Source organism: Rutidosis leptorrhynchoides, chromosome 4 (assembly GCF_046630445.1).
Source record: "Rutidosis leptorrhynchoides isolate AG116_Rl617_1_P2 chromosome 4, CSIRO_AGI_Rlap_v1, whole genome shotgun sequence".
Classification (NCBI taxonomy): Eukaryota; Viridiplantae; Streptophyta; class Magnoliopsida; order Asterales; family Asteraceae; genus Rutidosis; species Rutidosis leptorrhynchoides.
Genome location: NC_092336.1, coordinates 511,081,014 through 511,153,102, shown reverse-complemented (window position 1 = coordinate 511,153,102; position 72,089 = coordinate 511,081,014). Strand labels below are relative to the sequence as shown.

The window sequence follows — 72,089 nt, the reverse complement described above, 5'->3', positions numbered from 1 at the left end:
GAAAGTGTTATGTACAGCCGCGAGTTGTTGAGGTAACTCAAGTCGGTAAGCTACTGGTCCGACACGATCAATAATCTTGAATGGTCCAATATACCTTGGATTTAATTTCCCTCGTTTACCAAATCGAACAACGCCTTTCTAAGGTGCAACTTTAAGCATGACCATCTCTCCAATTTCAAATTCTATATCTTTTCTTTTAATGTCAGCGTAGCTCTTTTGTCGACTTTGGGCGGTTTTCAATCGTTGTTGAAGTTGGATGATCTTCTCGGTAGTTTCTTGTATAATCTCCGGACCTGTAATCTGTCTATCCCCCACTTCACTCCAACAAATCGGAGACCTGCACTTTCTACCATAAAGTGCTTCAAACGGCTCCATCTCAATGCTTGAATGGTAGCTGTTGTTGTAGGAAAATTCTGCTAACGGTAGATGTCGATCCCAACTGTTTCTGAAATCAATAACACATGCTCGTAGCATGTCTTCAAGCGTTTGTATCGTCCTTTCGCTCTGCCCATCAGTTTGTGGATGATAGGCAGTACTCATGTCTAGACGAGTTCCTAATGCTTGCTGTAATGTCTGCCGGAATCTTGAATAAATCTGCCATCCCTATCAGAGATAATAGAGATTGGTATTCCATGTCTGGAGACGACTTCCTTCAAATACAGTCGTGCTAACTTCTCCATCTTGTCATCTTCTCTTATTGGCAGGAAGTGTGCTGATTTGGTGAGACGATCAACTATTACCCAAATAGTATCAAAACCACTTGCAGTCCTTGGCAATTTAGTGATGAAATCCATGGTAATGTTTTCCCATTTCCATTCTGGGATTTCGGGTTGTTGAAGTAGACCTGATGGTTTCTGATGCTCAGCTTTGACCTTAGAACACGTCAAACATTCTTCTACGTATTTAGCAACATCGGCTTTCATACCCAGCCACCAAAAATGTTTTTTGAGATCCTTGTACATCTTCCCCGTTCCAGGATGTATTGAGTATCTGGTTTTATGAGCTTCTCTAAGTACCATTTCTCTCATATCTCCAAATTTTGGTACCCAAATCCTTTCAGCCCTATACCGGGTTCCGTCTTCCCGAATATTAAGATGCTTCTCCGATCCTTTGGGTATTTCATTCTTTAAATTTCCCTCTTTTAAAACTCCTTGTTGTGCCTCCTTTATTTGAGTAGTAAGGTTATTATGAATCATTATATTCATAGATTTTACTCGAATGGGTTCTCTGTCCTTCCTGCTCAAGGCATCGGCTACCACATTTGCCTTCCCCGGGTGGTAACGAATCTCAAATTCGTAATCATTCAATAATTCAATCCACCTACGCTGCCTCATATTCAGTTGTTTCTGATTAAATATGTGTTGAAGACTTTTGTGGTCGGTATATATAATACTTTTGACCCCATATAAGTAGTGCCTCCAAGTCTTTAATGCAAAAACAACCGCGCCTAATTCCAAATCATGCGTCGTATAATTTTGTTCGTGAATCTTCAATTGTCTAGACGCATAAGCAATCACCTTCGTTCGTTGCATTAATACACAACCGAGACCTTGCTTTGATGCGTCACAATAAATCACAAAATCATCATTCCCTTCAGGCAATGACAATATAGGTGCCGTAGTTAGCTTTTTCTTCAATAACTGAAACGCTTTCTCTTGTTCATCATTCCATTCAAATTTCTTCCCTTTATGCGTTAATGCAGTCAAGGGTTTTGCTATTCTGGAAAAGTCTTGGATGAACCTTCTGTAGTAACCAGCTAGTCCTAAAAACTGGCGTATGTGTTTCGGAGTTTTCGGGGTTTCCCACTTTTCAACAGTTTCTATCTTTGCCGGATCCACCTTAATACCTTCTTTGTTCACTATGTGACTGAGGAATTGAACTTCTTCCAACCAAAATGCACACTTTGAAAATTTAGCGTACAATTCTTCCTTCCTCAATACTTCTAACACCTTTCTCAAATGTTCACTTTGTTCTTGGTCATTCTTTGAGTAAATAAGTATGTCATCAATGAAAACAATGACAAACTTGTTAAGGTATGGTCCGCACACTCGGTTCATAAGGTCCATGAACACAGCTGGTGCATTAGTTAAACCAAATGGCATGACCATAAACTCGTAATGACCGTAACGTGTTCTGAAAGCAGTCTTTGGAATATCATCTTCTTTCACCCGCATTTGATGATACCCGGAACGTAAGTCAATCTTTGAATAAACAGACGAGCCTTGTAGTTGATCAAATAAGTCGTCGATTCTCGGTAGTGGGTAGCGGTTCTTGATGGTAAGTTTGTTCAACTCTCGGTAGTCGATACACAACCTGAATGTACCATCTTTCTTCTTGACAAACAAAACAGGAGCTCCCCACGGTGATGTGCTTGGTCGAATGAAACCACGCTCTAAAAGTTCTTGTAATTGGCTTTGCAGTTCTTTCATCTCGCTGGGTGCGAGTCTGTAAGGAGCACGAGCTATTGGTGCAGCTCCTGGTACAAGATCTATTTGAAATTCAACGGATCGATGTGGGGGTAATCCCGGTAATTCTTTCGGAAATACATCGGGAAATTCTTTTGCAATGGGAACATCATTGATGCTCTTTTCTTCAGTTTGTACTTTCTCGACGTGTGCTAGAACAGCATAGCAACCTTTTCTTATTAGTTTTTGTGCCTTCAAATTACTAATAAGATGTAGCTTCGTGTTGCCCTTTTCTCCGTACACCATTAAGGGTTTTCCTTTTTCTCGTATAATGCGAATTGCATTTTTGTAACAAACGATCTCTGCTTTCACTTCTTTCAACCAGTCCATACCGATTATCACATCAAAACTCCCTAACTCTACTGGTATCAAATCAATCTTAAATGTTTCGCTAACCAATTTAATTTCTCGATTCCGACATATATTATCTGCTGAAATTAATTTACCATTTGCTAATTCGAGTAAAAATTTACTATCCAAGGCGTCAATGGACAACTTAATTTAGCACAAAAATCTCTACTCATATAGCTTCTATCCGCACCCGAATCAAATAAAACGTAAGCAGATTTATTGTTAATAAGAAACGTACCCGTAACAAGCTCCGGGTCTTCCTGTGCCTCTGCCGCATTAATATTGAAAACTCTTCTGCGGCCTTGTCCATTCGTGTTCTCCTGGTTCGGGCAATTTCTAATAATGTGGCCCGGTTTTCCACATTTATAACAAACTACATTGGCAAAACTTGCTCCGACACTACTTGCTCCGCCATTACTCGTTCCGACACCATTTGTTCCTTTCGTTCTATTAACCCCTGGTCCGTAGACCTCACACTTCGCCGCGCTATGACCATTTCTTTTACACTTGTTGCAAAATTTGGTGCAGAACCCCGAGTGATACTTTTCACACCTCTGGCATAGCTGCTTCTGATTGTTGTTGTTGTTGCGGTTATTATTGTTGTTGGGATGATTGTTGTAGTTGCTGTTGTTGTTGTTGTTGTTGTTGTTGGGCCGTTTGTTGTAGTTGCGATTGATGTTGCAATTGTTGGGATAATTGTTGCGATTATTGTTGTAATTGCTGTTGTTGTTGTATTGGTGATTCTTATCACCGTTTTCCTCCCACTTTCTTTTGACTTGCTTCACATTGGCCTCTTCAGCAGTCTGTTCTTTAATTCTTTCTTCAATCTGGTTCACTAGTTTGTGAGCCATTCTACATGCCTGTTGTATGGAGGCGGGCTCGTGTGAACTTATATCTTCTTGGATTCTTTCCGGTAATCCTTTCACAAACGCGTCGATCTTCTCTTCCTCATCTTCGAATGCTCCCGGACACAATAGGCATAATTCTGTGAATCGTCTTTCGTACGTGGTAATATCAAATCCTTGGGTTCGTAACCCTCTAAGTTCTGTCTTGAGCTTATTGACCTCGGTTCTGGGACGGTACTTCTCGTTCATCAAGTGCTTGAATGCTGACCACGGTAGTGCGTACGCATCGTCTTGTCCCACTTGCTCTAGATAGGTATTCCACCATGTTAACGCAGAACCTGTGAAGGTATGCGTAGCGTACTTCACTTTGTCCTCTTCAGTACACTTACTTATGGCAAACACCGATTCGACCTTCTCGGTCCACCGTTTCAATCCGATCGGTCCTTCGGTTCCATCAAATTCCAAAGGTTTGCAGGCAGTGAATTCTTTGTAGGTGCATCCTACACGATTTCCTGTACTGCTAGATCCAAGGTTATTGTTGGTATGTAGCGCAGCCTATACTGCGGCTATGTTTGAAGCTAGAAAAGTACGGAATTCCTCTTCATTCATATTCACGGTGTGTCAAGTAGTCGGTGCCATTTCCTTCAAAATAGTCAAATGGAACAAGTTAATCATACAGAATGTTAAGAGTAGTTAATAGTATTTCGTAGCATAATATGAACTCATTTATAAAAGCTTTTTCTTCATATTAGCGTTTTATAAGTTTAAATTCGGGTAGTACCTACCCGTTAAGTTCATACTTAGTAGCTAATATACAATTCAACTACTACAATTCTATATGAAAAACTGATTATAATAATATTTCGCGTTCAAACTTTTACACAATATTTTACAAACTTACAATACCGCTTATTTTACATATAGCATGAAATATAGCACACAATAAATTTGATACAAGATGGTTGTGAAGATAATTCTAGCTAGTACACAAATCGTTCAGCAAAGGCAATAAAGACACGTAATTCATACGTCCAGAAACAAGTCATGCATTCTGGTTTTACTAGGATTACTTCCCATCCTTGGTCTTGTGGAACATAACCGTTATGGCCGTTGATAAGACAGCGTGTTGTAACGTCGTCAAAGGGATGAGGGTTACGTAATGTCCAACAGTCCCGTAACAATCTAAAAACCTCATTTCTTACCTCAATTACCGACTCCGTCACTTGTGGGAACGTTTTGTTTAATAGTTGTAGCCCGATGTTCTTGTTCTCACTTTGGTGAGAAGCGAACATTACTAATCCGTAAGCATAACATGCTTCTTTATGTTGCATGTTAGCCGCTTTTTCTAAATCACGAAGTCCAATATTCGGATATATTGAGTCAAAATAATTTCTTAACCCATTGCGTAAAATAGCATTTGGGTTCCCCGCAATATATGCGTCAAAGTAAACACATCGTAACTTATGGATTTCCCAATGTGATATCCCCCATCTTTCGAACGAAAGCCTTTTATAAACCAAGGCATTCTTGGAACGTTCTTCGAATGTCTTACAAACTGATCTCGCCTTAAATAGTTGTGCCGAAGAATTCTGACCGACTCTAGACAAGATTTCATCAATCATGTCTCCGGGTAGGTATCTTAAAATATTGGGTTGTCTATACATTTTGTGTTTTTATACTGTAAAATAGACAAGAGTTAGATTCATAAAAAAATACTTATTAATACAAGCAATTTTTACATATATCATAAAGCATAAGCACACTATATTACATATATTACACCACACGAATACAACTATCTTATTCCGATTCGCTTGTTTCTTCTTCTTCGGTTTTGGTTCGTTTTGCCAAGTTTCTAGGGATATATGATGTTCCCCTAATACGAGCCATCGTTATCCACATTGGTTTAGAAAAACCTGGTGGTTTAGAGGTTCCCGGGTCATTGTTACAACTTAAGGACTTCGGGGGTTGACGATACATATAAAGTTCATCGGGGTTGGAATTAGATTTCTCTATTTTTATGCCCTTTCCCTTATTATTTTCTTTTGCCTTTTTAAATTCAGTTGGGGTAATTTCTATAACATCATCGGAATTCTCGTCGGAATCCGATTCATCGGAGAATTGGTAATCCTCCCAATATTTTGCTTCCTTGGCGGAAACACCATTGACCATAATTAACCTTGGTCGGTTGGTTGAGGATTTTCTTTTACTTAACCGTTTTATTATTCCCCCCACCGGTTCTATTTCTTCATCCGGTTCCGATTCTTCTTCCGGTTCCGATTCTTCTTCCGGTTCCGACTCTTCTTCCGGTTCCTCTTCGGGAACTTGTGAATCAGTCCACGAATCATTCCAATTTACATTTGACTCTTTATTATTATTAGGTGAGTCAATGGGACTTGTTCTAGAGGTAGACATCTATCACATAATATCAAACGCGTTAAGAGATTAATATATCACATAATATTCACATGTTAAAAATACATAGTTTCCAACAAAATTTGTTAAGCAATCATTTTTCAAGTAAACACGGTCGAAGTCCAGACTTACTAATGCATCCTAACAAACACGATAACACACACTAATGCAAAATTCTGGTTCTCTAAGACCAACGCTCTGATACCAACTGAAATGTCCCGTTCTTATTGATTAAAAACGTTCCATATTAATTGATTTCGTTGCGAGGTTTTGACCTCTATATGAGACGTTTTTCAAAGACTGCATTCATTTTAAAACAAACCATAACCTTTATTTCATCAATAAAGGTTTAAAAAGCTTTACGTAGATTATCAAATAATGATAATCTAAAATATCCTGTTTACACACGACCATTACATAATGGTTTACAATACAAATATGTTACAACAAAATAAGTTTCTTGAATGCAGTTTTTACACAATATCATACAAGCATGGACTCCAAATCTCATCCTTATTTAAGTATGCGACAGCGGAAGCTCTTAATAATCACCTGAGAATAAGCATGCTTAAAACGTTGAAAGGATCCGAAACTAATCATCCGAACGATGTCCATTTTGATTATAAACGAATTACAATAGTTGATAACATCGCGAGGTACTTGCCCTCTATATGATACATTTTACAAACGTTGCATTTATTCTTAAAAGGCAATCTATAGTTACATCCAGAATTGACATATTCGCCTGACATTTCATAATATTCAAATGACCTAAACCGCCATTTACTTAATAATAGTCTCTATGAACTTCAATGACTCGAATGCAACGCCTTATGATATAGGTCCTTAATGGCCTCAAGTAGTATCCTTAGTACGAACTAATGCACAGCGGAAGACTTAATTCATACCTGAGAATAACATGCTTTAAAATGTCAACATAAAGTTGGTGAGATATATAGGTTTGATGCTAGCAGTGTTATAACAATGGACCACAAGATTTCATATGTAAACATTTTAATAAAAATATTCTAAGTGGTTGAGCACTTGGTAACCATACTTAACATTTAATCACGTCGCATATTCCCTTTAATATGAAATCTTACTACACTGTACCAAGTGTAGTCACAAAATGAAGTACTGTGCAACCGTTGAATACTGGTCGTCCAGTCCGGTTGGGGTTGTCAGGCCCGATAGATCTATCAACAGGATTCGCGTTTACAATACCGCTGTAAATATTAGTTACCAAGCTACAGGGAAGTATGCCAGTGGTACAACTCAACGTAGAATATATTTTTCAGTTACTTGTGTCCATATCGTAAAACATAAAATACATGTATTCTCATCCCGAAATATTTAGAGTTTAAAAGTGGGACTATATACTCACAGTTGTCTTGAAGATATATATAATTTGACTTGGTCTCCTGTTGATATCACGAACCTATCCATATATAATATATCAATACCTTTTCTTTTTAAACAAACGTTATATATATATATACTTGTTATACTTTTAATACTTTGAATAATTCCTTAGTCCGAAGTTAGCAGTTTGTTGTTAGTAATTCAATTTTAATGGTTCATTTTTAGATGTTTAGTATACCCGCAATGAAATAAATAAAACCCTCAACGAATAAATAAAACCCCATCGTATATGTATTGGTCGAGATTAATCTTGACCCACGGTACCGGTGTTGTCAAATGACGTGTTGCGTACATAAAGTACCGGTGTTGTCAAATGACGTGTTGCGTACAAACATGGGATCTTATGATTAATCTTCTCGTGTTGTTTGTGGGTGATCCTGAACCATATAAAATTGAATTATAAGTACATATATATAAAATATCATGTTATCTTAGAAATATGTGATTTATATAATTTTTTTCCAATTAATCCCGAAGTTAAACAAGTCTTGGATAACCAATTTTGTTTCGGTCATAGTTTCTTCGTTACAACTCCGTTTTCGTTGATTCAAATTGCCATCTCCTTGGATCGAGTCCTTCTTTAAGACTATGAACTGAAAATACCTTGGTTTGTATTCAAAATCACACGGCATAGGTGAAACTTTAGTGAAACTTATGAAGTTAAACATTTTCCTTTATGAAAACAACCTTAAATGATTATTTTTCTAAAAATACTTATACTTTGAATTAAATCATGAAATTTTTATGTGTTATCATATTCATATTAAAAATCATTTTTCCAGAACATAAACCTTCAATTCAAAGTTTAAGATGGTTTTTAATTATCCAACCCAAAACAGTCCCCGGTTGCACTCCGACGTCGTAAAAACAGTTTTTAAGGTATTCTTTGAAAAACCAAGTTATACCTTGTTAAATTAGCATATACATAAGTTATATTACAGGTCTTGAAGTATTTTAAAAGTTAAGTTAGAAGGATCTATTTAGTTTGCAAACAAGTTTGAAAACTTTCAAACTATGTTCTTGTTGTTAAACTTTTATACCACAAAATAAGATAACTATATATATATATGAATCGAATAAGGTTATGAACATAGATTCTACCTCAAGTTCCTTGGACAAGGTTGCTGTAAAAGAGGAGTATGAACCTAGAATCAAAAGGGTGATGGAAGTGGATGAAAGATTGGAAGTAAGTTGGTGTTCTTGGAAGGATTTCTTGAAGTGTTTTTGTATGGTTTTCTTTATGGTGTTTAAGTAAGGTTTTTATGGCTAGATCTTCTTGGTAATTTGCTGGATTGTTATGGAGTTCAAAGCTCTTGAAAGTGTGTGTGTTTTTAGCTAGAGAATGGAAGTAAAATGAATCAAAAATGATGATACATATATACTCCTAAAAATGTGATCTTTAAGGATAACATGACAAAATTTTAGTTTGTATTTTTGTAATTAGTCTTACAATCATTCAAAAGTAATTACCTTATACATAAGGCATTGAACAAGGCTGGTTAGGTGGTGATTTGATGTGTATATACCAATAGTAAATACGTATAGAAGCTGGGTATGATACGAGTACAAATACTCTAAATATACGTATAGAAATTTTGTGAAAAATGGAATGAGGATTCAAATATAGCTATCTTTTGTGAATACACTTATATGGTTTTATGTATTTAAGTCCTTAAAAGTGATTAAATACATTACTTATACAATATATGTATAAACATTATAAGTCTTAAGTATTTATGTCAAATAACGTTACGTATAGTTATCGTTTTGAAAACTTAAGTTAGTAGTTTCAAAATATACTTATAACTTATTGTTATTAATACAAAATGAGATATTAAAACATCCTTAGATCATGTTAAATATGTATATATACATATATATACATAAACGTATAATTATCATATATTGTATAGTTCGTGATATCATCGGTCAAACTAGACGGTCAAACGTTGTGTAAAACTCTTTTCGAAAATATAAATCTCAACAATTTGGATTGCTTATCATGTTGGTAAGGTTTAATTTATGTAAATATTAATCTTATAAGTATAGAACGATCGAAAAGGTGCGGGTCAACTTTAGGGTTTTTGCTTATCGTGTCGGAACCATATGGAGATTAGAGTTTAAATTTGGTCGGAAATTTCCGGGTCGTTACAGTACCCATCCGTTAAAGAAATTTCGTCCTCGAAATTTGGTAGAGGTTGTCATAAATAACAATAGGAATGTTTTCATGACGAATATGAGGTAATAATGAAATTTTATCATTATTGAAAGATTTAGATAAAACGATTTGGTTATGTGAGACGCACGAGCGATGCTATCACAAAAGAGTGAAACGAGTAAATATAGAATTGTTGTAACCGATGACGTGATTAGGATTGATTTCCGGAATTTATGGAAAAATCTTACGTAATAAGATTTGGTTCTTTGGCGATCAAGATCTTCTTTGATTTAGTGCGGCGATCTGTTTCGATTTCTTTGTCGAATATTTTGCTATAAATCCATTTCCTTCTCTTCCTTATTTCCACAACTCACATCTTCTATCCTTTCTCCTTCAACTCATACCTTAAAGTATTCTTTTAAATGCTCCATCCCGTTCTAATTCTTGTTATACTTCTAACTTTCATATCTTTCATTCTTCTCTTTCATTTATCGCCAGAAGAATCTATTTACTTCTATCCTTTCCTTGGAATTATAATATTTTTAATTCTCCCGTGTCTTTACGTTGCAATACGTATTGATATACACGGTTTGTAAATCCTGGGTGATTTTCGGCCTTTGTATTCTTCATTATTTTTCAAAGCTTCATACTTTCGTTTTCTCTTCCTGACTTTGAGTCAAGCGAGTAATGGTCCGGAATTTGTAGATATGAGATTCGAAATGAGTATAGCTAATGCTCTAAGAAAGAAATGGTAATAGGACAAATTTTGATTTGTCAAATTACCAGAATACCCCGGAAAAGATAGAACTGTCAGGATGACATGTTCCTATTATGTTTGAGAATTGGATAGAATGTAAGAGCCGTGTAACATGGCACATGATGATGGTACTGTGAATCATCACATTTCATTAGAAACTTAACATGACTTACTGTAATATAATGAAGTTGATCAAGTTTCATTATATTATACTAATTCATGCATCAGTTCCCAACACTGCTTCAGAACATTCCTATTTTAAACTTGAAGGTTTTAGAACTTAGAAACTAACACAGTTTCTTTTATGTTGTAACGCAGATATTACGGAGAGATAAATATTCTCAGATAAGAATAGTTGTGAAAATATCTCCAGAAATATGGAGAATATGTATAACGGAAGATATGAAGATATCTTATAATATCTAAGATATGATGATGTTGAAGAATATCATCGGGAAAGGTTTAGGATAAGGGGTAGGGTTTTTACTAATGGTTTCAGCAGGCACTGAATCGTTTGAATCCTTTGAAAGCAGATTCAGTTCTTGTGATTTATCTACATCCTCCTTCATATTTTGCTCAATCCGTTTTCCAGTTCCAACTCTCCTCTTTTTCTAAGCTTTACCAACATAATGTACTTCATCATTAAACTTTTGACTGTTAAAGTCGTTTACAGTTTTTGCTGCTTCTTCAGCATTTCAAGAACTACTTCATAGTCCAGGATGTTTTTCAGAACTTCACATTCGAAATATGTAATTCTTAGGGATAGTCGTTCTCGGTATAACTGGGAGAATTTCTACGAGATTTTCAAAATACTGATTGCGAATTTCGCCAAAGAGATAACGAGTTGCTGGTATGTCTGCTGATGATGTTGTGAAAAAGGTTCTCCGGTAACAACGGCGAAAGGACAAAGTATAAATATCGAGATTATAATAGGAGTAGTCTCACTGAGAAGTCGAAGTGGAGCTGTGACAAAATTAGCTTCTTGAAAAGGAATCGTATGATTGTTTTTGATAATGAATGATAAGGAATTCGACGCGGATACGTTTTAACTATAACTTCAGTTTCGAAAATTTTTCAGGTGCATCACTGTATGCATAAATCTTTCTTCCGTAAATGAGGTGCGGCTGGTTCAACTTCTCGATCGAGGTGTTTTCAAGAATCATGAAAAGATTTGAATGAGGATTATAATTGTCGAAGTACAAATGAGGTTTAGGATGAAATCAAGTGGCAAACTTGAAGAATTGTTTAGTTTCATATGTTATAATCAACATTTTATTTCATTTTAATTGTCCAATGTTTCTTCTTTATGCCACTTGTTGGATTTGGATAGGTAAAAATTCAAATATGAAATTTAAATGGAAATGGTTATTCTGGGGTGAACGGATACGTATATCGATGGTTGTAAGTGGAATAACAAATGACCGTTGAATCAGATTCAAGAATGTACAATATAACTTATTAATGTGAATTCTAAATATTCCTCGGGTACTACCCACCCGTTAAAATATTTTCATCATTATTAGTTTGTACGAAGGAATTTTTAATTACTATCTTTATGAAAATATACTTGCATATATATTTTCTTCAGAGATAATCATAGATTTAATGAGTCAATAAGATATTAAACTCATTTGATTTATCGTTAATTCTAGATTACATAATCTCTAAGACTTTAGAAATTACATAATCGTCATACGATACGTAAAGCGAAGATAATCGATGTAGAACGATATATAGAACGAAGATCATACTCGAAGTACAGATATTGAGTCGTGTGATGTTGATATTCGAGATACAGATTGTGATGTTGAGATTTTGGGGTGACAAGAGTACTGTCGGCGTTGATGATGGTGGTATAGATTATGCTGCTGGTGCTGCTGCTGGTGTTTGTAACCTTCGCACCGTATTTTCTAAAGCCACTACCCGAGCGCGAAGCTCGTTGACTTCTTCTATTATACCGGGATGATTGACGGTTGGAACGAGCGAATGAACAAGATTCGAAATATGGGATAGTATGTAATCATGACGAGATACTCTAGAAATGAGTGAGAAAATGGTGTTTCGAATAGGTTCGCCGGTAAGTGCTTCAGGTTCATCGTTAAGAGGACAATTTGGTGGATGGAATGGATCACCTTCTTCTTGCCTCCAGAGATTTAGTATATTACGAACCCATCCCCAATTCATCCAAAATAGATGATGGGAAATTGGTTGATCCATTCCGGTGACGCTGTTCTCGGAGCTCGAATGGAAATCCATATCGGCGTAGCTATCGAAGTCGGAGGAATTCGAACTGGATGAAGAATCCATCTTGTATAGTCGGAGAAGTGAATTTTTGGGTTGGAATAGATTATAGGAGTTGGGTTTGGTACTCTTCAATACATAATTTACATATGTATATATAATATCAAAATCCCATGAATTACGGAGAATCTTTGAAATACGTCAGGTAATGTCTATAGTAACAGATACGCTAAGATATGAATTTTGTCTATACACTATCGATGCACTAAATGCAGTAAGACGTGTCTAGACTTAAGAATGATAAGCAGGCAGTTCCCTAAGGATGATAAGCAGATGATTTCCGACTAGGATTGATAAGCAAAACTTTTGACAGGCAGACACGGTCAAAGTCCAGACTCACTTAATGTATCCTAACAACTACTAGTTAGACACACTAATGCAAGGCCTGGTTCGCTAAGACCAACGCTCTGATACCAACTGAAAGGATCCGAAACTAATCATCCGAACGATGTCCATTTTGATTATAAACGAATTACAATAGTTGATAACATCGCGAGGTACTTGCCCTCTATATGATACATTTTACAAACGTTGCATTTATTCTTAAAAGGCAATCTATAGTTACATCCAGAATTGACATATTCGCCTGACATTTCATAATATTCAAATGACCTAAACCGCCATTTACTTAATAATAGTCTCTATGAACTTCAATGACTCGAATGCAACGCCTTATGATATAGGTCCTTAATGGCCTCAAGTAGTATCCTTAGTACGAACTAATGCACAGCGGAAGACTTAATTCATACCTGAGAATAACATGCTTTAAAATGTCAACATAAAGTTGGTGAGATATATAGGTTTGATGCTAGCAGTGTTATAACAATGGACCACAAGATTTCATATGTAAACATTTTAATAAAAATATTCTAAGTGGTTGAGCACTTGGTAACCATACTTAACATTTAATCACGTCGCATATTCCCTTTAATATGAAATCTTACTACACTGTACCAAGTGTAGTCACAAAACGAAGTACTGTGCAACCGTTGAATACTGGTCGTCCAGTCCGGTTGGGGTTGTCAGGCCCGATAGATCTATCAACAGGATTCGCGTTTACAATACCGCTGTAAATATTAGTTACCAAGCTACAGGGAAGTATGCCAGTGGTACAACTCAACGTAGAATATATTTTTCAGTTACTTGTGTCCATATCGTAAAACATAAAATACATGTATTCTCATCCCGAAATATTTAGAGTTTAAAAGTGGGACTATATACTCACAGTTGTCTTGAAGATATATATAATTTGACTTGGTCTCCGGTTGATATCACGAACCTATCCATATATAATATATCAATACCTTTTCTTTTTAAACAAACGTTATATATATATATACTTGTTATACTTTTAATACTTTGAATAATTCCTTAGTCCGAAGTTAGCAGTTTGTTGTTAGTAATTCAATTTTAATGGTTCATTTTTAGATGTTTAGTATACCCGCAATGAAATAAATAAAACCCTCAACGAATAAATAAAACCCCATCGTATATGTATTGGTCGAGATTAATCTTGACCCACGGTACCGGTGTTGTCAAATGACGTGTTGCGTACATAAAGTACCGGTGTTGTCAAATGACGTGTTGCGTACAAACATGGGATCTTATGATTAATCTTCTCGTGTTGTTTGCGGGTGATCCTGAACCATATAAAATTGAATTATAAGTACATATATATAAAATATCATGTTATCTTAGAAATATGTGATTTATATAATTTTTTTCCAATTAATCCCGAAGTTAAACAAGTCTTGGATAACCAATTTTGTTTCGGTCATAGTTTCTTCGTTACAACTCCGTTTTCGTTGATTCAAATTGCCATCTCCTTGGATCGAGTCCTTCTTTAAGACTATGAACTGAAAATACCTTGGTTTGTATTCAAAATCACACGGCATAGGTGAAACTTTAGTGAAACTTATGAAGTTAAACATTTTCCTTTATGAAAACAACCTTAAATGATTATTTTTCTAAAAATACTTATACTTTGAATTAAATCATGAAATTTTTATGTGTTATCATATTCATATTAAAAATCATTTTTCCAGAACATAAACCTTCAATTCAAAGTTTAAGATGGTTTTTAATTATCCAACCCAAAACAGTCCCCGGTTGCACTCCGACGTCGTAAAAACAGTTTTTAAGGTATTCTTTGAAAAACCAAGTTATACCTTGTTAAATTAGCATATACATAAGTTATATTACAGGTCTTGAAGTATTTTAAAAGTTAAGTTAGAAGGATCTATTTAGTTTGCAAACAAGTTTGAAAACTTTCAAACTATGTTCTTGTTGTTAAACTTTTATACCACAAAATAAGATAGCTATATATATATATGAATCGAATAAGGTTATGAACATAGATTCTACCTCAAGTTCCTTGGACAAGGTTGCTGTAAAAGAGGAGTATGAACCTAGAATCAAAAGGGTGATGGAAGTGGATGAAAGATTGGAAGTAAGTTGGTGTTCTTGGAAGGATTTCTTGAAGTGTTTTTGTATGGTTTTCTTTATGGTGTTTAAGTAAGGTTTTTATGGCTAGATCTTCTTGGTAATTTGCTGGATTGTTATGGAGTTCAAAGCTCTTGAAAGTGTGTGTGTTTTTAGCTAGAGAATGGAAGTAAAATGAATCAAAAATGATGATACATATATACTCCTAAAAATGTGATCTTTAAGGATAACATGACAAAATTTTAGTTTGTATTTTTGTAATTAGTCTTACAATCATTCAAAAGTAATTACCTTATACATAAGGCATTGAACAAGGCTGGTTAGGTGGTGATTTGATGTGTATATACCAATAGTAAATACGTATAGAAGCTGGGTATGATACGAGTACAAATACTCTAAATATACGTATAGAAATTTTGTGAAAAATGGAATGAGGATTCAAATATAGCTATCTTTTGTGAATACACTTATATGGTTTTATGTATTTAAGTCCTTAAAAGTGATTAAATACATTACTTATACAATATATGTATAAACATTATAAGTCTTAAGTATTTATGTCAAATAACGTTACGTATAGTTATCGTTTTGAAAACTTAAGTTAGTAGTTTCAAAATATACTTATAACTTATTGTTATTAATACAAAATGAGATATTAAAACATCCTTAGATCATGTTAAATATGTATATATACATATATATACATAAACGTATAATTATCATATATTGTATAGTTCGTGATATCATCGGTCAAACTAGACGGTCAAACGTTGTGTAAAACTCTTTTCGAAAATATAAATCTCAACAATTTGGATTGCTTATCATGTTGGTAAGGTTTAATTTATGTAAATATTAATCTTATAAGTATAGAACGATCGAAAAGGTGCGGGTCAACTTTAGGGTTTTTGCTTATCGTGTCGGAACCATATGGAGATTAGAGTTTAAATTTGGTCGGAAATTTCCGGGTCGTTACAAACGTCAACAAAAATGTTGGTGAGTTATAGGTTTAACCTATATATATCAAATCATAATAATAGACCACAAGATTTCATATTTCAATACACATCCCATACATAGAGATAAAAATCATTCATATGGTGAACACCTGGTAACCGACATTAACAAGATGCATATATAAGAATATCCCCATCATTCCGGGACACCCTTCGGATATGATATAAATTTCGAAGTACTAAAGCATCCGGTACTTTGGATGGGGTTTGTTAGGCCCAATAGATCTATCTTTAGGATTCGCGTCAATTAGGGTGTCTGTTCCCTAATTCTTAGATTACCAGACTTAATAAAAAGGGGCATATTCGATTTCGATAATTCAACCATAGAATGTAGTTTCACGTACTTGTGTCTATTTTGTAAATCATTTATAAAACCTGCATGTATTCTCATCCCAAAAATATTATATTTTAAAAGTGGGACTATAACTCACTTTCACAGATTTTTACTTCGTCGGGAAGTAAGACTTGGCCACTGGTTGATTCACGAACCTATAACAATATATACATATATATCAAAGTATGTTCAAAATATATTTACAACACTTTTAATATATTTTGATGTTTTAAGTTTATTAAGCCAGCTGTCCTCGTTAGTAACCTACAACTAGTTGTCTACAGTTAGATGTACAGAAATAAATCGATAAATATTATCTTGAATCAATCCACGACCCAGTGTATACGTATCTCAGTATTGATCATAACTCAAACTATATATATTTTGGAATCAACCTCAACCCTGTATAGCTAACTCCAACATTCACATATAGAGTGTCTATGGTTGTTCCGAAATATATATAGATATGTCGACATGATAGGTCGAAACATTGTATACGTGTCTATGGTATCTCAAGATTACATAATATACAATACAAGTTGATTAAGTCATGGTTGGAATAGATTTGTTACCAATTTTCACGTAGCTAAGATGAGAAAAATTATCCAATCTTGTTTTACCCATAACTTCTTCATTTTAAATCCGTTTTGAGTGAATCAAATTGCTATGGTTTCATATTGAACTCTATTTTATGAATCTAAACAGAAAAAATATAGGTTTATAGTCAGAAAAATAAGTTACAAGTCGTTTTTGTAAAGGTAGTCATTTCAGTCGAAAGAACGACGTCTAGATGACCATTTTAGAAAACATACTTCCACTTTGAGTTTAACCATAATTTTTGGATATAGTTTCATGTTCATAATAAAAATCATTTTCTCAGAATAACAACTTTTAAATCAAATTTTATCATAGTTTTTAATTAACTAACCCAAAACAGCCCGCGGTGTTACTACGACGGCGTAAATCCAGTTTTACGGTGTTTTTCGTGTTTCCAAGTTTTAAATCATTAAGTTAGCATATCATATAGATATAGAACATGTGTTTAGTTGATTTTAAAAGTTAAGTTAGAAGGATTAACTTTTGTTTGCGAACAAGTTTAGAATTAACTAAACTATGTTCTAGTGATTACAAGTTTAAACCTTCGAATAAGATAGCTTTATATGTATGAATCGAATGATGTTATGAACATCATTACTACCTTAAGTTCCTTGGATAAACCTACTGGAAAAGAGAAAAATGGATCTAGCTTCAACGGATCCTTGGATGGCTTGAAGTTCTTGAAGCAGAATCATGACACGAAAACAAGTTCAAGTAAGATCATCACTTGAAATAAGATTGTTATAGTTATAGAAATTGAACCAAAGTTTGAATATGATTATTACCTTGTATTAGAATGATAACCTACTGTAAGAAACAAAGATTTCTTGAGGTTGGATGATCACCTTACAAGATTGGAAGTGAGCTAGCAAACTTGAAAATATTTTTAATTTTATGTAACTAGAACTTGTAGAATATATGAAGAACACTTAGAACTTGAAGATAGAATTTGAGAGAGATCAATTAGATGAATAAAATTGAAGAATGAAAGTGTTTGTAGGTGTTTTTGGTCGTTGGTGTATGGATTAGATATAAAGGATATGTAATTTTGTTTTCATGTAAATAAGTCATGAATGATTACTCTTATTTTTGTAATTTTATGAGATATTTCATGCTAGTTGCCAAATGATGGTTCCCACATGTGTTAGGTGACTCACATGGGCTGCTAAGAGCTGATCATTGGAGTGTATATACCAATAGTACATACATCTAAAAGCTGTGTATTGTACGAGTACGAATACGGGTGCATACGAGTAGAATTGTTGATGAAACTGAACGAGGATGTAATTGTAAGAATTTTTGTTAAGTAGAAGTATTTTGATAAGTGTATTGAATTCTTTCAAAAGTGTATAAATATATATTAAAACACTACATGTATATACATTTTAACTGAGTCGTTAAGTCATCGTTAGTCGTTACATGTAAGTGTTGTTTTGAAACCTTTAGGTTAACGATCTTGTTAAATGTTGTTAACCCAATGTTTATAATATCAAATGAGATTTTAAATTATTATATTATCATGTATGAATATCTATTAATATGATATATATACATTAAATGTCTTTACAACGATAATCGTTACATATATGTCTCGTTTAAAAATCATTAAGTTAGTAGTCTTGTTTTTACATATGTAGTTCATTGTTAATATACTTAATGATATGTTTACTTATCATAGTATCATGTTAACTATATATATATATCCATATATATGTCATCATATAGTTTTTACAAGTTTTAACGTTCGTGAATCACCGGTCAACTTGGGTGGTCAATTGTCTATATGAAACATCAATTAATCAAGTCTTAACAAGTTTGATTGCTTAACATGTTGAAAACATTTAATCATGTAAATATCAATCTCAATTAATATATATAAACATGGAAAAGTTCGGGTCACTACAAAATCTTCCGCTGTGCATTTGCTCATATTAGAGATATTACTTGGAGTCATTCATGACATATTTCAAAAGATGTTGCATTCGAGTCGTTGAGTTCATCAAGATTATTATTAAGTCAATTATATTTGGATATATTATGAAATGCTTTACATGCCTGTCAACTGTCGATGTAACGAAAGTTTGTCTTTTAAAAACGAATGCAATGTTTGTAAAATTTATCATATAGAGGTCAATTACCTCGCGATGTAATCAACTGTTGTGAATCGTTTGTAATCGATATGGACTTCGTCCGGATGGATTAGGACGGGTCTCTACAGTTGGTATCAGAGCGGTGGTCTTAGCGAACCAGGTCTTGCATTAGTGTGTCTAACTGATAGTTGTTTAGATGCATTAGTGAGTCTGGACTTCGACCATGTTTGCATGTCAAAAGTTTTGCTTATCATTTTTGTCGAAAATCATCTGCTTATCATCCTTAGGAAATTACCTGCTCATTATTCTTAGTCTAGACACGTTTTACTGCATTGACTGCATGAATAGTGTATAGACAAAATTCATATCTTAGCGTATCTGACAATTCATATCTTAGCGTATTTGTTATTGTTACCTTTGCCTGACAGCTTCCGTAGATTCCTCCATAACTTATGGGATTTTAGTATTATATATGCATATGTAAATTATGTATTGCAAAGTACTAATCTACATCCTATAATCTATTTCTTATCGAAAATCCTTCATCTGATCGTACGAGATGAATCCCTCAACCAGTTCGAGTCCCTCAGATTTTGATAGCTGTTCCGATAGTTATTCCGACAGCTATTCCGATATGGATTTCCACTCGAACTCCGAAAGCAGTATAACCAGAATGAATCAACCAATCAGCCATCCCCAGTTCATCTGATGAGTTCGTAGTCGACTTAAACAATGGAGACGCGAAGAAGGCGACCCTTTCCATCCACCAAATTGCCCTCTTGGCGAAGAACCTGAAGCATCTACCAGTGAATCTATCCGAAACAACATTTTCAACCTCATTTCCAGAGTAGTTCGACACGATTATATTCTATCCACAATTCTGAATCTTATTCATCCTCTCGTTCCAACCGTCAATCATTCCGGGGTAATAGAAGAAGTTAACGAACTTCGCGCTCGAGTAATTAATTTGGAGAATATGGTGCAAAATTTACCAGCTTCAGCAACATCACTGGCACCAACAGTACCATCAAAAATCCATGCCTCAACATCTCATTCTGTACCTCGAGTATAATCACCGTTCTACATGATGTTCTACATCATTTATCTTCGTTCAACATGATGGTTATGTAACCTCTATTGTTTTAGAGATTATATATTCTTGTTCTAACGATAAATCAGATGAGTTAATATCATATTAACTCATTAAATCCATGATTACATCTGAAGAAAATATATATGTATATATGTTTTCATAAAGATTGTAATTAAAAATTCCTTTGTACAAACTGTTAATGGTGAAAATGTTTTAACGGGTAGGTAATACCTGAGGGATATTTAAGATTTCACATTAATAAGTTACATTGTACGTTCTTCGAATCTGATTCAACAGTCGTTTACTATCCTACTTACATCCATAGGTATACGTATCCGTTCACCGCAGAATAACCATTTTTATTCAATTTCATATTCGGATTTTGACCTATCAGAATCCAACAAGTGGCATAATGAAGAAAACATATGACAAAATAAAATTTGTCAGAAACAGACTAATTAACTATGAGAAATTGTGTTAAGAATCCACGCTAGCTGTTCCTAGCTAATTGTTCCTAGCTAACTGATTACATTTTATTTATCGCAATTTACATTCTCACAATTTTATTTATTGTCATTTAATTTCTGTATTTATTTTACGCACTTTAAATATCGGGACACGTATACAAGGTTTTGACATATCATATCGACGCATATATATATTATTTGGAATAAGCATAGACACTCTATATGCAGTAATGATCGAGTTCTCTATACAGGGTTGAGATTGATTCTACAATAATATATATACTATGAGTTGTGATCGAGTCTGAGACATGTACACGGTTCACGATACGTATTATTTAATTCGAATATTATATATTAAATTATATATGAATTATTGAATTGCTAACTGTGGACTTTGAACTATGGATTACCAACATTGGACAATTAAAATGAATTAAAGCATTGATTATAACATATGAAACTAAACAACTCTTCAAGTTTGCCACTTGATTTTCATCTTAAACCTCATTTGTATCTTGACGATTACAATCTGCGTTCAAACCTTTCGTGATTCTTAAAAACACCTCAATCCAGAGGATGAACCAACCGCACTTCATCTACGGAAGAAAAGATTGATGCGTATAGTTATGCACCTGAAAACTCTCGAAAACTAGGTAAACGTTTAACACTTATCTGTGCTAACTCCGTTGGCATTGTTATCACTGAAAATAATATTGCAATCCTTTTTCAAATTAGCCAATTTTGTCACAGCTTCAACAAGTCAACTTCGAATTTTTGTTCGAAACAACCTTATTATAACCTTGATATATACGTTGTCTTTTCATCATCGTTACCGAAGAACCGTTTATATCTCACCTAATTAGCAGTAAACTTACCAACAGCTTCATTGATCTTTGACTTTTCAAAGATCATTATAACTATCGAAACCCTATCATATATCCATCTACATCTTGTAACAATAATTTCCATACCAACAATCGGGAATCATCAAATCATTAATCTCGAATCTCGCAAGCGTTTTCACTTCAACAGTTATATATACATATAACGTGTAATTCCTGAAAATTTTGATCTTTAATTCTGAAATTCTGAACAGCACTCAGTCTACAAATCAATACATTGAACTTTGAAAAAGCTGAATGAAATAGCAGAAACTGTAGGCAACCGTAAACGATATTAATCGTCGGAAGTTTTATGATAAAGAATAGTATGTTGAAAAAAAGCTCAGAAAGGTGGGAACTGGAAAACGGATTGAGCTAACCACGAAGGAGACCAAAGAAAAATTCAAGGACCATACCCTATATTCAAAGAATCCAGGTAATTCTGGATCCTATGAAACCTTCAACGAATATCTTGCTCCATACTTATGTTAAAATCTTGCGTAAAATTTTTCTTCATCAACCATCGAACTTAGAAATCCCAAAATATCATCATAAATATCTTCGATATTTCTGAGGATATTTTCATAAATCTTCTTGTCCAAAATTAGTTATCTCTTCGTGCTATCTGTATCACATCATAAAGGAAACCATTTTAGTTTCTAATTTTCTTTAAAATTCGAGTTTAAAATATGAATGTTATTGAAGTAATGTTGGAAACTGATGCATGAGTTAGTATAATATAATGACACTTGATCAACGTTATTATATTACAGTAAGTCATGCTGAGTTTCTAATAGAACGTGATGATTCACAGATCATAACATCATCATGTGCCATGTTACATAATTCTTTCATTCTACTTAACTCCTGAACAAATCAAGTAAATGTATTCTTGATGGTTCTATCTTCCGTAATGTTGATAAATTTGAAAATCAAATCGTGCTAACACGTTCCTTCCTGCTTAGAACATTATGATCATTAAAAACTCTATATCTACAAATTCTGGACCATGATTCGCTTGACTTGAAGTCGGGAAGAGAAAACAAAAGCATAGAGCTTCGAAATATAAGGGAGAATATAAAGCCCGATAACAACACATAAATTACAAACCGTGCATATCAATACGTATTGCCACGTAAAGGCACGGGAAAATTAAAAACACTATAACTCCAAGAAAATAGTAGAAGTAAATATAATCCTTCGGTGGTAGATGAAAGAGAAGAATGACAGATATGAAAGTTAAGAGTATATCAAGGATCAGAACTGGATGGAGCATATTAATGAATGCTTTAAAATATGAATCAGGGGAGAAAGAATGGAAGGTGTAAGCTGTGAAAATAAGGAAACGAAGGGAGTGGATTTATAGTAAAATATCCGACAGAGTAATCGAAACAGATTATTGCATTTAATCAAAGAAGATCTAATTTCCTATATCACCGAAGAACCAAATCTTATTACGAAGATTTTCTTTAAATCCCATGAATTCCGGAAATCAATCATAACTACGTCATCAGTTCCCTCTCTTGCGATAGCTTCGATTATACTCTTCGCGTAATCAAATTTTTTTTTACCTATATTACTCACTGATGATAAAACTCTAATTTCTAGCTCAGATACGTCATGAAAACATACTTATTGTCAGCCATGACCATTCCACTCAAATTTCAGAACGAAATTTCTTTAACGGGTAGGTACTGTGACGACCCGGAAATTTCCGACCAAATTAAAACTTAATCTTTATATGTTCCAACACAATAAGCAAAGCCTGTAATGTTGAGTCTCAAAATGTTTGAACTATTTATATAGATTCATTTAACCTGTGACTATTTCCGACGATTCACGAACAATTGTGTGTAAATAAATATGTAAATATATATACATGTATAAATATAAGAGTGCATATTAAGTTGTATTAATAAAATACAAAATAATCATTTGAATTGAAAATGTAAAATAATGTACAAGATAATTAAGATTAAAATTTATTTATGATTTAAACGAATTCTTATTTTTATTTATTATCATTTTTATGATATTATTTAGTTATTTTATTAGAATTATTATTAATATTATTAGGGTATTTACTATTAATTTTTATTAAAAATAAAAATAGGGAATCTCATTATGTTAGAAGTAACTATCAATTTTTTTTTCTTTTTCTTCACATGAAAATAATTTACGTACTTCATGTCTCCAGTTTGTTACAAGTCTACTTCACAAATCAATTGAAAATCAATTTAACTGTTAAATCATGTACCTAATCACTCTATATAAGTTACAAACTGCAATTTGAGTTGAAAACAAAGAAAACCCAGAAAATAAGCTCGACACTCTGTACATTCATCTTTTTCACCATATTTTGATTTAGAACAAATTTTCAAAATATAATAATGCAGTCATGTTAGGAATCGTCTATCTAAACTATCTGTAAGTTTTCAATCCTCAATTCTTTCTATTAATTTCTAATTTGAGAGTCAAAGTTTTGGTTTTCAAAGTCAACTAAGTGTTCTTGAATCAAATTCGAGTTTGTTTTGATATCTCCAGTTAATTTGATGATCCATAAAGATTATAGGAATGATTTACAACACAATTCATGTTGTAATCATAACCTATAACACTCTTAATCTAAAAATCAATTTTTGAGTTCTTGAGTTCTTCACAGTGATATACACTAACGTGAATTCGAAACAAATTTCAAAAACTAAAAATGTAGAGTTGTTAGGAATCATTTACTTAAACTTCCTGCAAAATCTCAAGTTCCAATTCTTGATAACGAATTCGAATTTGTGAGTCAAAGTTAAATTGTCAAAAGTCAACTGTTTTGTTCTTGGAGAAATTAGAGCTTGTTTTGATGTTTTAAGTTCAATTGACGATTTCAATAGTTTTTAGGAATGATTTGAAACATGTTTCATGTTGTAAAGATTGTCCAAAACGAACTCAAAATTGAAAACAAAATTTTTTTTTTCTTGGCTACAAGCAAGCAGTAGGATTTTTTTGTTTTTTTTTCTCATTTTTTTTATATCATGAACACATTTTTATTTTTTGTTTCATGTTTGTTTAGAAGTCCTAAAACCATTTTGATGATTGACTATTAAGAATGAAGTTGTTTGATTGTTTAGATTTTGGTGAAGAAGATGAAGTGGGTTGAAACATGTAATAGATAAGTATTTGGGTTTGTATTATAAATCAGAAAAACTGAAATGGAGGAATGGTTAAGGGTGTTGATGAGTGAACGAGAGGTCTCGGGTTCGAGCCCGGCTTGGTGCAATTTTTTTAAAACTGACTCCTAAGGTAGTTTTATACTTTTAAAAATTATTATTATTATTAATATTATTATTATTATCCTTAGGTATTTCTACAATTATTAATTTTACAAAACAAAAGATATATATGTAAATATATTATTACATAAAATATACTAATATTACATAAAATTATGTTTCAACTAATATTATTGATATAACATTAATTAAATATCAAATAAGTATCATAATATATTATAAGAATAATTAATACATAACAAATATATAAACTTAATTGATTTATACTATAATGTGTTAATACTTGATATAGGTTCGTGAATCTGAGGCCAACCCTGCATTGTTCAATGTCGTCATATGTATTTTTACTACAAAATACAGTATTGTGAGTTTCATTTACCTTTTTACCCTTTATATTTTTGGGCTGAGAATACATGCGCAACTTTTATAAATGTTTTACTAAATAGACACAAGTAATCGAAATTACGTTCTATGGTTGAATGATCGAAACTGAATATGCCCCTTTTTATTAAGTCTGGTAATCTAAGAATTAGGGAACAGACACCCTAATTGACGCGAACTATAAAGATAGATCTATCGGGCCCAACAAGCCCCATCCAAAGTACCGGATGCTTTAGTACTTCGAAATTTATATCATGTCCGAAGGAGGATCCCGGAATGATGGGGATATTCTTATATGCATATTGTGAATGTCGGTTACCAGGTGTTCAATCCATATGAATGATATTTTTGTCTCTATGCATGGGACGTATGATTATGAGAAATGGAAGTATGAAATCTTGTGGTCTATTAAAATTATGAAATGATTCTTTATGATAAACTAATGAACTCACCAACCTTTTGGTTGACACTTTAAAGCATGTTTATTCTCAGGTACGAAAGAAATCTTCCGCTGTACATTTTCTCATATTAGAGATATTACTTGGAGTCATTCATGACATATTTCAAAAGATGTTGCATTCGAGTCGTTGAGTTCATCAAGATTATTATTAAGTCAGTTATATTTGGATATATTATGAAATGCTTTACATGCTTGTCAACTGTCGATGTAATGAAAGTTTGTCTTTTAAAAACGAATGCAATGTTTGTAAAATTTATCATATAGAGGTCAATTACCTCGCGATGTAATCAACTGTTGTGAATCGTTTGTAATCGATATGGACTTCGTCCGGATGGATTAGGACGGGTCTCTACAAGCCTTATGTCCCTTTGGTAGTGTGGTAAGATCCCACGTATTATTCTTCTCAATTGCTTAAATCTCTTCGTCCATAGCACGTTTCCACTTTTGGCTTTTTGCTTCGTCTTCATAACTTATTGGCTCACAATCGGCAAGAAGGCAGAACAATGATAGATCCTCCATAGGCTGGGTTACCTCGTACAACTCCCTAATGCTCCTTGTGTGATGTTGTAGCCTACTTGATTCTCCTCCTGATGTTGGTGTCACTTCATTAGGTGTAGTGGTTGGAGTACGTGGAGAGTGTGGAGATGGTGTACTAGAAGGTTCTTGAACTTCTAGATATTCTTCGTTCCTTGCAGTACTCTCGAATGGATAAGGGAGAAAGTCGTAGTTCTCCTCTTCGGGAACATTCCAATCCCATGTTGCTTCTTCATCGAACACCACATCTCGACTTGAGATTACTTTACCGGTCCTGGGATTGTATAACTTGTAACCCTTCGAACTTGAGTCATAGCCTACGAATATGAGTTTCTCGCTTTTATCATCGAGCTTCGTCCTCTTCTGATCTGGCACATGAGAATATGCCACACTTCTGAACACTCGAAGGTGTGAGATGCCGGGGTTCCTTCCAGTCCAAGCTTCAATGGGCGTTTTGTTCTTGACGCTTCTAGTGGGCGAGCGATTTGCTAGATAGATCGCACAGTCCACTGCCTCAGCCCAAAACTCCTTAGGCATCATTTTCTCTTTAACATACTCCGGGCCATATCAAGAATGGTCCTATTTTTCTTTCTGCAACACCATTTGTTGAGGTGAATACTGAAGAGTTAGAAGACGTCGTAACCCATTGTTGTCGCAAAATTCCTTGAATTCCTTGGATGTGAACTCTCCTCCACAATCGGATCTCATCGCCTTTATGGTGAGACCACTTTAATTTTCCACAAACGCTTTAAACTTCTTGAACATTCCAAAAACTTCCGACTTCTCTTTTAGAAAATAGACCCATGTCTTTCGACTAAAATCATCAATGAATAGAAGAAAAAATTTATTTTTACCGAAAAACGGTGGACTGATGGGTCCACATACATCCGTGTGAATAAGTTCTAGAGGTTTCTTCGCTCTACTAGAAGCCTCTATTGGAAAACTGTTTCGGTAGTGCTTTCCTAGAAGGCATCCCTCACAAATTTGATCCGGATGATTAATTGGAGGCAAACCCTTCACCATTCCTTTACTTGATAATAATTTTAAGCCTTCAAAATTTAAGTGCCCGTATCTCATGTGCCAAAGCCAAGAATTATCTTTGAAACATGCTTTTAAACATCTTGGAATGTCATGTTGAATATTTAGCAGAAACATCTTATTCGTTGACATTGGCACTTTAGCAATCAAACCTCCTTTTTGGTCTCTTAAAGAAAGAGTACGATTTATCATGTGAATATCATAGCCTTTCTCTAAGAGTTGTCCAATACTCAGTATATTCGTCTTCATATTGGGCACATAATACACGTTAGTGATAAATTGATGCCTTCCATTTTTCAAGCAGATGAGGATCTTACCTTTGCCTTTAACCGGGACTTTAGAGGAATCTCCGAAGGTGATATTTCTACTTGTTACCTTGTCTAACTTCACAAACATGCTTTTGTCACCGCACATATGGTTGGTTGCACCCGTGTCAAGATACCACAAATTCGATTCTCCGTTGTCTTCACTTTTGCATGCTAGTAACAAAGTGTTTTCCACGGCTTCGTTATCTTCTTGTGCAGAATTTACTCTTTCTTGCACGTAATTGTCTGACTTCTCACATTCCGAAGCATAGTGGCCAAATTTATGACAATTATAGCATTTAGTTTGAGAGTTGTCATACCTTGGCCTTCTACTTGTGTAGCCTCTCCCGAGACCTCTTGTTGAGTGAAAATCTTGGCTTCTTTCTTCATTTTTGTAAGAACTGTAGCCTCTACGTTTGGAATATCCTTGCCCTCGTCCTCGGCCACGTACTTGACCACGACCTCGTTGACTCGGTTGATGAGTCTTTTCACTGCTCTCTTCCTTGAAAGACAGTTTTGCTTGTAAAGCTTGCTCCAAAGGCTCCTTATTTTTCTTATTGAACCTCTCTTCATGGGCTTGTAGTGAACCCATGAGTTCTTCGATAGTCATTGATTCTAGATCTTCAGATTCTTCGATGGCTACGACTATATAGTCGAATTTTGAATCTAATGATCTAAGAATATTTTCAATGACTCTTACATCACTTAGAGTTTCACCATTCCTCTTAATTGATTGACAACCGCCAAGACTCTTGTAAAATAATCGAAAATTGATTCTGAGTCTTTCTTATTTAAATATTCGAACTCACCTCGTAGTGTTTGTAGTCGAACCTTTTTCACCTTTTCAACTCCCTCGTGAGAATTCTTCAAGATCTCCCATGCTTTTTTGGCGGTGGTTGCACTTGCAATTTTCTCAAAAGCTCCATCATCTACACTTTGTTGGATGATGGAAAGAGCTTTTTGATCGTTGGTCTTCAATAGCTTTTTCTCCTTGCTGAGAGAACCTTTCTCTGTAGGTTCCTCATAGCCTTCCTCCACAATCTCCCATAAGTCTTGTCCACCTAGGAAGGTCTTCATTTGGATGCTCCATCGATCATAATTATTCTTTGTGAGGCGAGGAAATGTGATGACATTGTTGGCCATCATCTTGTCGAACCAAACTCTTGATACCAATTTGTTGGAAATAGGAGGCTAGGTATATTATTTGGGGAAGAGAGGATTGATAATTTAGATGTTTGATTGATCTTGAAAATTTTGTTTTATTGCTTATTGCTTTGCTAGATTACAAATGAGGGGTGAAGTCCTCTATTTATACTACTCAATGGAGTAGTCTAGAACTCTTAATCATCTACTAATATCTAGATATTTCCTAAGCATTATCTAGATATTTTCTAAGTATTATCTTTATATATTTTACAAGATTTTTCTATACACTTTCACTACTAGATATTACAAGAAGTTTCTAGTTAATGGACTACAATCTTGATCCAATATATTTGGATACTTGCAAGTCCAAATCTAAAACACATAGCTCAAAATCAAGTTTAGTTTACAACGATTTGTAGTCATAGGTTCACTGCATATGGGAACAAGACATGCAACGTGCAATGTTTTGCACTACAAATAATTGGATCTGATACCATCAAGTTTGTGCATATATGAACCAGAAGTTTTACTTTTAGGATTATGACTTCACTTCAATCCAATCATTCAAATCATGATTCTCATGTTCAACCGTCGTCTATTCCTAGAAAAGATATTTTCCGATAACATTACTATTTTTGAGTACGTTATTTTGGTAATATTATAGTCTCTTATACTTAAATTTGATACATTTTTTTTCTTGACACAACAAACAAACTGATAACCACTCAGGTTTGCCTAAGTGGCCACCGAATTGCCCAATAAAGCACACCACCCGGGTTCAATCCTTGGCTATGCCAAATTGTTCAAAAAGGGAGTGTGACAAGAGGGTGCGCATAATGCGCAATTCACCCGGTACCAGGTCTCGCGCTCGGGGGGCTTGATTACCCGAGGTTTTACCTTCTATGGGGGAGCCAATGTGCTCGTTCATAGGAGGGTTTCCTTGCTTACCAAAAAAAAAAAAAAAAAAAAAAAAACTGATAGGATTTAGGACCCAACAATAAGAGTGATTTCCAGAAAAATCACTCTTCCACAAAGTCAAACGAAGACAATAACAAAGAAAATAAGAACGCGATAATTTAACGTGGTTATATGTAATCAAAGGTTAATTACTTTAATCTACGGACCAAACTAGATAGATTTTACTAATAGAATTTGTGATACAATGTATGGATTACAATAGAGTGTTTATATATGCATAACATAACAAGGAAACAACTTAAGGACCAAGAAAACTCGGTTTTAGAAACTTTGGCCCGTCCGTACCCGATTCGCGATCGCGAGGCACTTCTTGCCTTTATTCTCGCAATCGCGAGATATGTGCCGAGTAAAATCTCCAGTCGCAAATTCCACTTTCCATCTCGCGAGCTCCTGTCGTTGCTGCACTCGCGCGACTTCCCTTCTCGCGGTGGCGAGTTTTGTGTTTCTTCGTTTTGTTCAAGCTTCTTCACTCCAACACAGATACCGTTTTTATTTAGCACCGGACTCGAACTCATAACTTTAAGGTTAATGAGTTTCTTTGATACATACCGCTAGAGCCGAAGCTCTTAGGTTTAAATTTGATACCGACTATAAATTTAATATGTTTTTTATGTTAGATATATTTAAGGACCCCTGAATTATGAAATCATCTGGAAACAAATAACTAAAACATATGAGAACCGTAAAGTGGTAAGGTGTTTTTCTAAGAAATTGTTCTACATATAGTAATTAGCGTGGAGTTTATGATCGTGTAAGGCAATATGAATTGTCGTTTTAATTTATAAACTGTCATTCACTTTTGTTTAGTTTTTTTCTTGATTACAACATGAGCCTTTCTATATTTCATTTTTTTTTTCTTAATTACAATAAGAATTCACGTTTGTTTAAATGAATACTTATTTTTTTAAAAATTTCTCTTAATTATAGTATCATTTAATAAATAAATTTGTTCCATCCCTCTCAATTAAATTGTTTAGTGTTCCTTTTAAAGATGACACAGATTGATATTTCACTTCTATAAACAAATGCCATTCTATATATACTAATTAGCATGTGTAGTGGAGTTTATGGCCCTGTAAGACCACTCCCAACCATGACGTACTTCCTCCCCAGGACACACCGTCACATCAGCTTTCTCTCTCCATTTATTTTTCACTTCCTCTCCATCACACACCACTACCAACCATGACATTTTCCCTCCCCATCACATGGCCCCACATTTTTTTTATTAATATTTATTACTACTACTACTATTATTTTTATTATTATTATTATTATTATTATTATTATTATATTATTATTATTATTATTATTATTATTATTATTATTATTATTTTGAACAACACTTTTATTAAATAACATTAATACGGTTACATTTATTTAAAAAAAAAATACATAATCAAAAGTTACATTAATTAAACATAAATTAAAACTTATGAAACTATGCGTCATCTTTGTCCAAGTCCACGTCTTCATTTTCATGTTCATCGTCGCTTTCGTCCTCGCTTTCTTCAACATCTTCGGCGGTGTTGGAAGTTCCAGCTTGTGGAGCGGCTCGGGCATGTGGAACGTGCCGAACACGGAAATGAACCGGAAGATTCCAAATGTGTTCGATGAGCTTTTGTCGTAGTAGATGATGAAAGGACGAATCTCGTAATTCTTTATTAATGCGCATGTGTGCGTCAACCCTTTCCTGGATTGAGCGATGTGGACGACGAGCTGGCTTGTAATTCTCTTCAAGTGAACACATTGCATATCCATTGTCTTCGGTGATCATATTATGCAAAATAACACAAGCGTGCATAATTCTTCGGATTCTTTCGACATAGAATTGTCGGCACGGGTTTTTTATTATTTGCCATCGACCTTGAAGTACACCGAATGCCCGTTCAATATCTTTCCGAGCAGATTCTTGATATTTTTTAAATTTTGCCGATTTTGGGTCAGGAGGACTTTTGAAAGACTTAACTAGTGTCGCTCAGTCCGGATATATCCCATCGGCTAGGTAGTAACCTTTATTGAAATTACAACCACTAACCGAAAAATTACACGGTGGAGCCGTGTCTTGAAGTAACTCATTAAATAAATCAGATTGATTAAGGACATTGATGTCGTTGTTTGAACCAGCGGGTCCAAAATAAGCATGCCAAATCCATAAATCATAAGATGCCACAGCTTCTAACATGATTGTTGGATACCCATGATCGCCTCTAGTATAATGACCTTTATATTTATATGGACAATTTTTCCAAGCCCAATGCATACAATCTAAGCTACCCAACATTCCCGGAAAACCATGTAATTCCGCATGTGCGGATATAAGACGTGCTACGTCTTGTGGAGTCGGTTTTCTCATATACTCCGAACCGTACAAGTGAATCACGCTCTTACAAAAATTATTCAAACAACCGTATGATGTTTGTTGGCCCATATGTAAGTACTCGTCAAAAGCATCAGGTGCAGTACCGTATGCTAATTGGCGTATTGCGGATGTACATTTTTGAAAAACATTAAAACCCAACAACCCGGTAGCATCCCGCTTTTGATGAAAATATAAAAAATAATCGGGAATAGGTTCTTGAGAGTAATTCATTATACCTTGGCATATGCGTATAAACAATGGTCGACTCATCCTATAACGGCGACGAAAATAATCTCCGGGAAAAGTTGGATTCTCGGAAAAATAATCATTCCATAAACGCATCGCGGTTCCCTCTCGGTCTCTATGAATAAATCTTCGAGGCGCCCTTGGAATTGGTTGATTGACTTCTTCCTCTTCGTCTTTATCTATTTGAGCAAGTAGATCGAATGCGACAATATTGAAATTAGAACTTGCAATATCCAACGCATCTATCGTAAGACTATCAATATTTTTTTAGGCATTTTTAATGGAATTGAATGAATATTGTGAAATAAAAGTAGAGATTGTATGAAGTGGTAGTGTAATGGTATAGAGGTATATGTAGTGGGGGTTGGAAAATAAAAAAAAAAAGCTTCCAACTGCATTATAGCTTTTTGAAACAAATAAATATATAAAATGATAAATACACGTTCTCTAAATGTTATAGCCACGACAATCACCAGAACGGAACCAGGAGAGAGGGACGAGGGCGGCCGACGGCGGGATGAATGCCATCGGCGCCCTCGAGGGCGGTGACGATGACTTAACCAGGGCGGAGCCCGTTGGGAATCGTCTAAGACAATATCATTTTGATTTATAAGCTGTCATTCTCTTTTGTTCGTTTTTTTTCTTAATTAGAATATGAGCCTTTCTATATTTCATTTTTTTTTTCTTAATTACTATATGAATTCACTTTTGTTTGAATGAATACTCATACTTTAAAAACGTTCTCTTAGTTACAGTATCATAGTTTCAATTTTGCTCCCTACGTCTCAATTTAATAGTTCGCCTCTTTAAACAGATGCGAATAATGAAAAGTTCTTTTAAATCTTTAATTCATGCCAAAACAAAAGGGTATGTAAAAAAGACGTTAAAACTATAAACCTAAATGAAGTAAGTATGATAATATGACTTTTCTTAAAATATGTATTTTTTCTTTTGTGAACTATTAAACTAGGATAGAGGTTTTCAATATTCTTCTTGTAATTAGAGCACTCGGTGTCCATCCGTCGTTTTCGCCGTCGCCCAAAATCGACGCCGGGGTCTACCGTCGGTCGACACCAGGCCGCCGTCGCCGCCACCGTCGATTTCCAGTGTCGAGCTGTCGACGGTGAAAAAAGTGACCGTTGCTCTTTTATTTTTCGAAATTATTTTTCCTTTACCTTTTTCATTTAATTTTTGCTGTTTATTTTTTATGGCTTTTTTTTTGGTTTTTTTGCAGGTTAATGAAGGAGGAAGAAGGATAAAGAAGGAAGGAGGAGGTGAAAGTAGGTGAGTTTATTTATATTTTTATTATTATATATTTACTCCTTTTTAATAGGTATGCAATTTTTAATAATAATTGTATATGAATGTTTTTTAATAATAATAAATGTATGTTTTTTTAATAATAATAAATAGGTATGCAAATAATAGAGTAAATATTTTTTTTTCAGGAATGCAATTTTTTTTTAATTAATGAAAGTTATTTGTTATATATATTATTCATTTAATTATTTTAAATAACTAAATAAAATAATAAAACTCAATTAAAAAATAAAAATAAAAATTGAACACTGAAATTGACACTGAAATGGACACTGTGGACACCACTACCCATGACACAGTCAGTCAATTTCAGCTTCTAAAAATGGACACTGAGAAATGGACACTGAAATGGACACGGACACCTCGTACTCTTATAAGCTAACAAAAAAATGTTAAATTTATGTAGCGGCATTGTGTATTGCTGCAAATGATTTTCTGCCGCAATCTGCTGCTCATCCCTACTATTGAAACAATGTTTAAATTATCGAACAAAATTATTTTCCGTAGCAATGCGCAAGTCCTTTCTACACTCGTTAAAAACTAAATTGCACCGAAATAATATGTTAAAATAATGAGTAGTATTGAAATATGAAACTAAACTTGATAAAACTAATACTTAGAGCGTGTTTAATAATCTTATGAAAACTTTGAGAAGTTTTCGGGTATGAGCTTATAATTTTAATAAGCTATAAGGTATAAGCTTTGTTAACATACAATAAAAAAGCAGAGTATATAAAAAAAAAGCTATAAAAAAAGAAGATTTTGAAATTAGGGTCTTGAAAAAAGAAGAGCTTATGAGAAACAATTTTACTTATATACTATTATTATATCAGTTTATAATATACGGTGTATATATGAGTCATTTTAATTCATTTCATAATTGTAACTTCGACTACTTTATCAAACACTTATAAAAAATAAGCTCTAGCTCTCATTTTCAAAATAAGCTCCAACTCTAGCCATAAGCTTCAACTAGCTTTACCACTTTACCAAAACACACCCTTAAAAACTTGATATCTCTAATCTCTAATCTCTAACTACATATAAATCTATAAGCTTTTGTCCAAATGTCATTCACTCCTTCATTTAAGGGCCATGTAGGATAGAGAATTGTCTCACAAAAAATCTATACATATACACTATTTGTTGCTATTTTTTTTTTACCTCACACTAAACTTATACATACAATACATACACCACCTCACTATCCCATGTGGCACAAGATAATCTTATCAGATTCAAATTTCAAGCTGATGTGGGTTTTATGACTTACTTTTTATGACACACCATGTGATCAAGTACACACATCTATCAAAAAATTTATGTATGTGTGTAGGTTTTAAAATTTCAAATTTGAAATCAGGTAATGGGTATGTTTGGCAACAAGCTTTTTGGAGCTTTTTCAAGCTTTTAATTTTTAGCTTTTATGAAAAAGTTTGTATTCAACAAAAAGTTTCGTTTGGTAATAAAAGCTTCAAGCTTTTGTTGGGTTGTGAAAAGCTCCAAGAAGCTACTTCAGGAAACGCTAAGGCCACTAGCGTTTAAAAAATTATATGAGCTTTTTTGTATCCACGTACCTAAATACCCTTCAAACTCTATCATGTAAATTCAATTGCTATTGGAGCATCCAGTTTCTAATCTATAACTTATAATAATACGGATACATATACCACGTGTCTACCTAATACCTATTCCCTATCCCCTATTCCACTAATTCCTCACAGCATGACATCTGTCTCATCATTATTGGTCCACAAATTAAACCTAGAATCTCTCTCTCTCTCTCATTCTACCTTTGCGTTTTTTCATCTTCAAATCATCGATTCAAATTAATTTATCAATTCAAATCAATTTATCAATTCAGATTATCGATTCATCATCATACAGATATGCTCGATTCATCTTCATCATCATAATCATCGATTCATCTTCAACATACCGTGAACAACCACCGCCGCCTCCTTAAACTGTGATCATTTCAGATCTGCTCGAATCGTAACTCCTTTCTTCCTTTTTCTGGTACTTTTTAGTTTTCCGACCATCCTTTAATAGCCCGACATCGTTCGTGTTACGAAGATCTTTGATATTAAGCGGCATTTTTGGTGTTTCCAGGTTTGTAACCCTAATACGTGGAATGTCAATTTCTGGTAAAACAATCGATTTGTTTAATATTTCTATAATTCTGATTCATATGGAGTATAATTTTTATTGTTATACAGGAACCTAATTGTTAATCGGTAGTATAATTTTGATATGTAGCATCCGATCAGGTACAACGAATTGACATTCTTATTGGATCTTTCTACGTTAATCAAGTTTTCATAAGGTATGTTTATCAAAAGGAACAAATTAGGCACGTTATGTAAATTGTCAGGTTTGTAACCATTCTCATTCTATATTTCTACATTTTATCTCTTTCATTAGTGTTTGACATGGTTACTATATCTATTATGGTGATGCATATTTACAGAGTGTTGACTAATGTGAAAAATTATATTTTTTTATTTTGTATTTAATTTGTTGGATGTTTTATTTACTAATCGTTGTATTCAAAGAAACGGTATATAATTATTTGATTGTTTGGGATATATATTTTTATTTTTATTTTTGATTAGGTAATCATAGAGTTGTTCTTTGTGAAGTTCTGTTAACAGTTGTTCATAACTCCACTTTAGGTTTTTTTTTTTTTTTTTTTAATCGTGGGTTAAGATAAGAAATCAAGTTTTGCAAAAGTTATATTCACTTGCTGGAATCAAATCATTTACTCAACTTATGATCATGTTGTCGTCGACCTAATAATATTCAAGTAATTATTATTTTTGAATAGCAAAAATGATGCTTAAAGGTAACAGATATGAGATAACACTAAGAAAATCATGTTCTTAATAGTTGTTTTTTTGTGTCTTTAGTGCGTGCCATTTCATAAGATCTAATGTTTCATCCTTTCTTAAGATGTAATATTAAGGATTCTAATATTTCTTTATCTTTTGTTCACTCTTTTTTAGTTTCTGGCTATTCCGGTTTGAATGATTAAAAGAATATGTTTGTACTGGTAGTAGGGTATTGTTGAATTTGTGATATGGCTTTGGTTAAATGTCGATTTTGTTTAAGTACCCAGATGGTTTAGCTACTATGGACCAATTTGAAGCCAACCATGTACGAATTTGATGGTAATCCATATTTCCATATCTACTTATTTGGACATTTGGTTATCCATTTACTTATTTGTTCAGTTTTAGTATTTATAATGTTCAAGTACTTGAAAGTTGAAACCATAAGTTTTGCTTATTGCAAATTTGCAATAGATATTTATGATTTACTTAAATTTGACTTCATTTTTATTCAGGCCATTTTTTATACATCACGGTTTTTTTTTTCCTTTCTAGAACGGCATCACGGTTTGGAATACTGCTAACAAAGGAATTATGGTTGCAATGTAGGTTAACAATAATGATTTATTCAAAGGTGGGGTTGATGACTTGCTTAAGAGGTATGAGATATGAGTAGCTTAGCACTTCCTAATTTTATTGTTTTTACTGTATTCGTTGCACATAAAACATCTATACTCGATCATAATTAATTAATAAGAGGTCTGAAACCATTAATTTGAAGAAACTGCTTTAGCTAATTAGATTGTATTTTGTTGTTATTTGAGATGTGGAACTTACCGTGACATTGATTCTTTAAATTCAGTAGTCAATAAGGCTGAGATTTGTATTAGAAGGTATGGACGTGTTTGATTCTTTATATATTCATCAACCTTGAAGTTGTGCGTTTGAGTCTCATCATGGACAAAAAAGTGTGTATGTTTACTTTTAAAAAAATGTTGTTACAATTATGTTTGTGTACTACTCCAACTGCCCTTTATTAATAGAATATTAATATAGTTGTTATTTAAAGCTCTATATGATACACGTGAAATAGACATTCAATTTACATTGATCACATTGTATATAATATGAGTATACTGATGAAGTTATTTACGCTTGATAGTAACTGCGACTTTGTAGCTACAAATTAGGCTGTTGTGCAGAAACTTCTTCAAAATGGGAGGCGGGAGATGCTGCAGGGCTGCTATAATTGTCCATTCTGGCCCGTTTACATTATTTTTTTCTTTCAATTTGAAGTTGCCAACAGGTTTATAGAGTCATTTTAGAGTTGTGGAGTGATTTGGGCCACCTTTGTACGTTCGATAAGAATTTGGGTCGTTAACTAAGTTTGATGTCAATTTGGGTAAAAGTGTTAAAATCACTCTCAGACCTATTTTGCGGGTTCATAACTTGAAATTGGTTAAGTTTTGATGATAACTAAATATTGGGGCAGAAAGTATCCCAGACAAGCTTTCAAATGGTATATGATATTTTTTGGTTGTTCGAGTCTAAAGAGGTTTTAAACGTGTGTCAAAATGGGAGGCGGGAGCTGCAGCTGGGCTGCTACTGTACAACAAACAACAACTGTAAATCTAAACTTGATAAGTTGTGGAGCTGTTTTTCGAATAATCATAACTCTCAAACTAATTATTTTTATTGTAAAACCTTTGATAGATAAGGTGTGAGTATGCAAAGGCTAATTCTTTCCGACATCGTCTATGTGGTTCCAATTCCGAACTAACAGGTAAAACTTTGTTACTTTCATTTCTCATACCCTTTTAAGAATTTGATGTAAATTTATATATTGTTTATAATTTAGCTTATATTAGTGAATCCTTATATCCTTAAAATTTATATACTATAATTTAGCTGATATTAGTGTAGATTATGATTCTGGTTGATTTGCTAATCAAGATCTAAGGTTATTAGGATGTGGGTGCAAAAGGGTATTTGTTGGGTTAAACACGAGTACCATGTCGTGTAAAGTGTATTGGCAGGTTTTGTACCAAATTTTTATTTAAGTTTAGTCACTTTGATGTGTTGTTATTTTATGTTCATTCTTGATATAGGGTATTGATTGAAAGACTATTAAATACAAGCGGCATTCATCCCTAAAGTTAACAATGAGTTGGTTGGGTTGGGTAATGGGTCACGAGTAGCAACCCAATGTGACCTCTTTCAATGTAGGTATATACATGAGGTTTATCTCATATGCTTTGTCTTATCGTTTATGTTACAGGTTGAGCATCAAATCAACAGTCAGTAAGATTTTGGGTTGTGTAGAGGTCTGATCAACCTCTTATTTCCAAGTGTATTTATTCATAGTGGCTAGAATACTAACATAACGTTTACATGTATTCGATCGTTTTCTTTTGTCATTAACCATGTAGATGGAACATGTGTGATTTAACATATTGTTAGTTGTTGATACAACATGTACTTAATGTATAACACATACAACATGAACGAATATTAACGTATTACTATACCAACTTTTTTTAGCCACCGTGCAACGCACGGGCTATTAAAGCTAGTTATATTATACAACATAACTACAAGACAAAATCTTATTTTTATAAATAGTACTACTTCTTTTTTCAATTTTCACAAACTTAACCCCCCAACTTTTATTAAAATACAAATCGAATCCCCACTTTATACGTATATTTTTTTTCAAATTTTACAAACTTAACCCCCTAACTTTTATGAATAGTACTATTCCTTTTTTCAATTTTCACAAACTTAACCCCTAACTTTTATTAAAATACAAATCGAACCCCCACTTTATACGTATATTTTTTCCAAATTTCACAAACTTAACCCCCTAACTTTTATTAAAATACAAATCGAACCCCCACTTTACTAACTTTTTTTATTACTAATATTCAATTTTCACAAACTTAACCCCCTAACTTTTATTAAAATACAAATCGAACCCCCACTTTATACGTATTTATAATATATATATATATATATATATATATATATACATATATATATTCATAAGATTTTGTCTATTAGTTATATTGTATAAATATTTAATTTTCACAAACTTAACCCCCTAACTTTTATTAAAATACAAATCGAACTCCCACTTTATACGTATTTATACAATATAACTAATAGACAAAATCTTATGAATAGTGCTATTCATTTTTTCAATTTTCACAAACTTAACCCCCTAACTTTTATTAAAATACAAATGAACCCCCACTTTATACGTATATTTTTTCACAAACTTAGCCCCCTAACTTTTATTAAAATACAAATCGAACCCCCACTTTACTAACTTTTTTTTTTACTAATATTCAATTTTCACAAACTTAACCCCCTAACTTTTATTAAAATACAAATCGAACCCCCACTTTATACGTTTATTTTTTTCAAATTTCACAAACTTAACCCCCTAACTTTTATTAAAATACAAATCGAACCCCCACTTTACTAACTTTTTTTTTTTTAAAATAAAACCCGAACGCTAAAAGAAGCAACTTTCACAAAAGGAACAACCCTTCAATGTTAGATGTCGAAAAAAATTCTTTTTTACAAAATAGATCGAGACTTTTTTTTTTAACTCGCATTTAAAACGAAGCCCCCGGCGCGAAGCGAGGGCTCCACATCTAGTTATTACTTTAAGATATAGAGATATCAGATATACCAATGTTTAATTTATTTAATCAATATGATGATATGAGCGATGTACTTTTTTATATACAGAGATGTATATCGATAACAAAGCTATTGATATTATAATTAATATATCAATATTTAATACAATGATGTATTTTTATATATCGGATATTGTGATATTATATACTCTGGATTATATAAAATATAAATTAATGATAATATTATGATACATACACGCTATTGAAGTGTCTCTCTGACTTTGATATCATAGATTCAAGTTCTTTGATAGATATTATGTATATATTGGTGTAAAAATCATGTAATGTATGTTTTCTAATTTGTCTTTATAAAAAAATATGATATGTATGTATACAATGCTACATGTTCGTAAGCCAAATATATTTGTATATATGTGTTTAAATACTAATACTAATGGTATATTTAAATGCTAATTGTAAGCAAATATGTTTTTTTTTTTCGTGTCTATATTTGTCATTTTATCATTTTTTCTAACACCTTCAGCTACTTTGCCAAACACCTAAACATATCTAAAAAGTTTCAGCTACCAGCTAACAGCTAAACGCTAACCGCTAACCGCTAAACGCTACCCGCTAACAACTAACAGCTTCAGCTACCAACTAGTTTTGCCAAACATACCCGAATCTCTCTCCGTAAATATATGAAAATCAAATAGATCTACAGATTTCTCTCTCTCAGTAAATATACTCAGTATATGAAAATCAATGTTTAGATCTACAAAAACTGCTCAAATCATACACCGTAACCCTAATCATACATCGTAACCCTAATCCATCAATCCCTAAACTGATATGTGGTTCTTTTTCACGGTACGTATATAATTATCTTCACAATCAATTTGGGGATTTAGATGTACGTTTTGTTATTAATGAATCTGTATCGAACATTTTTTATCAGTCTGGTTGTACTTCTTATTAGGATTTATAGGTTTTATTTAATTTTACCCAATTTTAACTTTTTTCGCATATTCTTTTCCGTACGCTTTGCTGGACGAGGTGTTGAAGTCAGTCTACAAGCTAATTTGAATTCATCAGGTTTGTATTTTTATCATTGTGGTGCATTTTTTTATATAGTACGAATATATATATATATATATATATATATATATATATATATATATATATATATATATATATATATATATATATATAGGATCAAAGTAACCAATCGGGGAAAGCAAAAACTTTTTTTTTTTTTTTTCGTTTTTTGAAAAAACTTTGTTCACTAACATTATAGATGAGATGAAAATATGAACATTTAGTAGAGACACTTTGTGATAAATGTTTTTATTTTGGCGGGAAAACGCTCGAAGACGTAATATATAACAATTATCGTGTTTTTCGAGCGTATGTTGAGGTTTTAGCTATTGGGGTTTAGATATTAGGGTTTAGATATTAGGGTTTAGAAATTTAGAGTTTAGGGTTTAGATTTAGGGTTTAGATTTAGGATTTAGATTGAGTTTTTAACACGAACGGTTTAGAGTTTAGGGTTTAGGGTTTGGTGTTTTGGGTTTATGGAATAAACCCAAAACACCAAACCCTAAACCCTAAACGCTAAACCCTAAACCCTAAACCCTAAACTCTAAATCGGGCTAAATTTTACTTCACAAAACATGAAAAAAAAACGTTCATATTCTTCACGAACAATATTATCTTGAATGTTATTTTTGTCGATCGTTTTCCCGCCTAAATAATAACATTCATCACGAAGTGTCTCTTCTAAATGTTCATATTTTCGTGTGATCTTGATGCCGGAAAAAAAAAAATCCAAAAAAAACGAAAAAAAAAAAAAATTTGCTTCCCCCCGCTTCCCCCCGATTGGTTACTTCCCCATTGATCCAGCCCTATATATATATATATATATATATATATATATATATATATATATATATAACTAATGTTTTGACCTGTATTGATGCTATACAGACTTAAACTCAAAGTAGTTTTTAAACTATATTGGACCGCTGTGATTGATGTATATATGAATTGGATTTAAATGATTTTAATTTGTCTTAGTTTTGTGTGATGCAGATTTGTCTTAGTTTTAACTTGACCCATTTTCACGAGGGGCTGATAAGATGTTAGTTTTGTTATCTTTTTATGATGTAAAATGTATGCGATGTGTATGATAAATTGTGTGATTGAACAAAAAAACGATTATATAAACCGTAACTAAAGTGAATGTGAGATCATGTGTCACAGTTGGTGATATTAAAAGGGCACTAGGTGAGATAACAATACATCATCAGCTATAAAATACAGGGAATTTTTAATTTTTTGGCCCGTTAGAAACAGATTATGTTAGCTTGACATCTCAGTTTATAGTTTTTATTTGCTATAAATAATTTTTTGGTAAATATGAATACATTAAAATATGACTAAGTAAGTAAGTAGAGATAAAACAAAGATCATTATCTGCTGTTTTTTCCTGATTTGTTTTCGTAGGTTTGTAACACTATTAGCTCGAAAAGATCGTTAAGCTGGTAAAAATTTATGAATGGTCTACCGCTACCGATCGTTAAGCTGGTAAAACTTTTGATCCTTAATCTATACATCATATTGTTTGGCTCATATTATGTTTGCTTTACAACTATAGGTAATGATAGTGTATAAGCTATAAAATTAGAGGTGACAATTTGAACCCATTTAATCGACCTGTGTATTTATTTACATGTGTAGGATGTTGAAGAACTCTTTGATTGATTGTATATTTCGGCTGTGGTTTCCATTTTGCCACCTCAGGTACTATCTTTCATATTATGTATGCTATTTCTTTACTCTGTACATTTTCGAAGTATATTTACTGTTTGTGTTTTCATGCTACATGTGTTATATACATGTATGTTTATCTCTAATTGGATTAATGTGTTTTTGGGCTATGGATCCTGAATTATGTACGTATGCACATTTTTTGCTTTGTTTGAGAGTGTTCCTAATGTTTTAATGTTGACCATTCTTTTTGCTCTTGGCTAAACAATTCGACATGCTTTACAGTTCAAGATGACGTTCTCATACACATTATCCCTGACAAGGCTACCAACATATTGATCATTCTATTTATTGACGTATGAATGCCCAACGCTGGTAAGTAATATTTACTGCTGACATTATAAAATTTTTAGTTGTTTGTTACTTTCTATATATTTCTTCTAATGTTTGCTGAAATTTCAGCTTTAATGTACAAGGTACATTGCCAACATCTGGAACATACATGTCAATTGCTGCTGTTAGCATGGTTTGACAGTTTGGAGTTAATGTGAGTTTACGGACCGAACCTGTGACAAATTTTGGGTGGGTACATACAGGCCAATTGATGAACCATTTATGGCATGTTAGGTATAATCAAGGTGATGTTGATTTAATGCAGGAAGGTGATGGCAGTAAGAAAGGTACCTATTTTAATGCTTAAAAGTGAAGTTTTTTATAGTAGTTTGACTATTGAGAGTCAAATTATTAATTCTGGTCATTGATTTTGCTTGATGAAGTCGTTTGTTGTTCATGTCAATTACATGGTTTCATATATTGATTGGTGGTTTAGAAGATCTAAATGGTTGGGTATAAATTAGGGTGTTAGTTTTGGGGGTGGCAATTTGAATTTTCTAAGTCGTAGTGCCAATTTTAGGTCTCTGGAATTTTGGGTCTGTGGAATTTTTTGTCTGTCAATTTCGACAACGGAATTTGGAAACATCGGTAATTTTTAATGTTGTTTGATGTTAAATATCTTTTTAATGTTGTGTAGTTGGCAAAATGGGTGGATTAGACGGGCTACGTAAATCTAACTTTTGATGTTACATATCTTGCAGTTTACTTTTTCCGTCATTCTAACTTTTTGTTTTCATAAATTGCAGGATCTAATATGGGATCGGATTTCGATTACTTACTTCCTGCTTACAGTTTAATCAAAGCTAAAGGTATACAATAAGTAACAAATGTAATTTGGATCAGTTACTTCATGCCTACAGTTTTGTTTATTGATCTTTGTGCTATCTATATTCTTGATATTAGAATATAAAGTATTTCTAATACCCTATAATCAATACAGCCGGGTCAAATTTGTATATATTGAGTTCTATTGGGGTATGTGTGACAACCAGGAAATTTTCGACAAAATTTAAACTTAATCTTTATATGTTTCCGACACGATAAGCAAAGTCTGTAATGTTGAGTCTCAAAAAGTTTTGTAACTATATTCATGTAATCAATTTTCCTTTGACTGTACTCGACGATTCACGAACATTTATGTGCATATCTCTATATGTATATATAATATATAGTTATATTAATTGAAAACGTTAACGAAGTATTAGATGTATAATACTTTACATGAACGTATTTGTCGACGAAATTAAAAGATAATATCAAATGATTGAACTATCAGATACATTGTGATATGATTACGGGTCTTTGTTGTGAGATCCACTGTGATTTAAGAAATCTGTTCTTTTGAACAATATTCGGAATAAATGGTAAAGTGATTTACAAGTAAGAACAAGATGCCAATTATCGGGTACTAGACAAATATTAGTGGACATTCATGTTTAATTTTCAATTCATGTTTTACAATAATTTCCTCGTGACTTTGATAAGATAACTATTTTAACTTTTATTTTATTTAATGTGAAAGTGAGAACGTGGAATGTAAATAACTTAGAGTTTGGATAGCGACAAGTTAAGTAAAGCGACGTTTTACATTAAGATGATTTCATACCATTGGACTTTACCTCACGCTTCATCAACAAACGGTAATTTAAAACCTATTATGCAATCCATTGGACTTTACCTCACGCTTCATCAACAAACGGTAATTTAAAACCTATTATGTGTGTATATATAATTTTACTTTTCTAATACGTTTTATGATATAACGATTTTCATTATTTAACCTTTTGACAAAATGATTCTTAAATATATTTAGTTTTGAAAAACAAAAGCTTCATATTTATTTGATGTAGTTTCAATGTACTAAAAACGTTTTCAGTTTAAAAAGAACCTTATCATTAAAACGTTTTATAAGGTAACTTGTTTATATAAAAATTTGAAGAACTTAATTAAAGCTTTGTGTTATAAAGTTACAAATATATTTTATTGTTTTAAAAAGGAAAAAGAATTACTAAATAATAATTTCAAAACGATTTTAAATTATATAATGAACTTTGAAAAATAATTAGTTTTGAAAAACTATATATTATATTGTTAATTAAATATTGCAAATATATAATTCGAAATATATATATATATATATATATTACAATATAATAAAATTTAATATTAATTTAGTTATAAAACGTTTTGAGTTAAAAGGATACAATTATATATATATATATATATATATATATATATATATATATATATATATATATATATATATATATATATATATATATATATATATATATATATATATATATATATATATATAACGAGACATTGATTTAAAGAAGCAAATGACCATAACACTGAAATGTATAAGTTACATTTCAAGTAATATGATTTATTGGCAAATAAGCCTAATTATTGATAAAGGTACACGTCGTGAAACGTAAAGTACTAGTTTTCTAAACGTACGAAACGTCGTTCGAAAAATCGGAACTGAGACATTAGTCGAGTGTCAACGTACAAGTCATTGGAACAAAAATTACAAGTCAAATATGCACGTAAATATTATATAATATATAATTAATTATATAACTTAAATATATTATATATTAAATAATAATATACAAAACGTCGGCAAGACTTTGGACGAATGTAGGCTGTAATAAGGGCTCATACACTTGCATGAGATCCCTCTCACAAACTCATGCGAGTGCATGAGGGGGGTAGGTGGGCAAAGTTGTATAAATTGATCGACTGGTTTCAGTTCTTGATCTATCTCTCGCATTCTCTATATACACATATATAAATTATAATAATTATTATTATTAATATTAGTATTATTATTATTAATCATATCATTATTATTATTAGTAGTAGTATTAGTATAATTAGTATTATACATAAAATACTACGACGAGGTCATGATCGAGTTATTTCAAAACGGGTTTTTCGAGCGGGATAGAGCTAAGGAAATTATGGGTTATAGCTATGGAGGTTATGTGTATGGTTCGGGGGTATAGCTCGTGAGGCCAATCTAGTGTTTATCATCTCCGTTGCGTCTACGTACTTTCCTGCAATATTGAATCACAATATTGATACGTGAGCATTCATATCTTATCTTTTATATATTAATAGTGTATCCCTGACTAGTGCTCGAGTATATATGATTATGCATGCTTGAATGTTTAATATTGTCGTTAGATAGTTTATGATGAATCGTGAATTTAATACATATGCTACTGAGATAAGGTATATGATATGCATGTCATTGGAAAGCTGGCGAAAAATTAATAACTTTTCATTTAGAAATCGCGTGGTTTCGATGTACGGATTAAAAGATATAGCCAACTGAATTATTATTAATTTTAGAATTATTATTATTACTATCGTCGTTATTAATATCTAATAATTATCATTATTATTATTATTATCATTATCGTTATAAGTATTATCATTAAAAATTGTCATTGTTATTAGTATTACTATCGTTATTATCATTAAGATTATTATTAATAATATTATTATTATTATTATTATTATTATTATTATTAATATTATTATTATTATTATTATTATTATTATTATTATTATTATTATTATTATTATTATTATTATTATTATTATTATTATTATTATTATTATTATCATTAAAATAGTTATTAGTATTATCAGTAATATTATTATAATATTTATTATTATTAGTATCATTATCATTAAAACTAATATTAGTATCATCTAATTATTATGATTACTATTATTATCATTATTATGAATGCGATATAAAAGAGAACTAAAAGTTATTAAACAAATCGATTAGGAAATAACGAGTATAAGTATTATGATGAAATTAAAATATTGTATGATATTGATTTAGATAAAAATATCGTTTTCATATTATTATTATTATTAAAAGTATCATTAATATTAAAACTATCATTTTCACTAAAATTATCATTTTTATTATAAAATATCATTATTATTATCATTTTAGTATTATTATTAAAAATTATCATTTTTAGAATTATTATTATTATATAAAAATATTATTATTAAAAAGTATGGTTATTAGTAAAATTATCATGATTAGAATTATCATTTCATCATAATTGTTATCATCATTAGTAAATATAAATATTGTTATTATTATTATTATTATTAGAATAATAATAATTATTATTATTACAAAATAATACAAATTTTATTATTATCAATATTATCTTATCAAATAAATATGTGATACAAAGATATTTTTACCACACGTAATATAATAATACATACCACTATATTTTTATGATATTAAGTGAACTTTATAAACTTTATTACGTAAGATATATAAAAGTATATTTTTATCATATATAAGTTTTAATATAAATTTTATTTATTAATAAAAGAATTGTATTATTTACTTTAATAAAATCTGATAAATACATTTAATTATATAAAACGACTATATTTAAGTTATATAATAAACATGTATAAATTTTGGAAGTCATTTTGAGTCAAATTGACTTTCGTAGACTTTTGCATATCGGTCTCGAGCATTAGGATTGTGATACACTATGACTTGACCTAAATTGCTAGACAGATATTGACCAACATATAAATATATATACTTAATATAGGTTCATGAATCTGAGGCCAATCTTACACTTGTTCAATGCCGTCACATGTATTTTTACTACAAGATACAGTATTGTGAGTTTCATTTGCTCCCTTTTTAAATGCTTTTGCAATATATATTTTTGGGACTGAGAATACATGCGCTGTTTTATAAATGTTTGACGAAATAGACACAAGTACTCAAAAATTACATTCTATGGTTGGATTATCGAAATCGAATATCGCCCCTTTTAACTTGGTAACCTAAGAATTAGGGAAATGGCCCCCAATTGACACGAATATTAAAGGTAGATCTACGGGCACTGACCAGCCCCAGTCAGAGAATTTGAACTGCTTTAGTACTTCGATTTAAATGGTGATTGTGATTGCCAGTATATGGCATACTTGCGAGTATGCGGGGGATATTCTATATGCATTAAAGTTAATGTCGATTACCAGGTGTTCATCATACGAATGGATTTTATACACTTGCGAATGTAATGATATTTATGAAAAATGAGAATCTTGTGGTCTATTAAAATTATGAAAATGATTGATTACGATAAACTAGTGAACTCACCAACCTTTTGGTTGACACTTTTAAGCATGTTTATTCTCAGGTAATAAAGAAATCTTCCGCTGTGCATTTACTCATTTTAAAGATATTACTTGGAGTCATTCATGACATATTTCAAAAGACGTTGCATTCAAGTCGTTGAGTTCAATAAAGATTATTATTAAGTAAATGACAGATTAGGTCATTTATAGTTTGGATATTATGAAATTGTATGCATGCCTGTCAACTTTCGATGTAATGAAAGTTTTTCTTTTTAAAACGAATGCAATGTTTGTAAAATGTATCATATAGAGGTCAAATACCTCGCAATGTAACCATATGTTATTGTATTCGTCCTTATGGATTAGGACGGGTCGCTTCAGTATGATATCAAAAGCTTTTAAGCACCTCTTCCAAATGGTCCCAACCTGTAAGTAATAGTAGTATTGGTCAAAACTCAGTCAATATCGGTTAATGTCAACATTGGCCAACATCTAACTACTTCCCGAGTTGCCGAGTACTCACTAAATGTCTCAACTGAGTACTCCCGAGTAGCGATTTATGCAACCTAGGCTAATAATACTGCTTACTTCATAATATATAGTATGGAATTGTGTTTTCACTTTATAGTGCAAACTAATACTGTATCTAGCATATATATCCGTTACCTATTCACGTTGTAGAATTTTTAGGGTTATTACCTAACAATATTTATTAGTTTTTGAAAGTTAGATTTAAGGTGTCTGTTTAATTCTGTAGATGCTATACAGATCTGTCAGGCACATTTTGGCAATGCAATGGAAAAGTTATGGGCTCGGCCTCCGAGAAGGTGATGATAGCTCACTGCAGGAGCAATATAACAAGGTGATTAAAGTGTGCATTTGCATTCAAGCATCTTTGACTTTCTTTGACTAAAATAATTGATTACTAATTGTGTAAATTTATCGTAAGTATATCTGCAGGACTTGACTTTAAAAGATGCCGAAACAATTGCACTTTCAATTCTGAAACAAGTCATGGAAGAATAGGTCAGTATTGTTATTTGTATAAGTTGAGTACTTCATGATGAATTGTTCTATCAGATCTAAATTATTAGTCTGTTTTAAAACTTTAAATACGCATTCTCTATAATCGTTATTCATTATATAATATGATAACATGATAAGATGTGTAATGTTCTATATAAAGCTTATTGCAAAGTGGGGTTCTTCCTTTTTGTACTTGTCGGCCACAAACCAAAAAGTAGCAGCACTAGCAATTAGGAACGAATGCGTCCATTGTAGGCATCGTTTTCTCTTATTCATCATCGTAACCTTAACATTTATCATTATCTTCGTATTATCAGGTTTTGTAGGTGTGAGTGATGGATTTCGGTGGTCTTGCTCTAACAACAGACGGCGACAGTATAAAGATGGGTTCCGATTTAATGTAGTAAAAATCAATCGACAAGAGATTTTGGTCCTTAATGATGGAACCCTAACGAATAAAGAAAACAAACAGTAAACCGGTTAGGGTTTTGATCGGAACAGAAGAACAAATAGAATGAAAATAGCAGTAAAATTTGGTGATGTTTGGTGTTGGTTTGATTGGATCGATCATCATCAGAAACGGTTGCAAGATATTATAGATGATGGTGATTGATATTGCTCAATAACATCATATTTATCTATCGCAATATCACCTAAAACGCTCTATAATCGAAGATAATGAAGGTAATCTACAAGTGATAAGACAAGATGCGCAAATTTGTATCGGAAGAATGATTTACAAAGAATTTCGATGATTTATGACATTGGTTGATCCCGATACGAGTTAGGGTCAAGATAGCACTCTAAAATGATAAAACAAGGCTTCCGATATGTTAGGGTTCGTCCAAATGAACTAATATTAAAAAGAAAACGAAACAGTTCCTAAAAGCACATCAGGACGCCGTCTTGGTTCTTAGGACGACGTCCTGATCTTCACATCGAGACGCCGTCTCGGTCCTTTGGGACGCCGTCTAGCTCTGTAAAGTGGGACGCCGTCCTGCCTTTTAGGACGACGTCCCAAAGTAGGTGTACCCGACTTTTCTGCTTTTTACCTAATTTCTCCACCTTAAAACCTCATTTTTGGGACTGTTTCATAGAGTTACGCACCAGAGAGTTTTAGAGGCGATTTTGAAGAGCATTTTGGAGAATTCCAACCTCTTTGAAGAGGCTCAACATCAAGGCATCATCCATCAACATCTTCTTCATCCAAGAACTCTTGTTCTTGTAGGTTATTTACTTGTTCTCAGCAATGATTTCAGTTAATAAATTGATTGTATTGTTGTCTGTTACCATGATTGTTGGCTAGTTTCTAAAATGTTTGTCTAGATTAATAACCAAGGTATTGGATGTAATCTTATTGATTGAATGTATTATGCGTGATAGATTGAAGCTTGAATTAAGAACCATGCTTATTGTTGTTAAAATCATTTGTATCTAGTTAATTGATATGTTGTTGATAAAGAGAACTCTTGTTGATGTATCATATTGATTTACAATCAACTTGTCTTAGATTGATTGTTTGCTAAACCGGACCAAGGGGGTAAACTAGATTAAAACGGTTAAACAAAATAGGAATGAATTGTGTAGAGCGAACGCAAAGACAATTGTTATTCAAGTCTTTGATCTTGTTGATCAACTAGTCACAAACGAAAAGGTCTAAGTTATAGGGAACCCTCGCTTAGTAATTCTAGTTTGAGTACTTGCTAAAGAGAACTCTTGGCGAGTCGATTTAGGTGATTAGCATACTTATAGTTATTTGATTACAAATACAAGAACTATAGTGAAAAGGGAACCCTTGATCTTGTTATTGTATTTGCGTGTTTATCCGAGAGAACTCTTAGTGAACCTATTAGATAACTACACACATAATTATTCAATCAGGGCTTAATATCTAATTTACATCCAATACCGAGGGTAAAATATCTAGATAAACATTTCATCTCTTTGATTTAATTCAAAACTATCTTACTTGCTTTATTTGCATTTATTTGTATCTTATAAACCAAAAGACTAAAAATATTGTTTTTACATTTAACCTTCTTTGATTTGGCTAAATCGTTAAAACAGCCACAAAACATAAAACTTGTACTTTTACTTTAATTCACTTAGTTAATCATAATATAGTTTCTAATTCTAGTTTGACTGATATAACTGTCCTTGGAACGATACACGGAACTAAACCAGTTTCTATACTACTACACGATCGGGTACACTGCCCGTTAGTGTGTAGCAATCTCTAAAACCGGTATTTTCCATACGATAATTCATATACCACTTTTCGCACATCAAGTTTTTGGCGCCGCTGCCGGGGACAGTTTTGTGTCAAAATAGAATTATTAACTGATTTGTGATTAAGTAGTTTCTTAATTATTTTAAATTTTTAATAATCTTTGATTGTTAAACTTATAGAATCGGTATGTTTAATAATTTTTGTTAGTTGTGTGATTGACAGTTTATAGGTCGCATATGCCACATACCCGAAGTTCAGAATCTCCATTACTTACACCGTTTACAGAACCTGATAGAAAGCTTGGTAGGATTTCAAAAGAAGTACTTGAAATTTTTGAATCTTCATCAAAGCAAGAAACCTTTGATTTAGAATCAAGTATGACCAAGCCTCGATATTCAGACTTTGGTAAACCCGTTCAACCCCCAAATTTTGAAATGGAAGGAGAAAGACCGTTGGTACCACGACAATCAATGGCAGCAAAGATGAAAGCAACCCGGACCGGACAAGGTAGTGCTATTACTCCACCCACTGGTGAGGTAACTTTTGAAATAAAAGGACCTATTCTTCAAATGATTAATAACAGGTGTCAATTTGGTGGTGGTCCGAATGAAGATGCAAACGAACATATTCGTCTCTTTCAAGAGATATGTCTTCTATTTAAACTTAAACCAGAAACTGACCAGGCCATATTATTAAGACTTTTCCCTTGGACACTCCAAGGGGAAGCACGAAGTTGGTTAGATTCATTGGCCGAGGCTACGATAGAAACGTGGGATGGTATGTTGGAAAAATTTCTTAAGAAATATTTTCCAGCATCCAAGTCCGCGAGACTCCAACACGAAATTACCCAATTCTGTCAAAAGCCGATGGAAACCCTGTACGAAGCATGGAATCGATTTTCCAAAATGCTAAGAGGTTGTCCAAACCATGGTTTGGATACCTTTCAAAAGGTCCAAATCTTTTACAAAGGTTGTGATGTAGCAACCCGAATTTCAATTGACCAAGCGGCCGGTGGTTCTCTTATGGACAAAACCGAGCAAGAGGCCTATGAGATAATCGAGAAACTAGCCGATTATTCTCATGAGTGGCATCAAGAACGCCCAATTACTCGAAATGCTCAAGTCCAAAGCGCCGGTGCTTATGATGACTTAAGCTCCCTAGGTGTAAAAATAGATGGTGTTGTCCGAAATATGGACAAAATCACCAAGGAAATCCATAGTATGAAAGTAGGTTGTGAATTCTGTGGAGGTCTCCACTTAGGAAAAGATTGTGATGCCGGGTTAACCATGGCTCAAAAAGAAGAATTGGCTTTCATAAGCCAAAGAAATAATAACCAGTTTCAGGGAAGAGCCCAATTTAACCGGAACTTTAACAACCCCTACAACCCTCAAGGTCAAACTTCCAATTTTCAACAAGGGTCAAGTAGTGGGTTCCAACAACAAACTCCGGGTTTTTACCAAAAACCCCAACAGGAAGAGAAAAAGTCAAATTTAGAGAGTATGTTGGAAAAGTTAATTACATCACAAACTCAGCTTGTCACAAATATAAACCAAACCAACGAGAAAAACGAACATCAATTTAGAAACCAACAAGCATCAATTCAAAATTTAGAAAAACAAATGAGTGGTTTAGCCAATTTACTGAGCGAGAGGAAACCAGGTAGTTTACCGGGCGATACCAGTAAAAACCCACGAAACGAGCACGCAAATGTTATCACCACACGGAGTGGTCTAGCATACGATGCTCCAAAAATGCCCGAAAATTCTGATTTCAGGGTTCCATTGAACCAAAATGATGAACCGGTTAAGGAGCCGGAAAAAGTGGTTGAAAAGGAAGAACGGGAAAAACCCGTGGTGAAACCATATCAACCACCGCTCTCATACCCAAGAAAACAACAACAAGAGAGGCTAGAGGCCGAAAGGTCAAAATTCCTAGATATGTTTAAACAAATTAACATAAACATGCCTTTCATTGATGTAATCTCAGGTATGCCCAAGTATGCTAAGTTTTTAAAAGACTTACTTACTAATCGGAAGAAAATGGAGGAACTTTCATCCGTCACCATGAATGCTAATTGTTCAGCAATTTTGATGAACAAAATACCGAAAAAGTTAGCTGATCCTGGAAGTTTTACCATACCATGTCTCCTGGGAGATTTGGAATGCATTAAAGCATTAGCGGATTTAGGGGCTAGCATAAATTTAATGCCTTATTCATTATATGTTAAGCTAAACCCCGGGGAACTGAAACCAACTCGAATGGCAATCCAACTAGCAGACCGCTCTGTTAAATTCCCTCGTGAAATTTTAGAGAATATGTTAGTAAAAGTAGGTACCCTAGTATTTCCGGCTGATTTTGTAATTCTAGACATGGAGGAGGACACACGTGTGCCTCTTATATTAGGTCGACCTTTCCTCAATACCGCTAGAGCTATGATAGATGTTCATGGGCAGAAATTGACCCTTAGTATTGAGGATATGAAGGTTATCTTTTCCGTTGACCATGCCTTGCAATACCCCGAGTCTACTGATGATCAATGTTATTATTTGCAAACCGTAAACACGTATTCGGAGTTATTGCAGGAATTTCCAGAATTGAAAGGTACAGGAGAATGCATTTTTGCGGAAGGTGATGATGAAACAATGGTGGAAGAAGTGGAGATGTTGACCACTTTGATGGCTAACGGGTATGAGCCAAATGATGAAGAGTACAGAAAGTTGGATTTAGGGAATGAATACCGATGTAAAACATCGATTGAAGAACCTCCCGTTTTGGAACTAAAGCCACTTCCAAGTCACTTGGAATATGCTTACCTACAAGAAGGTTCTGCTCTCCCGGTGATCATTTCATCCGAACTCTCTGTAAGTGAGAAATCGAAGCTTGTTTCCATGTTAAAAGCCCATAAAACGGCTCTAGCATGGAAAATTCATGACATCAAGGGTATAAGTCCCTCTTATTGTACACATAAGATATTAATGGAAGATAACTATAAGCCGTGTGTACAAAGACAAAGGCGACTCAACCCCAATATGCAAGAAGTTGTTAAGAAGGAGATTGTAAAACTCCTAGATGCGGGTCTTATTTATCCAATTTCGGATAGTCCTTGGGTGAGTCCGGTCCAATGCGTGCCCAAAAAGGGTGGCATGACCGTTGTCACAAATGAAAACGACCAATTAATTTCTACCAGGACTATCACGGGTTGGAGGGTATGCATTGACTACAGGAAATTAAATGATGCTACCCGAAAAGACCATTTTCCCCTTCCTTACATTGATAAAATGTTGGAAAGATTAGCGGGAAAGAATTTTTATTGTTTTCTTGACGGTTTCTCGGGATATTTCCAAATCCCTATAGCACCCGAGGACCAAGAGAAAACGACCTTTACATGTCCTTATGGTACTTTCTCCTATCGGCGTATGCCTTTTGGCTTATGCAATGCTCCTGCTACCTTCCAAAGATGTATGGTGGCTATTTTTCATGACATGATTGAAGATTTTATGGAAGTATTCATGGATGACTTCTCAGTCTTCGGTGATTCTTTTGACTCATGTATTAAAAATCTTGAGCGTATGTTGATTAGGTGTGAAGAATCAAATCTTGTACTAAACTGGGAAAAATGCCATTTTATGGTAAAAAAGGGAATTGTATTGGGTCATAAAATTTCTTGTGCAGGTCTTGAGGTGGATCGGGCTAAAGTGGAAGTAATAGCCAAATTACCACCACCAACGAATGTGAAAGGTGTTAGAAGTTTTCTGGGGCACGCCGGTTTTTACCGGCGGTTCATTAAAGATTTTTCCAAAATTGCAACCCCCATGAACAAACTTCTTGAGAAGGACGCTCCATTTGTCTTTACGGACGAGTGTCTTACCGCCTTTAATCTTCTTAAAGCAAAGCTCACGCAGTCACCGATTCTCATATCGCCGAATTGGTCAATACCATTCGAACTTATGTGTGACGCCAGTGACTTTGCTATTGGTGCCGTCTTGGGGCAAAGAATAGAAAAACATTTCAAGCCCATTTACTATGCTAGTAAGACACTGCAAGGAGCCCAACTTAATTACACTACCACCGAGAAGGAACTCCTTGCAATCGTCTTTTCGTTTGACAAATTCCGATCCTATTTGGTGCTAGCAAAGACGGTTGTCTACACAGACCACTCGGCATTAAAGTACTTGCTTTCTAAGCAAGATGCTAAACCCCGTTTAATACGTTGGGTCTTGCTTTTGCAAGAATTCGACATCGATATAAAAGATAAAAAGGGTGCCGAAAACCTAGCTGCCGATCACCTTTCTCGACTTGAGAACCCGAATCTTGGGGTTCTACATGAGACCGTTATCCAAGATAATTTTCCTGATGAAAATCTCATGAGAGTTGAGAAAATTAATGATCCATGGTTTGTAGACATTGCCAACTATCTTGCGGGTGGATTCCTAGAAACCGGTGTGTCACACCAGAAAAGAAAGAAATTCTTTAGTGACTTAAAATACTATTTTTGGGAACACCCATATCTCTTTAAACAGTGTCCCGATGGGATAATCCGTCGGTGTGTTTCGGGGAAGGAATGCACCGAAATTCTGCTTGACTGTCACCTTGGTCCAACAGGTGGGCACTTTGGTCCTCAAATCACGGGGAAGAAAGTTTATGAGGCCGGTTTCTATTGGCCTACAATATTCAAAGATGCCTACGCTGTTTGTAAAGCTTGTGACGCGTGCTAACGGGCCGGTCAAATAACTAAACGGGATGAAATGCCTCAACAAAGCATCCAAGTATGCGAGGTGTTCGATGTTTGGGGAATTGACTTTATGGGCCCCTTTCCAAAATCTCATTCTTACCTCTACATACTTGTCGCCATAGATTATGTTTCTAAATGGGCGGAGGCAAAACCTCTACCAACAAATGATGGCCGAGTAGTGGTAAACTTTTTGATGGAACTTTTCTCTAGGTTCGGCAGACCAAAAGCTCTTATAAGTGACCGGGGCACCCACTTTTGCAATAAGCAATTGGAAAAGGTGTTGAAAAGATATGGAGTAATCCATAAAATTTCGACATCTTATCATCCCCAAACGAGTGGGCAAGTAGAAAACACCAACCGGTCATTAAAACGCATACTTGAAAAGACCGTTGGTGCCAATCCCAAAGAGTGGTCAACCAAGTTAAACGATGCATTGTGGGCTTTTCGCACGACCTACAAAACACCGATTGGAACAACTCCTTTCCGTATGGTATACGGAAAAGCATGCCATCTCCCGTTGGAGATTGAACATAAAGCACATTGGGCGCTAAGGGCATGCAATTTGGATTACCAAGAAGCGGGTCGGTTACGTTTGACCCAACTAAATGAATTAGACGAGTTGAGGCTTGAAGCCTATGACAACTCTCTAATTTACAAGAAAAAAACCAAACAATGGCACGACAAAAGATTGAAACGTCCAAAGGAATTCATGGAAGGCGATCGTGTCCTTGTTTATAATTCCCGTTTCAAGTTATCACCCGGAAAGCTTAAGTCCCGATGGACGGGACCGTTTGTTGTTAGAAAGGTGTACCCTTATGGTACAGTCGAAATGGAGAACGGGAAAGGTGATATTTTTAAAGTGAATGGCCACCGGGTCAAACACTACGTTGATGGTCCCCTGGAAATTGAGGATGAGGTTAGCCTCAACTTCAAGAAAAACGCCTAAATCGAAACGGGGACGAGTTTGGTGAACGACTCGTAAAAAAATGGTTCACATTTGTAATTAGGTTTGTATTGTGTGCGCGATAAATTTTTGTTTGGTACAAAATGATTAACGTATGACCTCTAAACGCGAACTACTCGAAATATCAGATCAGTGGGTTTTAGTGTTGTGGGACGCCGTCCCAAATAGGCTAGACGACGTCCCGAATTTCATATCAAGACGCCGTCTCACTGGTCAAGACGTCGTCCCGGTTTAAAAGTCTAGACGCCGTCTAGGTTCACAAGACGCCGTCCCGAACCCCGAGTCAGAAAAATAATACGCGTTTTATAGACCTACCCACTCATTTTTCATCCACAAAATACACTCTTCTCTATTTTTCTCTGCCCTAACACGAACCACTCTCCAAATACCCTAATTTCTACCTTAATTTCGCGATTTCTTCTTCAAATTCAAGCTTTAAATCATGAACTTTTTGGTATGGATACTCCATTTTTACACTTTTCTTTATCAATTACTTGAATTGTATGTCTATATCTATAAATTGGTGAAGGATAAGTGTGGGGTGTTTGATTTGCATGATTATTGTTAAGATTAACATACCTTAGATGTTTAAATTGCCCTTGTGTGTTTATTTTGCAAAGATTAATTGTTCTTAGGGGTTTATTCATGATACTAGGGTTTGAAGATTTTAAATCCGAATTTAGGGTACTTAATTTGTGATGATGAGTTATTGTATGATGTTTATGATTCTTGTGAAGTATTTGATTGTGTTGGTGATGTTGATGTCAATTTGGCCGGGTCATTTTTTTTGAATATTAGTAAATTTCTAAGCATATGATGAATTATAATGAATTTATGAAATGTGTATGCTTGTTTTTTATTTGTAAGGTCATGTTGAATCAAATAAGGGAATGGAATGCCATAATGTATGTGTTAAGATGGTCATTTGAGATAAAAAAAAATTTGTGAAAATTGCACTATGATTTGTGATGAATATTATTAGTATGCAAGGTTAAATGCTATGACCTATGACACAACATACTTGAATCCTTTAGGTCCTAAGTTTGTGCTACTTTGTTAAGTTGTGATTTTCGTTTTTGAAAGTGTGTTAATGAATTCAAGTTGACTTTGGTTGACTCTGGTATAAACTTGTGAACATGCACTTTTGGTGTAAATGAATCATAATGCTTTTGAACTAGGAATTGAATGATGAAGTTCTCCTGCTACTCGGTTATGTTTTTAGCTAACATTAACACAACGGTTTCTATGTTCTTTTGGTTTGGTGTATAATGTTTTGCAGGGACAATCAAGCACAGGAGGACCGGCAAAAAGAGGAAGGACAGCAGGTTTGGCTCCTCCACGACAACCACCACCACCACAACAACAACATCATTCATCATCGTCTTCCGGAGAAGAAGCGGAGGAGGATCTAAACGATCCTCGAGTTTGGTTAACACAGGAGGCCAAGACAGGGGTTTGAGCAGTTTTCAGCTTTGTCGAATTCTGGGTATTTTTGAGGAACTCACCGACACACAGTTAGGTGAATACTTGCGGGCTTCTGATTACGTTGGCCGGCATGTTTTTGATGACACCTCTTATTGGCGCAGAATTTGTAAGCCAAATATTGCGCCTGCACATTTTAGATCAAGCAAGCACAGGTACAACGAAATCGCAGCCCGGGATGATAGGCTGCTTCATCGACTCATCGCATGCACGTTTAATGCGAGGATTGAGGGTAATGAGAAGGTGAAAACATTAGATTTGTGGATTATGGATCAAATCAAGCGGGGTTCCTATACCGACATTCCTGGGCTAATCGGTAATTATTTCCTTGCCATTGCGACTGAGACACGGCTACGGAAGCCACTTCTGGGAGGCCACTACATCACCCGAATTGCCCGACATTTTAACATTGATTTCAGTAGATTACAGGAGTACACGAGCGTGATGAAACCATTAAAAAAGGTTTTTTATATTAATGCTGAAATCATTATGAAAGATAGAAATGGGCATTTGGTGCCTTTTGTGGCAGTTGGTGCAGGTGACGCAAGTGGCAGTGGTGTTCAGCAAGAGCAGCGGCAGGAAGAGGAGGCGAAAATGGAGGCACAGACTAATGTTGGTGAACAGGTTCCGTGGCATCCGTCCCAATCAAGTTGGGACAGTTTGGTTGGTAGTGTTAATAACATGAGGTTGAACCTGAACGAACAAAGGATGCACAACGATAGAATGTGGGATAGTCAGCAGCGAATGGAGCAACGACAGATTGCTCAAGTGCACGATCAGGGATGGATGAGTTATGGTATTGATTGGAATAACCATAACTCAGAGTTGTTTTATTCCAACCCCGAGCAGTACTATGGGACGACACGTCTGATACCCCAATATTACACGGATCCTCAAAACCCACCTCCGCCTCACCCGATTTATGATAATACCGCTGCGTTGCAGGATGCTCGGAACAGATTTGAGCAGCAATATCCACAGGGACGCCCGTACAGAGATGGTTCGGGTAATTATTTTTGGCCGTTTGATAACTAGGCCTGCGTGCCTATTTGATCATTTTGTACTTTGGTTTGAGACTATTTTATTTGTGTGATGTATTTTGATACAATTTCGGTTTGTAATAATATACTAATGTGTGGTTTGATAAACGGATGTGGTTGTAAAAACACCGTTATTTTTATATGCTTTGTGTGGTTTGTTTATTTGTGCAGCATGATTGAACTTCAAAGACTGGCATTAAGTTCAGCGACATTTGATATTATGATGTGTGTATGATGATAATCGCGGACTAGACGATGCTCTTATGCTGGCAGTAAGTTCAGCGGCATCCGTCTACATGTTCCACGATTTACAGGTTCAAAATTGGAAATTTCTACAATCACCCTATCACTTTGCCCTCTAAATTTAATACTTTTTCTGATTTCATGCAATGAGGGCCTTGCATGATCTCAAGTGTGGGGTGGGGAGTAGAAATTTATCGGGAACTCGTTTTACTAAAATTAAGGCGTTCAAAGCAACATAACTTGTAAAAGGTTAAATTTTATAAAATTGATTTTAAAATTTATCGACGGATTAAGATCAGGTTTAACAACCGAATTTTCGTTATAAATATAAATTTTTAAAAGATATTTTATAAACTTAATTGATTATAAGCTTATTTAAAAAATTTTAAAATTTTCAAGTAGCCTTAAAAACGATTAAAAGCCCAAAAACCACGTTATACACATTATGGTCTTAAAATCTAGAAAATAAATGTTGGTTTACATTTTAAATTATTAATAGTCTTTGAAGTTGCTCCATCATTCAATTATTTGAGTGAAAATCCTACTAGTTTAGTAAGCTAACTTGTAGGTCACTTGTACCAAAAACGAGTGTAAACCGTGAGAGAGCGGTGATTGTATAGCGTGGTCGGAAACCGGATCTCGCGCCAGATCGAAAACCCTAAGGACGATCCTCATTGTTTCTCCTAACAAGGACAATGTTGCGTCCGACCACTTATATGACCATACAGGATGTATCCATTCCATCCTAAAGGGAGTCAAGTCTCCCGAACGACACACTTGCTGATTTATTTCAGAAGTTGTAGTCCAGACCAGTTGTAGGGTGACGAAAAGTCTTGAAAAGTCATTGCTAAAATCGACTGGAAATCTACCAGGCCTCAACATCAAACAGGGAAACTGGTAGTCAAAGTTTATCTCAATGAGGGAGATTTGCTAGCCAAATGGGAAGCGCACCATGATACACAAATTGTCAGTGATTGATCAGATTCCCAGTGGATAACCTCCGGAAAGGTAATATATCAGCTTTTAAGCCTGATAAACTTCAATCTTTATGATTGACTTAACGGATTAGATGATTACCTCATGATTATCAATGATATCCGGACGTAATGTGTATCCTCCTAAGCACATTATTTTCTACCGACATCTCATGATGTTAGGTACCGTGGGAGGGATTGGCTTGACCAATAGCGGGAAACCCGCACTCATTTTTAAAAAAAAAAATTCAGAAAATCCGACAAAATCGAAAAACGTGTCTAGTATTAAAAACTAGCATGATATTTTCAAAACCATAAAACGTTTTCATCAAGGTCCTGATTTCCCTAGGATCAATTTTTTCGGATACTTGGCTCTAATCTACCAAAAATGTGTGTGTGTTTCCATTGTGTATAAAGCGTGCGTGTGATTCTAAAAATGTGTGTGTGTGTTTCCATTGTGAATAAAGCGTGCGTGTGATTTCAATAAAAGTGTACTATACTTAAAGCGTGTGTTTCCATAGTGTATATAGCGTGAGTGTGTTACTTAAAGTGTGTGTTTCATATAGTGTGAGTTGTGTTTTGTATCAACGTATGTGTTTCGTGTGTTTCGGGTAATTCATGTAATGTTTGTAATCTATATTGTGTGATTATGTTTGATATTGTTCTACTTTGTAACGAAAGAATTGCTTGAGGACAAGCAAGGTTTAAGTGTGGGGTGTTTTGATATTGCTCAATAACATCATATTTATCTATCGCAATATCACCTAAAACGCTCTATAATCGAAGATAATGAAGGTAATCTACAAGTGATAAGACAAGATGCGCAAATTTGTATCGGAAGAATGATTTACAAAGAATTTCGATGATTTATGACATTGGTTGATCCCGATACGAGTTAGGGTCAAGATAGCACTCTAAAATGATAAAACAAGGCTTCCGATATGTTAGGGTTCGTCCAAATGAACTAATATTAAAAAGAAAACGAAACAGTTCCTAAAAGCACATCAGGACGCCGTCTTGGTTCTTAGGACGACGTCCTGATCTTCACATCGAGACGCCGTCTCGGTCCTTTGGGACGCCGTCTAGCTCTGTAAAGTGGGACGCCGTCCTGCCTTTTAGGACGACGTCCCAAAGTAGGTGTACCCGACTTTTCTGCTTTTTACCTAATTTCTCCACCTTAAAACCTCATTTTTGGGACTGTTTCATAGAGTTACGCACCAGAGAGTTTTAGAGGCGATTTTGAAGAGCATTTTGGAGAATTCCAACCTCTTTGAAGAGGCTCAACATCAAGGCATCATCCATCAACATCTTCTTCATCCAAGAACTCTTGTTCTTGTAGGTTATTTACTTGTTCTCAGCAATGATTTCAGTTAATAAATTGATTGTATTGTTGTCTGTTACCATGATTGTTGGCTAGTTTCTAAAATGTTTGTCTAGATTAATAACCAAGGTATTGGATGTAATCTTATTGATTGAATGTATTATGCGTGATAGATTGAAGCTTGAATTAAGAACCATGCTTATTGTTGTTAAAATCATTTGTATCTAGTTAATTGATATGTTGTTGATAAAGAGAACTCTTGTTGATGTATCATATTGATTTACAATCAACTTGTCTTAGATTGATTGTTTGCTAAACCGGACCAAGGGGGTAAACTAGATTAAAACGGTTAAACAAAATAGGAATGAATTGTGTAGAGCGAACGCAAAGACAATTGTTATTCAAGTCTTTGATCTTGTTGATCAACTAATCACAAACGAAAAGGTCTAAGTTATAGGGAACCCTCGCTTAGTAATTCTAGTTTGAGTACTTGCTAAAGAGAACTCTTGGCGAGTCGATTTAGGTGATTAGCATACTTATAGTTATTTGATTACAAATACAAGAACTATAGTGAAAAGGGAACCCTTGATCTTGTTATTGTATTTGCGTGTTTATCCGAGAGAACTCTTAGTGAACCTATTAGATAACTACACACATAATTATTCAATCAGGGCTTAATATCTAATTTACATCCAATACCGAGGGTAAAATATCTAGATAAACATTTCATCTCTTTGATTTAATTCAAAACTATCTTACTTGCTTTATTTGCATTTATTTGTATCTTATAAACCAAAAGACTAAAAATATTGTTTTTACATTTAACCTTCTTTGATTTGGCTAAATCGTTAAAACAGCCACAAAACATAAAACTTGTACTTTTACTTTAATTCACTTAGTTAATCATAATATAGTTTCTAATTCTAGTTTAACTGATATAACTGTCCTTGGAACGATACACGGAACTAAACCAGTTTCTATACTACTACACGATCGGGTACACTGCCCGTTAGTGTGTAGCAATCTCTAAAACCGGTATTTTCCATACGATAATTCATATACCACTTTTCGTGTAGTGACCCGAACTTTTCCATGTTTATATATATTAATTGAGATTGATATTTACATGATTAAATGTTTCCAACATGTTAAGCAATCAAACTTGTTAAGACTTGATTAATTGAAATATGTTTCATATAGACAATTGACCACCCAAGTTGACCGGTGATTCACGAACGTAAAACTTGTAAAAACTATACGATGACATATATATGGTTATATATATAGTTAACATGTTTTTATTATAAGTATGTATCTCATTAGGTATTTTAACAATGAGTTATATACATAAAAATGAGACTATTAATTTAAGAAACTCGAAAACGATATATATAACGATTATCGTTATAACAACGTCTTACTAGGTACATATGAATCATATTAAGATATTGATACACTTGGTTAATTATGTTAAATGATAAGTAAATATATTATTAAGTGTATTAACAATGAAATACATATGTAAAAATAAGACTACTAACTTAATGATTTCGAAACGAGACATATATGTAACGATTATCGTTGTAACGACATTTAACTGTATATACATCATACTGAGATATATTATATATCATAATATCATGATAATATAACAATTTAATATCTCATTTGTTATAATAAACAATGGGTTAACAACATTCAACAAGATCGTTAACCTAAAGGTTTCAAAACAACATTTACATGTAACGACTAACGATGACTTAACGACTCAGTTAAAATGTATATACATGTAGTGTTTTAATATGTATTCATACACTTTTTAAAGACTTCAAGACACTTATCAAAATACTTCTACTTAACAAAAATGCTTACAATTACATCCTCGTTCAGTTTCATCAACAATTCTACTCGTATGCACCCGTATTCGTACTCGTACAATACACAGCTTTTAGATGTATGTACTATTGGTATATACACTCCAATGATCAGCTCTTAGCAGCCCATGTGAGTCACCTAACACATGTGGGAACCATCATTTGGCAACTAGCATGAAATATCTCATAAAATTACAAAAATATGAGTAATCATTCATGACTTATTTACATGAAAACAAAATTACATATCCTTTATATCTAATCCATACACCAACGACCAAAAACACCTACAAACACTTTCATTCTTCAATTTTCTTCATCTAATTGATCTCTCTCAAGTTCTATCTTCAAGTTCTAAGTGTTCTTCATAAATTCCAAAAGTTCTAGTTTCATAAAATCAAGAATACTTTCAAGTTTGCTAGCTCACTTCCAATCTTGTAAGGTGATCATCCAACCTCAAGAAATATTTGTTTCTTACAGTAGGTTATCATTCTAATACAAGGTAATAATCATATTCAAACTTTGGTTCAATTTCTATAACTATAACAATCTTATTTCAAGTGATGATCTTACTTGAACTTGTTTTCGTGTCATGATCCTGCTTCAAGAACTTCGAGCCATCCAAGGATCCATTGAAGCTAGATCCACTTTTCTATTTTCCAGTAGGTTTATCCAAGGAACTTAAGGTAGTAATGATGTTCATAACATCATTCGATTCATACATATAAAGCTATCTTATTCGAAGGTTTAAACTTGTAATCACTAGAACATAGTTTAGTTAATTCTAAACTTGTTCGCAAATAAAAGTTAATCCTTCTAACTTGACTTTTAAAATCAACTAAACACATGTTCTATATCTATATGATATGCTAACTTAATGATTTAAAACCTGGGAAACACGAAAAACACCGTAAAACCGGATTTACGCCGTCGTAGTAACACCGCGGGCTGTTTTGGGTTAGTTAATTAAAAACTATGATAAACTTTGATTTAAAAGTTGTTATTCTGGGAAAATGATTTTTATTATGAACATGAAACTATATCCAAAAATTATGGTTAAACTCAAAGTGGAAGTATGTTTTCTAAAATGGTCATCTAGGCGTCGTTCTTTCGACTGAAATGACTACCTTTACAAAAACGACTTGTAACTTATTTTCCCGACTATAAACCTATACTTTTCTGTTTAGATTCATAAAATAGAGTTCAATATGAAACCATATCAATTTGATTCACTCAAAACGGATTTAAAATGAAGAAGTTATGGGTAAAACAAGATTGGATAATTTTTCTCATTTTAGCTACGTGAAAATTGGTAACAAATCCATTCCAACCATAACTTAATCAACTTGTATTGTATATTATGTAATCTTGAGATACCATAGACACGTATACAATGTTTCGACCTATCATGTCGACACATCTATATATATTTCGCAACAACCATAGACACTCTATATGTGAATGTTGGAGTTAGCTATACAGGGTTGAGGTTGATTCCAAAATATATATAGTTTGAGTTGTGATCAATACTGAGATACGTATACACTGGGTCGTGGATTGATTCAAGATAATATTTATCGATTTATTTCTGTACATCTAACTGTGGACAACTAGTTGTAGGTTACTAACGAGGACAGCTGACTTAATAAACTTAAAACATCAAAATATATTAAAAGTGTTGTAAATATATTTTGAACATACTTTGATATATATGTATATATTGTTATAGGTTCGTGAATCAACCAGTGGCCAAGTCTTACTTCCCGACGAAGTAAAAATCTGTGAAAGTGAGTTATAGTCCCACTTTTAAAATCTAATATTTTTGGGATGAGAATACATGCAGGTTTTATAAATGATTTACAAAATAGACAAAAGTACGTGAAACTACATTCTATGGTTGAATTATCGAAATCGAATATGCCCCTTTTTATTAAGTCTGGTAATCTATGAATTAGGGAACAGACACCCTAATTGACGCGAATCCTAAAGATAGATCTATTGGGCCTAACAAACCCCATCCAAAGTACTGGATGCTTTAGTACTTCGAAATTTATATCATATCCGAAGGGTGTCCCGGAATGATGGGGATATTCTTATATATGCATCTTGTTAATGTCGGTTACCAGGTGTTCACCATATGAATGATTTTTATCTCTATGTATGGGATGTGTATTGAAATATGAAATCTTGTGGTCTATTATTATGATTTGATATATATAGGTTAAACCTATAACTCACCAACATTTTTGTTGACGTTTTAAGCATGTTTATTCTCAGGTGATTATTAAGAGCTTCCGCTGTCGCATACTTAAATAAGGACGAGATTTGGAGTCCATGCTTGTATGATATTGTGTAAAAACTGCATTCAAGAAACTTATTTTGTTGTAACATATTTGTATTGTAAACCATTATGTAATGGTCGTGTGTAAACAGGATATTTTAGATTATCATTTTTTGATAATCTACGTAAAGCTTTTTAAAACCTTTATCTATGAAATAAAGGTTATGGTTTGTTTTAAAAATGAATGCAGTCTTTGAAAAACGTCTCATATAGAGGTCAAAACCTCGCAACGAAATCAATTAATATGGAACGTTTTTAGTCAATAAGAACGGGACATTTCAGTTGGTATCCGAGCGTTGGTCTTAGAGAACCAGAATTTTGCATTAGTGTGTCTTATCGAGTTTGTTAGGATGCATTAGTGAGTCTGGACTTCGACCGTGTTTACTTGAAAAATGATTGCTTAACAAATTTTGTTGGAAACTATATATTTTTAACATGTGAATATTATGTGATATATTAATCTCTTAACGCGTTTGATATTATGTGATAGATGTCTACCTCTAGAACAAGTCCCATTGACTCACCTAATAATAATGAAGAGTCAAATGTAAATTGGAATGATTTGTGGACTGATTCACAAGTTCCCGAAGAGGAACCGGAAGAAGAGTCGGAACCGGAAGAAGAATCGGAACCGGAAGAAGAATCGGAACCGGATGAAGAAATAGAACCGGTGGGGGAAATAATAAAACGGTTAAGTAAAAGAAAATCCTCAACCAACCGACCAAGGTTAATTATGGTCAATGGTGTTTCCGCCAAGGAAGCAAAATATTGGGAGGATTACCAATTCTCCGATGAATCGGATTCCGACGAGAATTCCGATGATGTTATAGAAATTACCCCAACTGAATTTAAAAAGGCAAAAGAAAATAATAAGGGAAAGGGCATAAAAATAGAGAAATCTAATTCCAACCCCGATGAACTTTATATGTATCGTCAACCCCCGAAGTCCTTAAGTTGTAACAATGACCCGGGAACCTCTAAACCACCAGGTTTTTCTAAACCAATGTGGATCACGACGGCTCGTATTAGGGGAACATCATATATCCCTAGAAACTTGGCAAAACGAACCAAAACCGAAGAAGAAGAAACGAGCGAGTCGGAATAAGATAGTTGTATTCGTGTGGTGTAATATATGTAATATAGTGTTCGTATGCTTTATGATATATGTAAAAATTGCTTGTATTAATAAGTATTTTTTTATGAATCTAACTCTTGTCTATTTTACAGTTTAAAAACACAAAATGGATAGACAACCCAATATTTTAAGAGACCTACCCGGAGACATGATTGATGAAATCTTGTCTAGAGTCGGCTAGAATTCCTCGGCACAACTATTTAAGGCGAGATCAGTTTGTAAGACATTCGAAGAACGTTCCAAGAATGTCTTGGTTTATAAGAGACTTTCGTTTGTAAGATGGGGGATATCACATTGGGAAACCCATAAGTTACGATGTGTTTACTTTGACGCATATATTGCGGGGAACCCAAATGCTATTTTACGCAACGGGTTAAGAAATTATTTTGACTCAATATATCCGAATATTGGACTTTGTGATTTAGAAAAAGCGGCTAACATGCAACATAAAGAAGCATGTTATGCTTACGGATTAGTAATGTTCGCTTCTCACCAAAGTGAGAACAAGAACATCGGGCTACAACTATTAAACAAAACGTTTCCTCAAGTGACGGAGTCGGTAATTGGGGTAAGAAATGAGGTTTTTAGATTATTACGGGACTGTTGGACATTACGTAACCCTCGTCCCTTTGACGACGCTACAACACGCTATCTTATCAACGGCCATAATGGTTATGTTGCACAAGACCAAGGATGGGAAGTAGTCCTAGTAAAACCAGAATGCATGACTTGTTTCTGGACGTATGAATTACGTGTCTTTATTGCCTTTGCTGAACGACTTGTGTACTAGCTAGAATTATCTTCACAACTATCTTGTATCAAAGTTATTGTGTGCTATATTTCATGCTTTATGTAAAATAAGCGGTATTGTAAGTTTGTAAAATATTGTATAAAAGTTTGAACGCGAAATATTATTATAATCAGTTTTTTCATATAGAATTGTAGTAGTTGAATTGTATATTAGCTACTAAGTATGAACTTAACGGGTAGGTACTACCCGAATTTAAACTTATAAAACGCTAATATGAAGAAAAAGCTTTTATAAATGAGTTCATATTATGCTACGAAATACTATTAACTACTCTTAATATTCTGTATGATTAACTTGTTCCATTTAACTATTTTGAAGGAAATGGCACCGACTACTCGACACACCGTGAATATGAATGAAGAGGAATTCCGTACTTTTCTAGCTTCAAACATAGCCGCAGTACAGGCTGCGCTACATACCAACAATAACCTTGGATCTAGCAGTACAGGAAATCGTGTAGGATGCACCTACAAAGAATTCACTGCCTGCAAACCTTTGGAATTTGATGGAACCGAAGGACCGATCGGATTGAAACGGTGGACCGAGAAGGTCGAATCGGTGTTTGCCATAAGTAAGTGTACTGAAGAGGACAAAGTAAAGTACGCTACGCATACCTTCACAGGTTCTGCGTTAACATGGTGGAATACCTATCTAGAGCAAGTGGGACAAGACGATGCGTACGCACTACCGTGGTCAGCATTCAAGCACTTGATGAACGAGAAGTACCGTCCCAGAACCGAGGTCAATAAGCTCAAGACAGAACTTAGAGGGTTACGAACCCAAGGATTTGATATTACCACGTACGAAAGACGATTCACAGAATTGTGCCTATTGTGTCCGGGAGCATTCGAAGATGAGGAAGAGAAGATCGACGCATTTGTGAAAGGATTACCGGAAAGAATCCAAGAAGATAAAAGTTCACACGAGCCCGCCTCCATACAACAGGCATGTAGAATGGCTCACAAACTCGTGAACCAAATTGAAGAAAGAATTAAAGAACAGACTGCTGAAGAGGCCAATGTGAAGCAAGTCAAAAGAAAGTGGGAGGAAAACGGTAATAAGAATCACCAATACAACAGCAACAGCAATTACAACAATAATCGCAACAATTATCCCAACAATCGCAACATCAATCGCAACTACAACAAACGGCCCAACAACAACAACAACAACAACAACAACAACAGCAACTACAACAATCATCCCAACAACAATAATAACCGCAACAACAACAACAATCAGAAGCAGCTATGCCAAAGGTGTGAAAAGAATCACTCGGGGTTCTGCACCAAATTTTGCAACAAGTGTAAAAGAAATGGTCATAGCGCGGCGAAGTGTGAGGTCTACGGACCAGGGGTTAATAGAACGAAAGGAACAAATGGTGTCGGAACGAGTAATGGCGGAGCAAGTAGTGTCGGAGCAAGTTATGCCAATGTAGTTTGTTATAAATGTGGAAAACCGGGCCACATTATTAGAAATTGCCCGAACCAGGAGAACACGAATGGACAAGGCCGTGGAAGAGTTTTCAATATTAATGCGGCAGAGGCACAGGAAGACCCGGAGCTTGTTACGGGTACGTTTCTTATTGACAATAAATCTGCTTACGTTTTATTTGATTCGGGTGCGGATAGAAGCTATATGAGTAGAGATTTTTGTGCTAAATTAAGTTGTCCATTGACGCCTTTGGATAGTAAATTTTTACTCGAATTAGCAAATGGTAAATTAATTTCAGCAGATAATATATGTCGGAATCGAGAAATTAAACTGGTTAGCGAAACATTTAAGATTGATTTGATACCAGTAGAGTTAGGGAGTTTTGATGTGATAATCGGTATGGACTGGTTGAAAGAAGTGAAAGCGAAGATCGTTTGTTACAAAAATTCAATTCGCATTATACGAGAAAAAGGAAAATCCTTAATGGTGTACGGAGAAAAGGGCAACACGAAGCTACATCTTATTAGTAATTTGAAAGCACAAAAACTAATAAGAAAAGGTTGCTATGCTGTTCTAGCACACGTCGAGAAAGTACAAACTGAAGAAAAGAGCATCAATGATGTTCCCGTCGCAAAAGAATTTCCTGATGTATTTCCGAAAGAATTACCGGGATTACCCCCACATCGATCCGTTGAATTTCAAATAGATCTTGTACCAGGAGCTGCACCAATAGCTCGTGCTCCTTACAGACTCGCACCCAGCGAGATGAAAGAACTACAAAGCCAATTACAAGAACTTTTAGAGCGTGGTTTCATTCGACCAAGCACATCACCGTGGGGAGCTCCTGTTTTGTTTGTCAAGAAGAAAGATGGTACATTCAGGTTGTGTATCGACTACCGAGAGTTGAATAAACTTACCATCAAGAACCGCTACCCACTACCGAGAATCGATGACTTATTTGATCAATTACAAGGCTCGTCTGTTTATTCAAAGATTGACTTACGTTCCGGGTATCATCAAATGCGGGTGAAAGAAGATGATGATATTCCAAAGACTGCTTTCAGAACACGTTACGGTCATTACGAGTTTATGGTCATGCCGTTTGGTTTAACTAATGCACCAGCTGTGTTCATGGACCTTATGAACCGAGTGTGTGGACCATACCTTGACAAGTTTGTCATTGTTTTCATTGATGACATACTTATTTACTCAAAGAATGACCAAGAACACGGTGAACATTTGAGAAAGGTGTTAGAAGTATTGAGGAAGGAAGAATTGTACGCTAAGTTTTCAAAGTGTGCATTTTGGTTGGAAGAAGTTCAATTCCTCGGTCACATAGTGAACAAAGAAGGTATTAAGGTGGATCCGGCAAAGATAGAAACTGTTGAAAAGTGGGAAACCCCGAAAACTCCGAAACACATACGCCAGTTTTTAGGACTAGCTGGTTACTACAGAAGGTTCATCCAAGACTTTTCCAGAATAGCAAAACCCTTGACTGCATTAACGCATAAAGGGAAGAAATTTGAATGGAATGATGAACAAGAGAAAGCGTTTCAGTTATTGAAGAAAAAGCTAACTACGGCACCTATATTGTCATTGCCTGAAGGGAATGATGATTTTGTGATTTATTGTGATGCATCAAAGCAAGGTCTCGGTTGTGTATTAATGCAACGGACGAAGGTGATTGCTTATGCGTCTAGACAATTGAAGATTCACGAACAAAATTATACGACGCATGATTTGGAATTAGGCGCGGTTGTTTTTGCATTAAAGACTTGGAGGCACTACTTATATGGGGTCAAAAGTATTATATATACCGACCACAAAAGTCTTCAACACATATTTAATCAGAAACAACTGAATATGAGGCAGCGTAGGTGGATTGAATTATTGAATGATTACGACTTTGAGATTCGTTACCACCCGGGGAAGGCAAATGTGGTAGCCGATGCCTTGAGCAGGAAGGACAGAGAACCCATTCGAGTAAAATCTATGAATATAATGATTCA

General features: G+C 34.0%; 1 protein-coding gene across 1 annotated transcript; it reads right to left on the bottom strand.

Annotated features, from left to right (window-relative positions):
- Positions 1-31,307: 31,307 nt before the first annotated feature.
- LOC139842493 (uncharacterized) lies at positions 31,308-33,123 on the bottom strand. The gene is made up of 2 exons (XM_071832628.1): positions 33,116-33,123; positions 31,308-32,615 (listed from the first exon to the last, which is right to left on the bottom strand). The coding sequence occupies exons 1-2, from the start codon at positions 33,121-33,123 to the stop codon at positions 31,733-31,735; spliced, it is 891 nt and encodes a 296-aa protein (XP_071688729.1). The 3' UTR covers positions 31,308-31,732.
- Between the last annotated feature and the right edge of the window lie 38,966 nt (positions 33,124-72,089).